This window comes from Elaeis guineensis, chromosome 8, assembly GCF_000442705.2.
Source record: "Elaeis guineensis isolate ETL-2024a chromosome 8, EG11, whole genome shotgun sequence".
NCBI lineage: Eukaryota > Viridiplantae > Streptophyta > Magnoliopsida > Arecales > Arecaceae > Elaeis > Elaeis guineensis.
In genome coordinates this window covers 21,566,168-21,638,256 of record NC_026000.2, presented here as the reverse complement: position 1 = coordinate 21,638,256, position 72,089 = coordinate 21,566,168, and the positions used below count along the sequence as shown (strand labels likewise).

Genomic DNA, 72,089 nt, shown 5'->3' with positions numbered 1-72,089 from the left:
TTGGACAAGATCCTCCTCCGGATATACATCGAATTGCTGGAACGCATGTATAAATACATGCATGCGAATGAAGGAGCTTCCGACCGACGTCTGACCGAGGGCACGGGCCAGAAGGAGAAGCGAAAGAAAAGTCGGGCTCCTGCTGAACCCAGCAGGCCCCCGACCGACAAACGGATCTCGCCCCAACGACGGAGCCTGAGATCGCCCCGATGGTGGAGTCCGAGACCGACGCATCGCAGGTATGACTCCTACACCCCTCTCTCTGCTCCTCGTGCGCAGATCTTGATGGAGATCGAAGGAGCGAAATATCTGCGACGGCCTCTGCCTCTGAAGGCAAAGGGCCTCGATCGGAGAAAATACTGCCGGTTTCATCGGGGCCACGATCACAATATCGAGCAATACATCCAACTCAAGGATGAAATAGAGGATCTCATACGACGAGGGTATTTTGAAAAGTATCGAAGGGACCCACCGACTCAACCACTTCCTGACCTACGACCCCAACCGACTGAAGAGGTAGTAAACAACCAATCTACTGCCAGGGTCATCAACATGATCTCTAAACGACTGGACCGAGGGACAATTACTGAAGGAAAATCGACGAAGAAGCCACGCTAGGATGATGTAATTATTTTTACGGATGAAGATGCTCAGAGAATCCAAACTCCCCACGATGACGCTGTTGTTGTCTCGACAACAATAGCGAATTATGATGTAAAAAAGATTCTTGTTGATAATGGAAGCTCGACTAACATTTTGTTTTACTCGACCTTCTTCCAAATGCGACTGTCGACCGACCGACTCAGGAGAGTCTCTATGCCCCTAGTAGGTTTCGCCGGAGATGCCATCACAGTGGAAGGAGAAATTGCTCTTCCTGTGACAACTGGGGCTGAACCACAACAAAGCACCGTCTGCTTGACCTTCGCGGTCATCCGAGTACCTTCGGCCTACAATGCCATACTCGAAAGATCCAGACTAAACGCCCTCAAGGCGATAGTCTCGACATATCACCTGCTGGTCTGGTTTTTGACTAAAAATAAAGCTGAAAAAATGCACGGGGATCAACAGCTTGCTCGACGATGCTTCCAAATCTCAACTCAAAATAATAAATCGAAGGATTCCCTGCCGGTCGACAAGTTAGACCAACGGGAAGAGCAAGGACGGGGTGAACCGGCTGAACAACTGATTTTCATCCCGATGGCAAAAAACCATGAATAGGTGATCTGGGTCGGGTCCCAATTTTTCGATCCGGAGTGACAACAGCTGATGGAGCTATTGAAAGCCAATGCCGACATATTCGCTTGGTCGGCTACGGATATGTTTGGCATACCTCTCGAAACAATGACTCACCGACTCAACATCACCCCTGGCACGAGGTCGGTGAGATAGAAGAAACGGTCTTTCGCCCCCGAAAGATAGAAGGCCATCGACGAGGAAGTAGACAAACTACTTGAGGCGGGCTTCATCAGAGAAACCACATATCCCGACTGGCTCATCAATGTCATTATGGTGAAAAAAGCCAACAAAAAGTAGAGGATCTGTATCGACTACACCGACCTGAATCGAACCTGTCCGAAGGATAGCTTCCCGCTCCGAAAATCGACCAACTGGTGGATGCGACGTCCGATCATCGACTGCTCAGCTTCATGGACGCCTTTGCCGGATATAACCAAATCCAAATGGCGTCCGAGGACGAAGAGCATACGGCCTTCATGACCGCCAAGGGCCTTTACTATTACAAAGTGATGCCCTTCAGTCTGAAGAATGCCGGAGCCACCTACCAGTGCCTCGTCAATAAGGTCTTCAAAGCTCAAATCGGATGCAACATGGAGGTGTACGTGGATGACATGCTGGTGAAGAGTGCACAGGCTTCAGATCATGTCCAAGACTTGGAAGAAATCTTTCGCACTCTTCGACGACATCGGATGAAGTTAAATCCGACCAAGTGCACCTTCGGGGTGACTTCGGGAAAGTTCCTCGGGTTCTTCATTTCTCAATGTGGAATTGAGGCCAATCCCGAGAAGATAAAGGCGATCATTGATATGCGATATCCGAACACCAAAAAAGAAGTGCAGCAGCTAAATGGAAGGATCATCGCACTCAGCCGATTCATTTCTCGATCGACTGAGAGATGCCTCCCGTTCTTCAAAATCCTGAGGCAGACAAAGGACTTCTCTTGGCCGAATGAGTGCCGACAAGTCTTAGAAGATTTAAAAAAATATCTGACTTCTCCACCCCTGCTTGTAAAGCTAGAGGTCGGAGATATATTGTACCTTTACTTGGCTACCACTCCGGAGGCAGTTAGTTCAGTACTCGTTCGAGAGGACGAGAGCCGAATTCACCAACCCATATATTATACCAGCAAAATGCTCCACGAAGCCGAAACTCGATACTCAAGAGCGGAGAAGATGATATTTGCTTTGGTCATATCAGCGCAACGACTCCGTCCATATTTTCAAGTGCACGCCATTGTGGTCCTCACCGACCAAACCCTGAGGGTGATCCTGCATCGCCCCGACACATCAGGATGACTGGCGAAATGGGTGGTGAAGCTGAGTGAGTTCGACATCCAGTACCGACCGCGACTTGCTTTGAAAGCCCAAGTCCTGATCGACTTCATCGCAGAATGCCTGACAACCGATCAAATGTCAGAAGATGGGAGCTCCAAGGAAGCCGCGACCTCTGAATATAACCCCGGGTCAACCTAGGTGTTACACATAGACAGAGCTTCCAATGCTCAAGGGAGTGGGGCTGGGTTATTGCTTACCAACTCGGAGGGAGTAGTTACTGAATACGCCCTCCGATTCAACATCAAGGCCTCTAATAATCAAGCCGAGTATGAAGCACTTCTCGCTGGCTTGAGAGTGGTGAAGGAGCTTGGGATCGACAGCCTCAGAGTCTTCTCCGACTCCCAGCTGATTGTAGGGCAAGTCAGGGGCGAATTCGAAGCGCGAGATCCAACCATGGTGAAATATTTCCAGAAGGTGAGAGATCTCGTAGCACACCTCAAGTATTTCGAGATCTTCCACATTCTCAGGATGGAGAATGCTCGGGCCGACAGACTCTCCAGACTCGCGACATCCGCCTATGGTGCTTTGGAACGGACGCTCGTAGAGAGTCTCGAGCAATCGAGCATCGACAGGGCTGAGGAGGTGCTACAACTGACGATCGAGCCAAGCTGGATGGATCCAATCATTCAGTATCTGACTGGCAGAACCAGCCCCGAAGATCTCATGGAAGCCAAGCGACTCCGGTAGACGGCCTCCCAATATGTGATGATAGACGGGCGACTCTACAAAAGATCGTTCTCCCTTCCCTTGCCAAAGTGCCTGGGATCGACGGACATGGACTACGCACTCAGAGAGGTGCATGAAGGGATCTGCGGAAGTCACCTGGGGGGTAAATTCCTGGCCTACAAAGTCCTACGGCAAGGTTACTACTGGCCCACCATAAAGAAAGATGCGGTTGATTTGGTGCGGAGGTGTGAGCCATGTCAAAAGTACGCCAACATACAACATCGGCCCGCCAACCAGCCGACTTCCATTGTCGCCCTGTGGCCCTTCACCCAATGGAGAATCGACATTCTTGGCCCTTTCCCTCCGATGTTTGGCCAAAGAAAGTTCATAGTCGTCGCAATCGACTACTTCACCAAGTGGGTGAAGGCCAAACTCCTGGCACAAATTACCAAGCATAAGATGGAAGATTTTATCCAGAAGTCCATCATCTTCAGATTCAGACTGCCACACACTATCATCACTGACAATGGGCGACAGTTCGACAACCAAGACTTCAGAGAATTATGTGCAAGATTTCACATCACGCACAAGCTGACCTCAGTCGGGCATCCACAGTCCAATGGGGAAGTCAAAGTAACCAACCGGACCATTCTTCATGGATTGAAGACTCGACTGAACGAAGCCAGAGGCCTCTGGGTCGAAGAATTGCACTCGGTCCTATGGGCGTACCGAACAACACCCCGCATTCTGATCGAAGAATCTCTTTTCAATCTGGTCTATGGGACGGAAGCAATGATCCCACTAGAGATCGGACTACCATTGATTAGAGTTGAGCAATACTGTGAACCAGGCAACTCCGAGTGTCGGAGAGCTGACTTGGACCTCCTATCCAAACTTCGATGCGAGGCTCAACTCCGCATGGCTTCCTACCGACAAAGAGTGGTCCGATACTACAATGCTAAAGTTATGCCAAAATTCTTCAAACCTGGAGACCTGATTTTAAGAAAGGTGGAAGTCTCGAAGCCTCAGGATCAAGAAAAACTATCCTCGAACTGGGAAAGACCCTACAAGGTAGTGGACACCTACAGGCCGGGCGCCTACCGACTTGAGACCCTGGAAGGGACGACCATTCTTCAGACTTGGAATACCGACAACCTGAAATTGTATCATCAGTGAATTCTGTATGCCCTTGCTCGAAATACAACTCAATTTCAAAGCCCCAGAGTCTACAAAGTTCGGCTCTCCGTCGAGGGTCGGCCCTCGCCAGAAGTACGAGCCCCGACGCCCCGACTTGGGCCCGACGTTTCGTTGAGAACCTACGGCCCGATCACCGACGACACATCGAACTCTTACGAGAACCATTCGGTCTACATTAACGGAAGGTCAGCGCTGGCGATGAAATCTCTCTAAGTTGAAGCCGCGCTCCTTCCACAATCGACTCTTGATCAGCACGGCTGGCTAACCGACCGACTTGGCTTCGACTAAGAAGGACAAATATCGAGACGACCGACGTCGCACTTGCAACATACCGACTTGGTCATGACCAGTCGAAGGATATTCGACTTGCCACCATTTATCACATATCACGACGTATACGCCCGATCGAGGGCCGGGCAATAGATATTCGACTTGTCATCATTATCTTAATCGAATACGTCGGACGTCACTCGACTATTAGATTCTACGATATGATCGTGTCAACAAGCTACGTCGCACTTGCGACATACCGGTCGAAGGATATTCGGTTTGCCACCGTTTATCATACATCGCAACTTACACACCCGACCAAGGGCCGAATAATGGATATTCGATTTGTCATCGTTATCCTATCTGAATACGTCAGGAACTACTCGACTATCAGATTTTACGGAATGATCATGTCGACATGCCATGCTCAAAGATTGATCGACACTCGGCTCGATGTGCACGCCAGACCAAGGTCTGGGCGATGGATGCCCGACCTACAGTCGACACCCGAGCTAACTGCATCGGATGACTCTCGACCATCGGATCCTATGCAACCTGTATGACAATCAGGACACCGACCTGCGATCAGGGCTTGCTTTGCCCTTAGCATGGCGCGCGCTACTGACTACCTTGATCAACTATGCTGGATCCTATCGAACGTCCTAACGAGGTATGTCGGAGCTACGACCTATACTCTCGGGGATGGCTCGGTGAGACACACACTTTGAACCGCATGCGGAGAAAAGTTTGAAAAGTCTTTGATTTCATTTAGTTGAAATTAGACTTACAAAATTGGACCGAAGCCCGATTACAAGTATCAAAGACGAAACAAAAAAATAAAAAACAAAAGAATACAAAAACAAAGGAGCAGACACTCCGACTATTCGTCAGAATCGACTTCCTGCACCAAGAATAGTTCGGGAGCAACCGGTGTACCCACTTGGGTCGGAGTGGAATCGAAGGTTGGAGTCACCTCACCTTCGACAGCTAATTCCACCGGCCCAGGGTTGGCCTCTTCCACAGCCGTCGGATCCTCCGGCATTGGGTCGGCCTCCTCCTCTGCGGCCTGGTCCTCTGACCCCGGAGGGACGATGCTGCTCAGGTCGAGCTTCGGGTGCAGACTCTGAATTGCATCCCGGGCATCCTCATACCCCACCCAATAGAAGGCGAAGCCGCTCTCGAGAAGCTCCTCCCGGTACTCGTCTGAGCCATGAAAGTCCTCCACCGCTCGGCCCAGCACCTTTTTAGCCGACTCCGCCTCGACTTTTGCTATGTTGGCGTCGACTTGGGCGGAGGATAGGTTCTCCTCGGCCTTAGCCAGATTCTCCAGGCTAATCCAAAATTGTTCGCGCTCGGCCTCGAGCTCTCTAATGCAACCATCCCACTCACGCCACAGTCGGTGAACGGAACGGGTCTTGCGCTGGACCTGCTCGCAGGCCGACTGAAGTTCAGCCTCCGAGGCGGCTAGGCCGTTGGTGAGTCGGAAAATCTCCTCCTCGAGCCTAGCCTCACGATCGACCGACAGCTTCAACTAGTACACCAGCATCGCCTTCTCGGCTTCGACGGTTTCAGCCCTATTCTTCCAAGCCGCTTGGACATCGTCGAACCTCCGATACCTGACCTCCAACTCGGACATGTTGTAGATCAGCTACAAATGGAAGGTCGGTCGTCAAAAAAATAAAATGATGAAAATAATAATGAAGAAGAAAGAAAAAGAAGAAGAACTCACCTGGATCATGGTCGGATAAAAGAAGGAGAGCATCTCGGTCACCGACCGACTCTTCAAGAGCTCTCGGTCGGTCAGGAGAATGGTTGCCTGACACAACCTCCTAGCCAAATTGTGGTTGGCCAGGGCCGACGCTCCTTCGGGAACCTGAATGTCGGATGATGCAATGCAGTCCGCCGACCTTGTGTCGTCCATCGGTGCCATCAGAGCCATCCCCCGATCAGTCGCCCAGGCCCGGAGATCGGAGAAGGATGGGAAGCTTGGACTCGACTGAGTTCCTCCCGAGGGCACGACGGGAGCCGTCGTGAATCGTTCGGACTCACGTGCTTCGACCCGAACCTCTTCCACAGGCGGGGGCACCGACACTCCTTTGGCTGCCCCCTCTGCCGACCCTTCCTCGGACGGTGCCTTAGGTGGCACCGTCGGCGCCGACAGGGCAATGACCAGTTCAAAGTCCGACGCTCGTTCGGTGTCGGGCTGTGCAGCCGCCCTCGCAACGGTGGTCGGGGATGATGTCTGGGGCCTCTTGGGTGGCTGCGAAGGTCCGACCCCGGGCGCCGATCTTTTCCTCGCCGCATGCTGCCGAATGTCGGCATCTGTCAGTCTTACTCTCGACGGCATACCTGCAATTTCAACAAAAAATTAGCACAAATCCGAAGATGGATAAAAAAGTCAAAAGACGACCGACAGACCGAACTGTACCTAAGTGAAGAACCGAACTCAGACCGATGTCGTACAGAGCTTGCTCGGTGACGAGCTCTCTCTGCTTCGATACCGACACATCCTTCAGTCGGTGAAAGTCCTCTCGGTCTCCAGCCTCCACCCGACTGTTTTTGTTCAGCTGAGTTCGAGGGTCACCCCAGCGAGAAGGAAACCCCCAGGGTAGTGAAGAAGAAGTAAAGAAAAATTAGTTCTTCCACCCGTGGATCGACGATGGAAGACCAGTAATGAACGAAAGACCCTTCCGGGGATTGAAGAACCACCACCCTCGAACTTTCGGGTGGGATCGAAGGACAAAGAATGCCCTAAAAAAAGAGATGCAGGAAAAGATCGGCAAGAGCCGACACAACAAAGCAAAGCTGATTATTAACCGGACTGAGTTCGGTGCCAGTTGCACCGGGCAAAGCCCGTAATAATCCAAGACATTCCGGACAAACTCCAGAATCAGGAAGCGAAGACCTGCTCGAAGGTCCTCGACATAAAAGGCCACCTGACCTGGAGGAGGGTTGTTAACCCGACCATCAGCCCCAAGGGCGAAAAGCTCGAACTGCTCCGGGATACTATACTGCTCCCTAAGCCGTTCGACGTTCGGCCCTGAAAGTGAAGAAGCCTCCACCTCCGAGGTCGATCGGAAATCATCGATCGGGTTCTCCGACTGACTTCCTCGGAGAGAGGTTCTAGCCATAACGCTAGCCCCAAGAAAAGAGAACAAAAAAGAAAATGCCAAGGGAGTAAGGACGCAAGGAGACAAGAATGAAAAAATTTTGAAAAGAGCTTTCAAAGAAGGAGGACGGAAACAGCTACCTAGAACTGAGAGATAACTCGACGGGGCCTCAGTGCCAGAAATAGAGCAGTAAAAAGTGAAGTTTTGGATGTAAGTGGCCGCATATATATATAAGGCCCTTCGACGGTTGAGATAAAAGCGCACTGAATGAAGGTTTTTCGGATGTCGACACGTGGCAGCGCTTGGGCCCTTTCTCGGTCCGACGATTCGATGCACCTGCCCCAGATCGAGCCACATCGCCTCCATCCGCATGAATGGTTTCGGCCCAATAGCCCCCTGACACATGGCTGAAAAATCGCATCTTGAAATTAATTAACCGACGATGGTTTGCGTTCCCAATGAGACGTCTGACATCAGATCGTCCATTGGTATGATCGTCAGAGTCGGGGAATGACGTGATAGAAAATCACTCCTTTCGCCCGAGGCCATCGCCCACGTGTTCACGCGGGCCAACACGACATCGGACTCAGGAGTAGGGGCGCAACAGTTGGGATATACCGGCCGACCCCAATATGCTGACTTATCTTCGGAACGGTCCAACCGACGCCTGACTCTACCCATCAGACAGACAGACGACTCCAACAATGACTGCCGACAATATCCGACCGAAGGTATGCCGGCCGAACAGATCAATACTATTTCCAACCAGTCGAACGGCCGAACCCATATCACCGACTCACTGTCGGGGGTGGCAGCTGACGTCCGACTTCCACAAGGCACCAGATTAGCTGACGGTGTTTTTGAGTCATCACCCGATGTCCCGGCAGCCGAATACCGACATATAGTCGGTCAGTCCGTCCAAACGCCGTACAACCGCTATAAGCTGTTATCCTATCAAGGATATGCTGTGCGACTGCCCTGGGGCATTGTCCTGCCAAGGACATGGGTTAATTCTGATGACCTGACAACCCACACCGATTTGACAGCCTCCGTCAATTTGACAATTTTCCAATTGTCTGCACCATTAATGGCGGGACCATACCGCATTCTACTATAAAACGGGGTAAAGCAACAGTTTTGGTAAGCTTTCTCAAGCTCTCTTAAGCTTTCTCAAGCTGAGCCCCTGGTTCTTTCCACTGTTGCCTAGTCTCCTCTCTGACTTGAGTGTCGGAGGATCCCCACCGGAGGCATCTCCGATCAGTGAGAACTTTCCTTGCAGGTGCTCGTTCCCGACGATCAGGCGACGAGGGGATTGGCCGCAACACATTGCAATGGTTTCAACTTGTCTTCGATATGTATTTTTCTGAAAAAAAAAAAAAAAAGAAGGAAGAGTTAATAATCGATGTTCTTCTGCCATATAAAAAATGTTATCCCCGCTATGTCTTAATAACAAGTCATTCGTTATGCTATATATTTGGATTATCCTCACAAAAGTTTAAATGAAATAATCAATGAAAAAGCAACAATATTTAAGATAGTTAGTAACTTGGAATTGTGCAAATATATTGAATAGGAAAAGAAGGAATGAACTATATGGATGTCAATATGCAAAAGTTTCTTTTGGTAAAGTTGCTGGGATTGTCCATTTGTGTACACGATCATTTGAAGGGGGAAATGCAAATCTAAAGTTTTATAATTTAGCAAAAAAATAGTTAGTTCGTCCTACAAGTGAAAATGCATTGGCCAACAACACTAAACGAAATAGTTATAAACCTTGTCTTGCACCATACTCAATCATCAATATTGATCATTAATTGTAGCGGAAGTTCTTTCATTCTTTCTTATTTTCCCATCGCTATAGTTTATAGATGGTGGTTACAGAGGTGCACCTAAAACCTTAAACCCGCCGGTCATCACAGCAAATAAAGGGCTAAAAGTGTCTCAGTTTAGTAGCACAAAATAGTTGGCATGGTAGGTCCTTAGGCAACAGAAATTGATAGACATTGGTTCAAAGAACATTTGGTAGGAGCATAAGGAAAATGGAAATGAGAAAGCTCATCGGAAGAATTTGGTGGCGTACACTGGGTGGTATCTTGGGTGTTGTTTTCAGGCACAAAATAAAGTATAGAATAGGACAAGTGTGTTGACAGCAAAGAGAGGGGAATTGTTTTATGCCTGAGAACAACAAATTGGTATCAGAGCTTATCATCTCGAGGGATCTATGAGTTGAGTGAGTCCACAAACACAGACCAAAACTTTAGATCAGAAACAATGGAAACAGAAACAACTTTCTCATCTACTACGCTGTCAATTTTTGATGGTGAAAATTATCAAGCATGGGCTATCAAAATGACAGTCCATCTTGATGCATTGGATCTCTGAGAGGCAGTAGATGAAGATTATCACATTCCTCCATTGCCTGAAAATCCTACAATGGCTTAACTGAAGATCCATAAAGAAAGGAAGACAAGGAAGTCCAAAGCTAAAGCCTGTCTATTCTCTGCTGTGTCTAGCACAATATTTACAAGGATTATGAACCTAGAGTCTGCAAAAGATATCTGGGACTATCTCAAAAAAGAATACCAAGGCAATGAAAGAACTAAAAACATGCAAGTGCTCAACTTAATCAGGGAGTTTGAAATGTAGAAGATGAAAGAGTCGGAAAGCATCAAAGATTACTCTGACAAGTTGCTCAGCATAGTGAACAAGATAAGACTGCTTGGTAAGGACTTCTCAGATGAAAGAATTGTGCAAAAAATTCTTGTAACTTTGCCTGAGAACAACATTGGGCAATCTAGAAACACTACTATTTTCCAGAACCAAGCATCTACTCCTGATCATATTGCCAATTCTTTTATGAGATTGGCAAAAGAATTTCTAATAGCCTCATCTAACAATTGGCCCTAGGATATCTGCAGCTCTAGTAGCTCCACTTCTTCGGTTTTAGCGCGTTGGATGCCCCACTCCCTGTTGATACAATCGGATCTACTCCCCCGATTCAAGGTCGGCCTCTCGACTATGTATCAATATTTGGTGGTGGATCATTAAAGCTGGACCACCGAATGAGTTCCAGTTTGACTACAACGTCTACAATCAGCATCATGGATCACAGCCGACTATCAGTCAGCGTCAGTCAGCAAGCTGACTGATTGTTGGTAAATTCTGACTGTTTTTTCAGACAACAACTTATCTCAACGACTCGATCGACTGTATGACTGGCACACAGTCGTCATATCAGAAACCGCCAACGTAAAGAGCACGTAATGGCTATATACCATGATTATTAGTGGGCATTAACTATCTATCCTATGATCACATAGTTCTGAGATAAGCAAAACCCCACGTGCCTAACCGTCACAGACAGTTACACCCAAATTGCTTATATAAGAGGGAGATAAAAGGACAATAAGGGTAAGATATACTGGGCTGATACTTTGTCAAAGTCTACTTTCAACTATCCTATTCATCATTCTCCGCTAACTTAGACATCAAAAAACCTCTGTCAGATACTGCTCTGATCAGTGTGGACTTGTTTTGCAAATCTCTCATCATCGGACTCAGACGTACTCAACAACAGATTGACAGGCCAGATAGGGGGTGAAAGATCCAATTACAATGATGAAAATGAGATCCCAGAATGCTTCCATCGGCTCCGTCCGGCAATCTTTCTGTCGGAAAGATCTTTCACCTTCACCTCTACTGGTAGAGCCTAATTCTTCACATCCGAATGTCACTACAAACACCCAACAACTTACTGCTTTAATGTAGCATATGAAAATACTGATAGAAGTAGTGTATAGCTTCCAGCAACAACAAATGCAGCAGCAGCAGCAATCGATGACGGAGGAGCCGGCACTGCGTACAGTGCCATCCAGGCACAGTCGCTGCACCCCATGATGGTCTCCTTCTCCATCCTAGGAACGATGATCGGCTTGACACTCTCATCATGTTGAGACACCACCTTCTCGGCACTCCCATCGTGCCTCTCGTCATCAGCGACAGTCTCCTTCTCCTTCTCGCCACCACAACATCAAGAAGGAGAAGAGGCCGTGCTAACCTTCAACTTCTTCCTCCTCAAGTTCTTCAGAGGATTCTACCTCTGTATTCTCACAGCAATGACGACTTGATGATTACGAGCACAAGTTCAGAGAAATTGATCACCGACTATCCCAACTGTAGGTGAATGATCGAAGATCCTCCAACGACCTTGGCATCCACACTACTCCACCTTTCTCCTAGTGCATCTTGGATGAGTCGATCCCGACTCGATTCAAGATGCCACAGATGGAGCCTTGTGACAGCTCCACCGATCCTATCGACCACTTGGAGAGCTACAAAGCTCTCATGATGATTCAGAGTGTAACTGACATCCTCTTATGCCTTGGTTTCCTGACCACTATTCGGAAAGCTGCTCGGGCCTAATATTCTGGGCTCTAGTTGGGAAGCATCCATTTCTTTGAGCAGCTGGAGCAATCGTTCATGGCTTACTTCAACACCAACGGGAGAATGTCACGAATGTCCGACAGTCTCTTTTTCATCAAGCAAAATGAAGAAGAGACTCTGAGGAACTTCGTGGCATATTTCAACACCACCAGAAGTCCAAGACCTTAATGAAGACATGGCCATCTCGACCATGAAGAGAGTTCTAAGAGATTTCAGGTTTACTTATTCCTTGGATAAGACTCTCCCTCAGACATATGTTGAACTTCTTAAGTGCACGTATAAGTACATTCACGCAGACGAAGGTTCTACTGACTGGTATTAATTAGAAAGAAAAGGTCAGAAGAAAAAGAAACAAAAAAGTAGAGCTCCAATTGAGCCAAGTCAAACATCAAATAATAAAGGAGCTTCATCCCACCGACGGAGTTCAAAACTGAATAATTTTGGTTTCAGGTATGACTCTTGCACTCCTCTCTCTGTCCCTCGTGGATAGATGTTGATGAAAATCAAGGGAGAAGAATATCTATGTCATCCCCACCAATGAAAGCACCACTGAAGAGCTACGATAAGAGAAAGTACTGTCAGTTTCATTGTGATCACGATCACGATATCAAACAGTGTATTCAACTTAGGGATGAAATAGAAGTTCTGATTCGACGAGACTATCTCGAAAAATTTTGCTGCGATCGTCCAACTCAATCTCCTGCCGACAGACAATCTCAGCTCCAACCTAAGGAAGTGAATAACAATCGACCAATGGCAAAGGTCATTAATATGATCTCTGGGCGATCGAAAAACTAGAGGAAAAACTTTGAAGAATAGTCACTTAAAAAGTAACGATGTGATAATATAATCTCTTTTTCGGATGATGATGTTTGAGGAGTACAAACTCCTCATGATGATGCTGTCGTTATCTTGACGACGATAGCAAACTTTGATGTAAAAAAAATTCTTATGGATAATGAAAGTTCGACTGATGTCTTGTTCTACTCTGCTTTCTCACAAATATGACTATCAATTGACCGACTCAGAAGAGTCTCTACACCCTTGGTCGGTTTCACTGAAGATGTAATCAGTGTGGATAGTGAAATTACTCTCCCTCTGACTATAAGAATCGAACCATGATAAAGCATCGTTCTCTTAACATTCACGGTTGTACGAGTTTCTTCGGATTACAACGTCATATTTGGACGATTGGGACTTAATACGTTAAGAGCGGTAGTTTCGACTTACCATCTCCTTATCCGATTTCCAATAAGGGATGGAGTCAAGGAGATGCAAGGGGATCAGCAACTAGCCCGATGCTGCTTCATGATTTTTATCGAAAGCAGCAAGCCTAAAGACCCTCTGTCGGTTGACAAACTGGACTAGAGGGAATGAAGAAAGGGGTGAGCCAGTTGAACAATTGGTTTTGATCCCATTGAGAGAAGAATTTTCGATCAAAACTATTCAAATTGGATCACTACTATCTGAGTCAAAACGGAATCAGCTGGTAGATCTACTAAGGAGAAATATTGATGTCTTTGCTTAATCGACAGCCGACATGCTTGGGATTCTACCAGAAGTAATAGCTCACCGATTAAACGTTGATCCAAAAATTAAATCGATGAGATGGAAGAAAAGACTTTTTGCTCCAGAGAGGTAGAAGGTCATCGACAAAGAAGTAGACAAACTTCTTATAGTGGGCTTCATCAGGGAAGCCAATTATCCGAATTGACTAGCCAACATCGTGATGGTGAGAAAAGTCAATGAAAAATGAAGGATCTGCATCGACTATACTAATCTGAATGAAGCATATCCATAGGACAGCTTTTCTCTATTAAAGATTGATCAGTTAGTCGATGCAACATCAAGATACAAACTCCTGAGCTTCATGAACATCTTCTCAAGATACAATCAGATCCAAATGGCATCCAAGAATAAAGAGAATATAGCCTTCACAATCGATAAAGACATCTACTACTATAAAGTGATGTCATTTGGTTTGAAGAATGCCAGAGCAACCTACCAATGGTTGGTCAACAAAGTCTTCAAGGCATAAATTGGATGCAATATGAAAGTTTATATCGATGATATGCTGATAAAAACTAGCGAAACCTATGATCATGTCCGAGACTTGGTGGAAGCTTTTAGCATGCTTCAATGACATCGGATGAAGCTAGATTCGACTAAATGTGCATTCGATGTGACAGCTAAATTTTTTTTTGATTTTCTCATATTGCAACGAGGAATCGAGGCTAATCCAGAAAAGATAAAGGTCATTATCAACATGAAGCATTCCAGCTCTACGAAGGAGATATAGTAACTTAACGAGAGGATTGCTACCCTTAGCTGATTCATCTCAAAGTTGGTAGAAAGATTTCTACCTTTCTTTAAGATCTTGTGACAAACAAACAACTTTTCATGATCGGATGAGTGCTGACAGGCCTTCAAAGATCTGAAAAAGTACTTGATGTCTCTCCCACTACTTACAAAATCAAAAGAGGGAGAGATGCTGTATCTCTATTTGGCTATATCGTCAGAAGTAGTCAGCTCAGTCCTTATCCGAGAGGATGAAAATTGAATTCAACGATCTATCTACTACATCAGCAAAATACTTCACAACACTAAGACAAGATACTCAAGGGTGGAGAAGATTATCTATACTCTAATTATATCAACTCAATAACTTCAATTGTACTTTCAAGCATACTCGGTAGTCATCTTAATAAATCAACCTTTGAAGATGATCTTACATCGATCAGACACCTCTGATCGGATAGCAAAATGGACAATCAAACTCAGCAAATTCGACATACAATATTGTCTACGACCATCAATGAAGGCTCAAGTCTTAGCCGACTTTATCATCGAGTGCACTGTATCTGATGATAAATCTGATCACAAATCTGATGATAAGTTGGAGCAAGTTGAGAATTCAGAGGTCGAACCAGAATTTGTTTGGGTGTTACATATTGATAGAGCATCTAACGCTCAAAGAAGTAGAGTTGGCCTCATCCTCATCAACTCTGAAGAGATCGTAACTGAATACGCCCTCTGGTTCAACTTCAAAGCTTCTAATAATCAAACCGAATATGAAGCCTGGCTAGCTGGCTTGAAAATTGTGAAAAAGCTTAGTGTAAACAACTTGAATATCTTCATCAATTCAAAATTGATCACTGGATAGGTCAAAGAAGAATTTGAAGTCTGAGACCCGACCATGATGAAGTTCCTTCAGAAAGTGAGAGACCTCATCCAAACCTTCAAATATTTCAAGATCTCTCTCATTCCAAAAAGTAAAAATGCATGTGCCGATGTACTATCTCGACTAGCGACTACTTCTTCCAATTTACTTGATCGAATGCTCATCGAATATCTCGAATAATCGAGTATCGATAAGGTTAATGAAGTGTATCAAATAAATGATAAACCAAGTTGGATGTATCCAATCATTCAGTACATAACCAACGATACTCTTCTAAGGAACTCATCTGAAGCCAAATGACTAAGATGGATGGCTTCATAATATGTGTTAATGAATGGATAGCTGTACAAGAGATCATTCTTAATTCCATTGCTTAAGTGCCTAAGATCTACTGAGGCTGACTATGCTCTCCAAGAAGTCCACGAAAAGATTTATGAAAATCATTTGGGGGACAAATTGCTAGCCTACAAAATTTTACGATGGAGATACTACTAGCCCACCATAAGGAAAGACGCAATTGAGCTTGTTTGGAGATACGAAGCATGTTAAAAATATACCAATCCATAGCATCAACCGGCCAGCCACTTGACCTCAATCATTGCACCATGGCCATTTGCATAATGAAAAATCAACATACTCGATCATTTTCCTCCGACAACTAGTCAGAGAAAGTTCTTAGTCATTGCGGTAGACTATTTTATCAAGTGGATAGAAGCTGAACCTCTAGTGTAAATTATCGAAAGAAAGATGGAGGACTTCATTCAAAAATCTATCATATGTCGGTTCGGATTGCCACGCGCCTTTATTACTAACAAGGGTTGATAATTTGATAATAAAAAGTTTAAGGAGTTTTATGTCAAATTTTATGTCACACATAAACTCACCTCTGTCGGTTATCCCCATCAAATAGTGAAGCAAAAGTGACAAACCGAATAATTCTATATGTTTTTAAGACGTAACTGAATGAAGCTAAAGGTCTATGGGTGGAAGAACTATATCTGGTCGTATGAACTTATCAGACAACTCCTCGCATCCCGATAAGATAGTCACCATTCAATCTGGTATATGGAACAGAAGGGGCGATCCTATTGGAGATCGGACTACTATCAATAAGGGTCGAACAATATGCAGAGCTAAGTAATTCTGACTGTCGAAAGACCAACTTAGACTTATTCCCAGAGGTTCGATGGAAAGCTCAAATAAGAATGGCTGCATACCAAGAAAGGATGGCCTGATATTATCATGCAAGGGTCAAGCCAAAGGTCTTCCATCTCGGAGACTTGGTCTTAAGTGTTACCCTAAAGGATTGATTTTGATGAGCATAAAATATTTGAGAGGGATACTAATGATTTTTATCTTTGAAGATATTTTAAAGTTTATTTGAAGAGATCTAAAAAATTTTGAATTGAAAGAAATATTTAGAGTTGGCCAAAGTAGCAAATTTTTTGGGTTGGAGGTGAAGTTGAAGTTTTTCGGAAGCCTCAAGATCATTCAAGATGATATCAAATCTTTTGAAAGTAATTTTAGATTTTTTTGAAAGCTTAAAAATAAAAAAAAGCCACTTTAGGCAAAAAGAGGCAACCCTTTCTGAATGGCATGCTAGTACGTAGGATTTTTGGATGGGCATGCAAAAAGAGGCAATCCTTAAGATATTTCTGTTGGATGTATGTCCTAAAAGTCAATCTTGACTGACACATATCATATTACTAAGATATATTTTTATACTTAATGGAAACTTATATTACTATTCATATTTTAGGTGTCCATAAATCATCCAACAGATTAACAAGATGATGATACATATTCTCAAAAAGTTGAGAATTTGAGACATGTGTCATTGATGGTTAATTTCTAAATTGCTCCTGATCATAGGATCATCATGGAGATGATGATTGATCTAGATTGATCGGTGCATGGATCGCTTCCTTCAGACAGATGAGTCTCGAGTCTGCCGTATAGTAACACTAAAGTGAGAGTACAGATGGTTGTTAGAGAATAATTAGCACTGAGCATGATCAATATGAGAAGTCATATGGATGTCTGCTCACTCGTTAGTGACTTTCTCGATGCTGTAGTAGTGTGACTGGTCCTTTGATCTGCAGTGCTACAGCTGCTCGCAGTGAGACTGCTGAAGTTTGACTACATATAATATTAACTCAATGAGTCTTTATAGTAAATATTGACGACAGTTGATCCACTGTAGGAGTAGAATGTGCACCTAGAAGAAATCTATTGATCCCAGCAGAGGAGAGTAGTTCTATGAGATTTAAGAAGCTGTGTCCTTAAGTTTATGGCTATAGCAATGTGATTGATGGAAAAGAGTTTTCATAATAATCATACATGGACTTGAGCTAATTAAATCTATCATATGACCGATGATGAGGTTTAATAATTTATCCATGACCTGTCATTTGATTGAAACTCATGATAGAAGGACTGTATCATACATTAATTGCATCTAGAGATTCATCACCTTTTATTCTGCTGGATTGTCACTACATCCTGCTAGGTGTCACTAATGGATTGTGAGACCCACGGATATCATCTCGATGATCGATAATCTTTGATGGACAGAGTTGGAATGGTTTCAACCCATTCAAAGAAGTTTTAATGATATTGTGATAGAGATCACAATATATTTCACTATCAGACAGAATAGAACCTATGAGATCACACACAAAGAAGCTTTTGACTGATCAGATAGTTGAATTATGATTATGAATCATGATTGAATTTAATTATAAATTTGATTGATGATTAATCTAATACAAAAATTATAATTAAGTAACTCACTAAAGAGTTAGTGAGTTATAGGAGGCTTAATTAGCAATTGGATTGCTAATTGGCTCAATTTGATTGAGCAATGGGGCTTGCATCAAGTTTAATTGAATTAGATTCAATTTAACTTGACATGAATTTGATTTGATCAAGCCTAATTGGGTTATAAGATAATCAAATTGTATAAAAGAATAATTTTTTATTTGATTAGGATTTGAATTTGATCTAATTTTTAATTAGATTAGGATCTAACTAAGAGGTTTTTGGATTTCTATTTGGACTAGAAATCCTCCTCTAATTAGGTGACATCTAATTCCTAATTGGATTAGATTTTAATCTAGATAGTTTGAGCTCCTAATCAGATTAGGATTGTAATCTATTTGAGTCTAATCAATTTCTAATTCGATTAGGATTGATTAGAGTTTTAATTGGTTAAAATCAGTCACCTAAAGAGGAGTCTTAAGTGGTTAGGACTCTATCTCTCCTTGTGCCATTATGAAATCCCATAAGCACGCCACATATAACCTACGCCCCTTTTCCTTTTATGTGTAATAATTCATGTCAAACACCTTTCTCTATGTACTTTGTGGGTGCAGAAGGAGATAAAGTTTGGACGGCATGATTCAAGAGTCCAAAGAAGTTAGGACTCTAACCTAAAACCCTAACTACTCCCTATTTAAACAAGAGATTATGTGGGGTGGCAACAACCTGATTGAGATTAGAATTTGGATGCCAAAATAAAGGGGGCGTGCATAGAAAATTTTGGAGAAGAGAGGCACGGCATCCAAAGGAAAGGAGTGAGATTTGTTTACTCTAATCCTATCTTTCTTACCAACAACCAAAGGTTGGTTGTTAGGGCCTTTTCTCTCTCTTTTGTCCAAGTTTGGATATGAAATTTTTCTCTCCTCTTTGTCCAAGAGTTGGACATATTTTCTTAGATATCTAACATAGAGATTTTGTGTATAGATTTTTAGAAGAAAGAGAATAAAGTATTCTTCTCATGATCTTTAGTGTAGAGATCTTCATCCTCTTATTCTCTTCTTCTTTTCTAAGAGGGTCTAAAGAAAAATAAAGAGATTTCAACCGTCAAGATGCGATCTCTGCAAAGAAGCTAGCACCCTGATGAGATCAAAAAATTTTTGATCAGATCGAGACCTCATGTGGATATCCGTAGAGGTCGGACACTTGTGAGGTTTCAAGAGACTTTCAAAAAATATCTACGATCATCAGTTCGTAGTGTAGATCGATCCGCACTAAGGTATGAAGAATAGATCTTCTCTATTTATTTTTTTTTATTTAATTTTTATATCTAAATTCTATCTCATATATATATATTTTATTTTATAGTTTTAAGATTTGATCTTATGCATACTTAGATTAAATTAGATTTAATTTAAATTTTTAATTTTTGCTGCATACTTATTTAAAAAAATTTTGTATGCATAAAATCATAAAATCTTAATAGTTTCATGTAAAAAAAGATGACCCCTAGGTCATCTCCTACTGTTTCGCAGGCGTAAAAATTTTTTGAATGAAAAGGAGTGACCCAAGGGTCGACCTAAGGGGTGCCCCCTGTGACAGAAAAATCTGCAATGGCTAGTTTTTCAATCTGATTTTAGTGCATTAAATAATTTCTAAATCCTTTCCAATGGATCTTAAAAGCTACTGAATATTTTTCAGTATTAATTGAAGGTATAAAGCCATTCAAAAGAAAGAAAAATTAAAAAAAAAATCAAGAGAGAAATCAGCCCTAAAGAAAATTCAGCTTTAAGCAAAAGAAGCATTCATTTCATGCTCAACTACCTCTCCAAAGCTCATTCAAGCCTTCATTCCTTTAGAGAGGGTTCTCAAAGGCTTCTTTCATTTTGAGTAAAAGTATATTTATTATTTTATTATGCTCATTGAGGAGCTAATTTGTGTTTAACATTGTAAACTAACTTTTTCTTGCTTGCTATTTTGAGTTTGAGTTTTTGGAGTTTTCAAAACTTGGAAAGATTGATCTGAACCTTGAATCAGAGTGTAAAAGATTGGTTTGTATCCAAAAAATAAGTATCTAACTTGAAATAACTAGGATTGATGGTATCCGATGTTGTAATCGTTAAAAATGATTAGTAAATTAAAATTTTTAAGTAAGAGCTTGAAGAGTGGATGTAGGTGCAAGGTTGGCACCAAACTACTATAAACTTTCTTGTTTGCAATGTGTTGATCTCTCTTTTTACTTTCTTGCATTTATTTTTTACTTAATTGTATTTGTATCCAATACATCCTTTGTTTTTGTCCTTGCACATCACATTACATATTTAGAGCATATTTTTGTAATTCACTCCTCACTTAATTTTTTTTTTAATAACCCAATTCACCCCCCCTCTTGGATTGCATAGCTGGACAATAAATGGTCTCAGAGCCCGATGCTCTAGTCCTTTCTTAATTTCATCATCAAGAGCAAAAGATCTATGGTAACTCAAGTTAGTGCTTCACTAGCCAAGGGGCAGTCCACAAACCGATCTTTACTTTTCAATGAGTCCAACTACAACTATTCGAAAGCTCGAATGAAAATTTTTATTCAAATACTCAACTATGATATATGGAGTATCATAGTCAATGGACCTCACACACCCACTAAACTAATTAATATGTGGAGTCAACCAAACTCGAAAAAGAATGAGATGAGGTTGATAAGAAAATGGCTTAGCTCAATACTAAAGCCATGAATATTTTATACTATGCATTAGATGCTAATAAATTTAATTACATTTTAACTTATATTTCTGCTAAAAAAATATAAGATAGGTTAGAGGTAACACATGAAGGAACCAACCAAGTTAAAGAGTCTAAAATTAATATGTTGGTACATAAATATAAATTTTTTAAAATGAAACCTGATGAGTCTATTACTAAAATATTTACTCACTTTGTCAATGTTATAAATGATCTTAAGAGTTTTGGTGAGTCTTATTCTAACAGTGATCTTGTGAGAAAGATCCTTGGGTCTCTACCAAGAATATAAAAAATAAAAGTCACTGCGATTCAAGAGACTAAGAATCTAAATGTGTTATCCTTGGAGGAGCTTCTAGGATCACTCATGACCCATGAATTGAGTATGAGACAGCACAGTGAAGAAAAGGTTAAGAAGAAAAAGATGATTGCTCTCAAATCCATTGCTCAATAAGAAGAGGAATCTGATCATACCAAAGATGATAATGAAGATGAGGAATTGGCTTTCATCACTCATAAATTTAAAAAAATTCATGAAGAAAAAAAGGCAAGGAATGAGGAGGATGCCTCAAACTAAAAGAGAGCACAGCAAGGAAAGGGAGAAAGAACAACCTATCATTGCTATGAATATAAAAGACTAGAGCATTTCAAAGCGGACTATTCATAACTCAAGAAGGCTCCTAAGAAATTAAAGAAGGATATGATGGCTATATGGAGTGACAGTGACGAATCAAGCTTCGAAGAAAGCACCTACGAAAAAGCTAACTTATGCCTTATAGCACATGAAATTGAGGTAGTTGCTAAAAATTCAAATGAATTTACTTTTAATGAACTCCAAAAAGTCTTTTATGATTTGTTAGATGATCTAAAGAAGTTAGATCTAAAAAATAAAGAGCTGAAATTGAGAAATCAATCTTTATTAAAAGAAAAGAAAGAAATCTTAAATGAAAGAACTACTTTAACTTAAAAAAAATTGAATTTAAAAAATGAAGTAGCTAAACTGAAGCTCATTGTAAATAAATTTACTTTAAGTTCAGAAAAACTTTAAATAATCCCTGATAATCAAAAAGCAGTATATAACAAAGTTGATCTTGGTTATAACCCCCTAAAGAAACAGAAATTTTTAAAAAATATATTTGTGAACTCTTCTCAAAATAAAGTTTCATGTTTCAGCTGTGATAAATTAGATCATAAATCATATACATACTTTTCTAACAAATTTGGTAGCTCTCATGTGAAAATAATATGGGTTCCAAAAGGAATCATTATGACTAACCAAAAAAGATCTAAGAAAGCTTGGATATCTAAAGTTAAAACCTGATTTTCTGTGCAGACGTATCTTGCGTCCCAAGGATCAAAGAGAAGATGGTATCTTGATAGTGGATGTTCAAGATATATGATCGATGATGAATTAAGATTCATCACTCTTGAAACAAAAGATGGAGGGATGATCATCTTTGAAGATAATAGCAAAGAAAAGATCATTGGATTAGGTGACATTGGTATCACTCCCTCCATATTTATTAAAAATATTTTATTGATAGATGGTCTCAAGCATAATCTTTTAGACATTAGTCAACTTTGTGACAAGGGTTTTAAAGTTATTTTTTGAATCCACTATGTGTATTGTAACTAGTCCTAATGATGATAGCATTAGATTTATTGGATATAGGCATGGTAATATTTATATGATAGATTTGGATGATTTATCCTTACAAAATATGCAATGTCTAGTAGCCATGAATACCAAAATTAATATGACTACTTGGCTTTGGCACCGTAGACTTGCACACATAAGCATGTATTCTCTTTCTAAGCTCATCAAGAAGGATTTAATTGTTAGTTTACCTAAACTAAATTTTGAAAGGATAAAATTTGTGATGCATGTTAACTAAGCAAACAAACTAGAGTTTCATTTTAATTTAAAAATATTATTTCAACTTTTAGGTCATTAAAATTATTGCATATGGATTTGTTTGGATCCACTAGAACTACAAGCTTAGATGAAAAAAGATATGATTTTATTATTATCGATAATTTTTCTTGCTTTACATGGGTTTTATTTTTGGCGCATAAGGATGAATCTTTTTCAGCTTTTACAAAGTTTTACCGAAAAGTTTCAAATGAAAAAGGTCTTCCAATTCTTAAAATTCGTAGTGATTATGGCATCGAGTTTGAAAATCAAAATTTTAAAAAATTTTATGATGAAAAAAATATTGATCATAACTTTTCTACACCTAGAACATCCAAATAAAATGGGATAGCAGAAAGAAAGAATAAAACTTTTGAAGAAATGGCACATACCGTGCTATGTGAAAGTAACCTTCTAAAATACTTTTGAGGGAGGTAATTAACATGAGATGTTACATTTTAAATTATACTTTAATTAGATCAATTTTTAAAAAAATACCTTATGAACTTTGGAAAGAAAGAAAATCCAACATTGCACATTTTCATATTTTTGGTTGCTGGTATTTTATTTTAAATAATGATAAAAATAAGTTAAAAAATTTTGATGCTAAATCTGATAAAGCTATTTTTCTTGATTATTCTACTTCTAGTAAAGTATTTAGAGTTTTAAACAAAAAAATCTTAGTTGTAGAAGAATCGGTGCATGTTATTTTTGATGAGACTAATGACCTTCCATCAAGAAAGAAATTGTTGATGATGCAGATCAAATTGAAGAAGGAATAAAGGAACTCATCCTAAAGGACTCAACCATAAACAATAAGAAAGAGTATGAAGATGATCATGACGATGAGGGTAAAATGCAGCAAGATCAATAAGAGCAAGCTTAAGATACACATGATCTTTCAAAAGAATGGAGGTATATCCACAACCACCTCAAAAAATTTATAATTGATGATCCTAGATATAGGGTAAGAACTCGATCTTCTCTTAGAAATGTTAATAATTAATTTGCTTTTGTCTCTCATTTTAAATCAAAAATCATTGATGAAGCCAAAAAAAATTATGATTGGATTAATACAATACAAGAAGAACTCAATTAATTTGAAAGAAATAATGTATAGACCCTAGTAACTAGACCTAAAGATCATCCTATAATTGAAACCACGTGGGTGTTTAGAAATAAATTGGATGAAAATAAAAATATTATTAGAAACAAAAGAAAGATTACTAGCTAAAGAGTATAATCAACAAGAAGAAATTAATTTTAATGAGATTTTTGCACCTGTAGCTAGGTTAGATACCAAAAGACTCTTGCTTGTCTATGCATGTCTTATGAACTTTAAGTTATTTCAAATGGATGTAAAAGTACTCTTCTAAATAATTTTATTATGGAAGAAGTATATGTAAAGCAGCCCTCCGATTTTGAAAATCATGCTTTTCCAAATCACGTTTTCAAATTAAACAAGATTTTATATAGTTTGAAACAAGCATCTAGAGCATGGTATGAAAGACTTAGTAAATTTTTATTAGAAAATAGTTTTCAAGAGAAAAAATAGATACTACTCTTTTCATAAAAAAAAAGCTTGATGATATTCTTGTTATACAAATATATATTGATGATATAATATTTGGATCTACTAATGAAACTTTATATCAAGATTTTGCCAAGCTCATACAAGAGAAGTTCGAGATGAGCATGATAGGAGAACTTACATTTTTCCTTTAACTTCAAATCAAACAAATAAAAGAAGGGATCTCCATTTGTCAAAATAAGTACACAAGAGAGCTATTTAAAAGATTTGGGATGGAGACCTCCAAGAACATTGACACACCCATGAACCCTTATACAAACTATATAAGGATGAGAATGGTAAAAGTATTGATTTAAAGCTTTATAAAGGTATAATAGGATATTTGCTATATCTTACTGTTAGTAGGCCTGATATCATATTCAGTATTTGTATGTATACAAGATTTCAATCTGATCTCAAAGAATCACATCTAAATACTGTTAAAAGAATCTTAAAATATTTAAAAGATACTCAAACTTTAGGCCTATGATTTTTCAAACAATCATTTATAGACTTAATAGGATATTCGATGCAGACTTTGTTGAATGTAAATTAGATAAAAAAAATATTAGTAAAACTTATCAATTTTTTGAAGTAAACTTAATCTCATGGTTTAGTAAAAAGCAAAATTCGATGGTATTATCTACGGTCGAGGTCGAATATATTGTAGTTGGAAGTTATTATGTTCAAATCTGGGATTAAACAACAACTCAAAGATTTTGGCATGAAACTTAATAATATTTTCATAAGATGTGATAATATTAGTATAATTAATCTAATCAAAAATCCTATACAATATTCAAAATCCAAATACATAGAAATTAGACACTATTTTATTAGAGAACATGTTCAAAATAATGATGTAATGCTTAAATTTATTTATTTTAAAAAATAATTAGCTAATAGTTTTACAAAACTATTAAGTGAAAATAGATTTTGTGAAATTAGAAGAGAACTAAAAATTTTAGATCTTTATGATTAATGCTATCTCCTTGATCTCACTAGATTTTTTTTTCAATTCTTTTGGATATATTGATGTAATCACTTCTTATAATCATTTTTTAAAATTCAATAAAAATGTGACTTCTTTTTGAAAATTGAGTACGCTTAATGATTGTTAGTTATTTTATATTTATACTTATTTTCTTGATGTATTATACACTCTATTTATAAATTTAAGAAGAAAAAAATGTAAAAGCTCATTCTCTTAAAATCAATTAATTATGCATAATTTAGAAGAAAAAGAGGAAGAATCAAGAAAAATAAATTTTTTAATATTTATTATAAAAAATAAAATAAAATATATTATTAAAAATATTAAAAAATAATTTTTTTTTGTAACTAAATAGGAGAAATTATTTTGAAAGTTAATAAAAATAAAAATTATTGATGATCATTTGTCTTAATCTATTTGTAAACTCTTGTTGTTCTATTTAATTGATGTATTTTTGAAAAATTATTATTATACTTAAAAAAATTATTAATGAATATTTATACTTTGATTAGAGCAATCATGATTTTTTTTATTGAACTTATTCATTCATGCTTTGCATGATTTGACCCTATCATCATTATTGATAATGTATTAGTATCAAGCCGAATTTGAAATATATTTTTGTATTCCATTATAATTGATCATTTTTTTAAAATAAATTTAAAACTTAGTCTTCTTAAATCTTCAAATGGTATCAAGAAAAATTTTTAAACAAATAATTATTTGAGTTGGTTCTCAAAATAATTGGTATGAGGATGATTATTTTTACAATCGATGTTAAGAAGATTCTTCTTAAGAAAAGTTTCATACTTGGTGTCAAATAACTCATTCTTTCCTTGCATTATATTATTTTATCTTTGAAAAAAAAAATATTTTAGTCTCAAATATATTTTGCATTGATACATTCTTGATAAGATACTATTTAAGATAAATTCAAAAAATTCATAATTTTTTAAATTTAATGAAATGATATCTCCTAAAGAAAAGGAAGAGATATCTTTTGAAAAGATAAAACATATCTTATGCCTTATTTTGATACTCCAAAATCTCGAGTTTTAAATTAACTCTATTTTTTTTGAATTTTTTAAAGCTCAAAGTATTTTTTTTTTTAACTAAATTTAAGAAGTATTTTTGAATCTATACTTTTGACAAAGGAGAGTAGTGTTATCAAGTTTGTATAAAATTTAATGTTATACAAAATGAAACATATTTTCTAAAATTAGGCAAGTTTGATTTAAATTTAATAAGAAAAAAAGTTTCATTTTCTTTACTCTCAATCCTTGATTCTTTAGAAGTCTTATTCTAAATTTAAAAGTTAAACTCAAGTTTAATCTGAAAGAGATTGTAAATTTATTATCTGGTATAAGCAACATTTTCAGAAAGTAAAATTTTCAGAAATAATGTGACTTTTTATTAGCCTTATATTGTGTGCTTTGTGTCATTTATATAGTAGATTCTACCAATCTAAAAATTTTAGGGGGAGAAATATTTTAACTAAAAATATAAATTTATTTTCCTACACTAATGATGTCAAAAAGAGGGAGTGGTTTGGTGCAACATAGTATAAGCATAAATGTATACTTGCATACATGACCCCATAGCTCCTCTAAAAAAAATTGCCAAATAAAAGTGAATGTCTTTACAAGATGCATTGAATTGATCATATATATATATATATCTTGATCTCTAGCTCCTTCATTTTAAATGGTACTGTCTTTCTCCAATGTTAAATTTACTTCATTTTGCTTGAACTGAAATATTTTATCATCATTAAAAAGGAGAAGATTGTTTCCCCAAATGATTGATTTTGATGAGCACAAAATATTTGAAAGAGGTACTAATAATTTTTATCTTTGAAGATGTTTTAAAAGTTTATTTCAGGAGATCTAAAAAATTTTGAATTGAAAGAAATGTTTGGAGTTGGCCAAAGTAACAAATTCTTTGGGTTGGAGGTGAAGTTGAAGTTTTTCGAAAGCCTCAAGATCATTTAGATGATATCAAATCTTTTGGAGGCAATTTCAGATTTTTTTGAAAGCTTAAAAATGAAGAAAAGTCACTTTGGGCAAAAAAGGATGACCCCTAAGTCGACCCCTTCTAAATGGCACGCCGACACACAAGATTTCTAGAGTGGCATGCAAAAAAGAGCGATCCCTTGAACGTCTCATGTTAAAAGGGGCGATCCCTAGGTCATCCTCTACTATTCCGCAAGCCAAAACAAAGCGCAAAAATTTTCTGGATGAAAAAGGGCGACCCAGGGGGTAACCTTTTTTCAGAGGTCGACCTAAGGGGCGCCCCCTGTGATGGAAAAATCTGCAATGGCTAGTTTTTTAGCTCGATTTTAGCACACTAAATGCTTTCTAAACCCTCTCCAATGGTTCTTAATAGCTACTAAACATTCTCCAGCATTGATTAAAAATATAAAGCCATTCAAAAGGGAGAAAATTAGAACAAAAATTAAGAGAGAAATCAGTCCTAAAAAAAATTCAGTTTTAAGTAAAAGAAGAATTCATTTCAGGCTCAACCACCTCTCCACAGCTCATTCAAGTCTTCATTTCTTTAGAAAGGGTTCTCAAAGGCTTCTTCCATTTTGAGTAAAGTGTATTTATTATTTTATTGTACTCATTGAGGAGCTAATTTGTGTTTAACATTGTAAACCAACTTTCTCTTGCTTGCTATCTTGAGTTTGAGTTTTGAGGGGTTCCAAAACTTAAGAAGATTGATTTGAACTTTGAATCGGAGTGTAAAGCATTAGCTTGTATCTAAAAAATAAGTATCTACTTTGAGATAGCTAGGATTGATGGTATTTGATGTTATAATCATTAAAAATAATTAGTGGATTAAAATTCTCAAATAGGAGCTTAGAGAGTGGATATAGGTACAAAATTGACACCGAACCACTATAAACTTTTTTGTTTGTGATGTGTTGATCTTTCTTATTACTTTCTTGTATTAATTTCTTACTTAATTATATTTGTATCTAGCATATCCTTTGCTTTTATCCTTGCACATCATATTATACATTCAGAGCACATTTTTGTGATTCACTCCTCAATTTTTTTTTTAATAACCCAATTCACCTCCCTCTTGGATTGCATAGCTACGCAACATTAAGAAAGGTAGAAGTTTCAAAACCCTTAGACCAAGAAAAGTTATCTCCTAACTGGAAAGGACCTTATAGGGTGACCGAAATCTTTCCTCCGGGTGCATATCGACTAGAGACCCTCAATAGAATGATTGTCTCTCAGACATGGAATGTCGATAATCTATGAATGTACTAGTAATAAAGTTGTCTACATGTAATAGTATATTCAAACTTTCTACTTTCAACTGAATATCCAACTATCTACAAATGTGGTGTCTGACTGACGACCAATAGACCAATATATGTACTGACCTAATTTCAGTCGGATGACTCTACATATCGACCAGGCAGATGACTACATATACCGACTCAACTACGGTTGAGCAGAATGATATATCGACTCAACTATGGTTGAGTGGAATAATAAGCTGACTCGACTCCGATCAAATGGAAGATATACCGACTCGACTCCAGTCGATCGAAGAATATTTGGCTAGCCCCCATATATCAGATACTTAGAAAAATTTATGCTTAAAGTTTAGTTAGCTGATACCCGACTAATAGACAAATTCTACAACTTCGACTATCGATTGTTATTCATCTACCAACTCATAGTCAGTTACCTTGACAACAATTATCTATGATAAATGACACATCCAAAAAAATTCGACACTCGGGAAAAAGATTCTTTCATTTATCGATAAGGGATTATAAAAATTAGACTAAAGTCTGGTTACAAAAACAAAAGTCAGACTAAAGTCTGGTACCAAAAAAAAAGAAAAAAAAAGTGAAGACCTATCTACGCCGACTGCTGCTCGATCTCCTCAGCTGTCACTTTGGTTTCTTGGACCATGACTACTGTCGGTTCTATTTCAATCGGTGAAGGTGTGACTTCCTCAGTCGGAGCAGTTACTTCATCGGTTGGCTCTACTTCTACCGCTCTCTTCAAAGGTCGGGATAGCAATGCTGCTCAGATCTAGGTCCGGATAAAGTTTTCCGACAGCATCTCTGTCATCTTCATACCCGACCCAGTAAGCTACATTGCCATCCTCGAGGATTTCATTCTTGAAGTCTTTAGATTTTTTGTAGTCCTTGATGGCCTGCTCCTACGTCCAACTAAGAGCTTCTTGAGCGATCTTCACCTCTTCCTTGACGGACGCCGACATTGCATCGGTCAGTGCCAACTTCAACTCAGTGACCCGATGCCTCTCTCGCTCACCCTCCAGCTCACAGAAATAGTCATCGCATTCCTCCTGGAGCCGACTGATTGTGCTCTTCTTTGTCTGGATCTGGGCCTTTTAGGACATGACTGATTGTTGAGTCGATTCCAACTCGGCTCAAATCGATTCTAGTTTGGCTTTCATGCGGAAAATCTCTTTTTGGTACTTTTCTTCCCACTCAGTTGCCACTTGAAGGTGCTCTATAGTGGAACTTTATCAATGTTTGTGACTGTAACCTTTTGACAGAGATCTACGATCGCTCGATACCCTCTTTCCAATGCCGACATGTCATGCACCAACTGAAAAGAAGAGAGAATGGTTAGAAAAAGTAGGTAGAAGAGATGCAAATGGAAAATGGATTACCAATTTATACTGAAGATTGTCGAAAAAAATGACAAGAGCATGTCGGCCATGATCCGACTCTTCCTATTCTCCCAATCAGATGGGAGAAGTACAGGCTCTACAAGCTGCTTCACCAATATCAGGTTTGCCAGGGCCAAATCACCTGACGGTACTCAAATGTTGCAATGCTCCATCCAACCTTCCAGAGCCTCATTACCAGCTGAAGCTTTTGATGCCTTCCCTTGCTCTTGAGTGGATGGTTGATCAACTGGAGCCACCATCCATTCAGAGTTGATCAACCATCCATTCGGGCATAGGAGGCGCCCAAGATACCGTCGGCCCAGTGTTGACCGGCTCTGGCCCGAGTGTCGAAGGTGCTCAGGATACTGTCAGCCACTCGTTGGCCGGCTTTAAATCGATGACCGCGATGGCATCGTGATCGCCTGGTTGCCTAATCGGTGAAAGAACTCCGACTAATGGTAGGGCCACTAGAGCCGATAGTGCAATGCTGATTCTGTATGGGCCTCAGAAGCAACTACCGACGATGCTTCGGTATAGGCCTTAGAGACTACTACCGATGGTGTGTCGGACCAACTCTTTTTCGGAGCCAGAGATGGCCCTGCACCAGCAGTGGGCCTCTTCTTGACGGTGGCAAACCGTCAGATTTCATCTGCCTAAGGTCGCACCGAAGATTGCATAGCTGCAAGTAGAAGACGACAACTTAGCTATAAATTTAAAATCAGATGACAAAAAAAATTATACTATGCTATACCTATAGCAAGCATCAAACTAAGTTTAGTATCGTACATGGTCTGCTCCATCAACAGCTCTCGTTACGAAGGGACTTTCATATCTTTCAAACATAGGAAGTCTTTCCAATCGACGACATCAACTCGGCTGTGATCATTCGAGCTCACTCTCGGTGCACCCCAAGAAGTCAGAAAACCCCAAGATAAAGAAGAAAAAATAAAAAAGAATTGATTCTTCCATCCATGGATGGAAGAAGAAAGATCGGAGATAAATGGCAGACCCTTCTTCGAGTTGAAGAACCACCAACCCTTGATCTTAGGATGAAGATGAAGATCGAAGAAAGCATGAAAGAGAGATGGTCTAGGATTGGTCAGAATCATATGGCATAACAAAGTGAAGCTGATAATGAGTCGAATGGAGTTCGGGGCTAGCTAGACAGGATAAATCTTATAATAATTAACAAGATTCTGAACAAACTTCAGAATCGAAAAGCGAAGACCGATCCGAAGATTCTGTACATATATTGCTACCTGATCTAGGGGAGAAGAATTCATCCTACCATCTGGATCAGGTACAAAAAGCTGAAATTGCTTCGAGATGCGATATTGCTTCCGAAGCTGAAGGACGTTGGATTCGGACAAGGAAGAAACTTCCACATCTGGACCTGAAGAGGAATCATCAACTAGATTTTTCGATCGATTATCTCGAGAGGGTTTATCTTCCTTAATTTTATCCTTGCCTTTTCTACTGCTACTAGCCATTGATAATGGTGAAAGAAATTAAAAAAAAGGCAAAAAGATGGAAGGAGGAAAGCCTAACTTGAAAGCTAAAGAAGGACCTGGAGATCACGAAAATACGAAGGAGTTGGTTCCCTAAGGCCTTCAACACCTACTAGAACTCTCGACACCCATAGGAGAACTCTCAGTCGTAGAAAGGATTGCAGACAAATTGCGATAGGAGATCCAAATGGATGAAGTGACCTTATATATATATATATAACTCATCGACGGTCGGGATGAGTTTGTCTAAATCTTGAATTTTTCAGATCCTGACATGTGGCAACATCCAAACTGATCATCGTTCAGATCTTTCGACACACCTACTACTAGATTAAGACACGTGGGCATGATCCGTGTGAATTGGCAGAAACCAACAACCGTCGGATGCATGGTAGCTCCCGATCGGCTAAAATCAAATCAAATCAGATCGTTCCACTGTCTGATCGGTTACAACATTACATAACTATCTCTTCTACTGGATGCCCTAATGATGATCGCATGACCATCGAAACAACAAAATGACTGGAGACTTTTTTGATTTTTTAAAAGATCATTAATGTCTGCAGTCGAAACAATCGCAAAATCAGAGCTCGAGGTGACACATGGCGACTCTTATCGTCCAACATGTCATGCCGCCTTAGACTCAGGAGTGGGGGGCAATTGTTGATACAATCAGATCTGCTCTCCCGATTCGCGGTTGGTCTCCTGACTATATGCCAGTATTTGGTGGTGGATCGTTGAAGTTGGACCACTGAATGAGTTTCGGTTCGACTACAACATCTATAATCGGCATCATGGAATACAACCGACTGTCAGTCAACGTCAGTCAGCAAGCCGACTGATTGTTGGTAAATCTCGATGGTCTTTCTAGACAATAATTTATCTCAATGACAAGATCGATTATATGACCGACATACATTCAGCATATCAGAAACTGCCAGCGCAAAGAGCGCGTAATGACTATATACCATGATTATTAGCGGACATTAACTATCCATCCCATGATCACATAGTGCCGAGATAAGCGAGACTCCATATGTCTAACCATTACAAACAATTACATCCAAATTGTCTATATAAGGGAGAGATAAGGGGACAACAAGGATAAGACATATTGGGCTGTTACTCTACTAAAGTCTACTTTCAAGTTTTAACTATCTTGTTCACCAGTTCTCGCTAACTTAGACATCGAAGGATCTCTATCGAATACTGCTCCGATCAATATAAATTTATTTTGTAGGTCGTTCATCATCAGGTTCAGGCATACCCGAAGATTGGCTGCAACACTCCCCATGATCAGCTAAAGATGAATTTGATAGTTCTGTGAAAAGTGGAGTAGCTTGTACCGGCTATATTGTCCAAAATCATTTAGAAAGAATGCTATGTACGAGTGCTTACCATTTCACTTCCAATTCTATTCCATTTACTGGACTTCGCGCTACTTTGGAAGCTATTCTGCTTACAAGATCTCAATTTTAGAACTCAAATCCTATCTTGGAAGGTGACTCCTCAACTGTCATTGGATCAAGCATAATAATACCTCTGCTCCACCCTATCCTATGTTGCAGGAGATAACTTCTTCTACCTTCTTCTTTTCAAAATTCTTGCATTCGTCATGTTTTCCAGCAAGTAAATGCAGAGCTTGTCTTCCTTTCTTTTTTTGATATTAAGAGGCAGCTCTGTTAACCCAAGTTTATTAAGAGTGTCCAGTAAAGAGTGAAATAGGAGTTGCAAAAAATTGATTATAATTTTTGAGTGGAGAGAAAATCAAATAAGAAGATATAAAGAGAAGCGGCAGATAACAATCTATACACCAAATAGAGACTACTCAACCAAACAGGATAACACAAGTTGACATTGATGAGTGAGAAGTGCTTGGATTTTTTGATAGCAAAAGAGGTTGCTGAAAGGATCTACATCGATATCAGTAAGAGAATCTCTGCTCTTGCTCCAGACTCTACCAAACTCAGCCAGTTCCATCCGATTACGAAGCAAGGACCAGTTATGGAAAGATTAAATTGATTCAGCAGTTACTGATATAGATCATCTGTATTTGTTGAGGAGCAATCTGATATTTCTTTCCTTCTAACAGCACCAAGCAGAGCTCGTCTTGCTGTTGGAAGCAAATATGAGAAGAACTTGTTATTTGAGGCCTCGTTAGTTATTTTTTTATTGCTTCTTTGTTTTATTCGATTCTTATGTTTCTTCAACTTAACCAAAAAAGAAAGAAAGAAAAACTATGCTGATGGGACAGCTATAACAAGTCCTCATGTCAAGTCCTATTTGGTTGTCAAAATTTTTGAAATAAATTCACCATCGATTTTTTGAAATGACAAAACTATCCTTGATCCGTATATTATATTTATACAACAATATTAATATTTTAAAATTAATATTGATATTAAAGAATAATATAATAAATTATATATTATAATGATATGATATTTTAGCATATAAATATGATTAATATTAATAGTTTAATATAATATCAACATTAATTTATATTCTACATATGCATTGCATCTCCAAATCTTCTGCATGGTATTCTGACTAGGGCTGGGTGACCGTGAACCTCTTTCTTTTTTTGAGCTCGATCCTTTTTAGTTATGATGATTTTCTGCAAGGTAGTAAAGAACTGCAGATTAATTGGATGCATTAGTAGTGATTCATGGATTCTATATCATTGTTTATATATTCAAAATAATAGATAAACTAGTTTGTTATGGGATTCTATATTAAGGACCTGCAAAATATATTTGCCACTGATTGCATGTGGGTAACAGAGGGATGATGCAATAGTGTTAGAAGTTCTCAATGTTGAAGTGTTATAGATGAATCGGTAACTACTATGGTGCATGGTAAAGGTTCAAACCTGACTGTGTTTGATTAGAGGTTAGAGGCTTGGATGGAACCTCCATAATGGCCAAACTTAAGAATCGAACAGTACTGCAATACCAAACACGCGAGCAGAAGCAAGAAACGTTTTGATGGCACAATAAAGACTCTCTTCTTCTTTAACTGTATTTCTATCCCAAATATCCAGGGTTCTCAAAAGACAAGTTTCTACCGAGTATTCTACTAACTGCTATGTCCGCAATGTACTTAAAAGACAAATTTCTGCCAAGTGCTACTAGTAAATGCTACGTTTGCTATCCCTGCAAGTCGTTTGCAATCCTTACAACTTACATCCATGTCATTTAAGAGATTCAGGTATTACTCACTTGACCCATATATCGTGTATATGCATGAGGTTCACCATTTTACTGGAAAAAATAGAATTGGACAACAAGGCACTTGCTTATCACATGAAGAGGAAGGACCTAACTAGCTAAGCAAAATTGGCAAGAACAAAAGAACGTGCTTATAAAGGAGTGGATCCATTTTTTTTGCTTTGCTTTGCTTTGATATATTTAGCCTAACCACCCTCCACGGGGATGGCAATGAGTCGGATATGGATCGAATCGATCAATTTCTATATCTACTTAGTAATTAAAAACTCCATATTCATATCTATCCAACATCCACCTCGGTCGGATCGAATCCGATAGATAAAAAGGATCGGGTTGGATACATACAAACATTATAAAATAATTATAATTTTAAAAAAAAAAAATATAGGTTAAGATTATATTGGATCAGATTTGGGATGGGACATATCATTATCTATATCTGATTCGAACTCGCTTCACGTATTTTTTTAGAATTCATACCCACCTCAAGTTCTAATCAGATTAAGTAAAATCTGCCGCAATCAGATCGAACTGAATCGGATGCTGGATTCCTGATTGGTTGAGATAAATTGCTAGCCCTTCCCTCTAGAAAAAGAAATAGGACTATATTATTTAGTAGGAAAAGAATCTTTGAATGTTATGTAGACGAAGCATAAAGGAACAAGCAGCATTGACAGAAAGCTAGTCAGTACTACTGGACATATTAAAATCAAGCAATTGCTGATTCTCTTTTGTTCTTGACGACAGGTGCTAACCATCGACGACAAGCAGGTATACAATTTTACATTACAACATAGATAAAAAGCTACATCTTCAAATATGTAATTTTGAAATGCTTCAACATATTTTTATTTGTTTGAGGTCGAATTATCCTTTTCTGGCAACGAAAAAGGCCTTTTAAAGAGGATGTCTATAGCTTATAAGATCCCTTCAAGCAAACCATGGCATGAAAACATAATTCATTTTTGCAATGAGCTAACATACTGAAGAAGATGGTGGTCACGTAAGTCCTAGTGGCTTGCATGATGTAAGCCACTGGTGAAATTACACTATCACAAGCCGAAAGAAAGCCTCTAATATTATTAAGCCCAAAACAACCCATGGTATTGAAACTTTCATCGGTGTACCATCCCAAGAGAGCTACAATAAACCAATGGCCCAGATTGATGCCCCTGCACCAAATGAAGTTCACCAACATAAAACCCGAGGCTGTACCAAACGAAGCACAAGTGCCTAAAATATGCTCCACATTTTGCATGTTACTGAGCTGAGCTTCCAACGGACAAAACTGTTCACCAGAGTGCCACCTTCTTCCTCCTTTCCTTTTGATGCCCTGAAGCATTTCCTCGAAGATTCTAAGCGACATTATCCCCTCTCTGCATGGAAATGGGTTCAAAGAGGTCGCACCAGAACGCCCTACAAAACCCCTCCTCTTCCCATAGAACTCAGTCCTGGTATGAGGACTATGATTTCTTTAACGTTCCTTGCTTTCAAATTGATATCTTTGATCCAAAAATCGCTTTTTTTCACCAAACTCTTCTGCTTTTGATTGGATGAAGCCAAACGGTGCTACCTCTGTCAAACATTCATGAAAAATCCCACCTTTGGACGCAAAACTCAGCCATTCTGAGGCCAAAACAGAGGAATCCAATTCAGGATTCCATGAAAAGTTTCTCTTTTTGACACAGAATTCGACCATTCTAACGCCAACATAGAGGAATCCTTTTTAGGATTCCATGAAAAAATCCCATCTTTTAGCACGGAAATTCAACCTTTGTGAGTCCAGGAAAAAACAAACCAGCTCAGGAGTCTCTGGGCTCAGAATGGAACCTCTGCCATCCTCTCCGGTCTCTGCAAACAAGGAGAGCTTGTTGAGGGAGAAGGAATTACCTCAGAATTGGCTTCAGGTATCTCTCTTCTCCCCTGTGCATTGGTTCCGAATGCTCGCAAAGGAGATGCACTGGAGCTTCGTGTATGGCATTGTCGCCGTGAACGGGATCAGCCAAGGCCTGGGTGGCGCCGTCTTCCGGGTGGCCTCGGACTACTACTGGAAGGATGTTCAGCAGGCGCAGCCCTCGGCAGCCCAGGTGTACCAGGGGATCACTTCACTTCCATGGATTGTGAAGCCTCTGTGGGGGCTTCTCACTGATATCCTCCCTGTGGCTGGCTATAGGAGAAGGCCTTACTTTATTTTAGCAGGCAAGCTATAGTCCATATCCTACTCCTTACAGTTAGTTCAGTTAGATTATGTCTTCTATTTATTTCTCAACTTATCATGTCAAATACACTTTGAAATGAAGCTAAATACATGAAGTGTGGACCAAAAGTGTCTCGACATTGTCTAGATTGGGTTTATGCATGACCCAAACTTTTGTCAAAATTTTTGGCTAATATGTAATCCAACTAGAGATTTGATGCTTTGAGTTGGGTGGGTTTGATTTATTTGGAATTTATCTATCTCATTATTTTTCCCTGATGTGTTTTTTATAGCAGAATTGAGCGGGTTTGTACTTTGTTTGACAAAAGTCTATCTATAACATCAACTGTTTTTCTTTCTTTTTTTGTCTTTTTAATAGCCTATAGTTAATCCAAGTGGAAACAATTCAGAACAGGTCATATTGCTTCATTTTAATTCATCTATTTGCACCCTTATTATTCTAGATGTGAAACAGATTTGATCAAATCTAAGTGAAGCATAACATTTTATGTGATGCAAGTTCTCTAGCAGTTCGGTGCAATTGGTGGTCCTTCTGGTGTCTCATATTTCTTTTTTTTTGGTCATGTATTCTAGATCATTTTTTCAAAGAATACCATAATCATTTTCTCTTCTTTGTTTTCATGCAAGATTATAGATCTATCTCCTAGATATCTACATTTATCTTCTATAGTGTTTATGTTTTCATCCGTCATCTTTTTCTCAAAAGCCAAAAAGTCTGAAAACTTTTGTATCTCTAAATTCAGGTCTTTTGGGAGCAATCTCAATGCTTGTAATGTGGTTGCAAAATGGGATGTGCACCGTGCTTGGCTTGTTGTTGCTGACTGCTGGGAGTGCCGGAGTGGCGATAGCCGATGTGACGATCGATGCTTGTGTTGCACAAAATAGCATAAATCACCCTTCATTGGCTGCTGATATGCAAAGCTTGTGCGGGTTTAGTTCATCTATTGGAGGTCTTATTGGGTTCTCCATAAGTGGCCTACTTATGCATGCCATCGGTTCTAAGGTAAGCACTTGAGCATCGACGAAATTAATAATGAATACATCATCTTGTATCTCTCTTTACTACAATAGAAGCAGATTGATATAAATGAGGGCATCTAACTTTTCTGGTCTTCCATGGATATAAATAACCACAAGTGGATCCTTGTGAAGCATCCTTTTCTGATTACCTTAGCTATAAGGATAACCATCCAACTTTATTCCAACTTTCCTTAGAACTAGTATATAAAACTAGTAACTATGTATCTGCTATTATTGTCATTGTTATTTGAATTTCTTCTCTGATGACTCTCATTCATATTCTTTAGTTCTTCCCCTTCCATTTCTTTATCATCTCAGAACAAATTTTTATCATCTCTTGATCAAATCTCCATGGATCCTTTTTGCATGTGACCATATTATTTCCAAGTTCTTGTCCAGTTTTTCATACTAGAACACTGTCTTCACTTAGAAAATACGTATTTCTAAACCTGATCTTCCTCCTTGTACCACAAGACTACTGCATACTCAAAACACTTTACTGGTAACTTCCTCTCTATAAGATATATCCTCTCTTTATTTCTTTGGTTTTGTGTAATACTATTAGCCATCAACTATTACTTGTCCTTGCTTTTGTTTTTATCTTTAAATAAATTAGACTCCCTGTACTTTATTTTACTTACATTTTGTTCTAACAGTTCTTTTGGTTATTACATACTTGAAGGGGGTTCTTGGCTTGTTGAGCATCCCAGCTACATTGGTATTGTCAGTTGGAATGGTGCTGAAAGAACTACATGAGCCTAATTTTCCATATAGACAAGTAAGATCAGTATAATTAGCCTTCATGATCCTCTATTGGTTCCATTTTATACTTAGCACATCTCGAACTTCTTGTCATCAGATTTATCAGAAGCTACTGCAAGCAAATCGCACCATGTGGGGACATTAAAATGTTCTGAAGTTTGGAGGCCATGTGTCTTCATGTTTACATCACTTGCTCTGAACCTAAACATCCAAGAAGGAATGTTCTATTGGTACACAGATACAGAATCTGGCCCATCCTTCTCTCAGGCAAGTTTCAACTCTAGAGTCACAATTCCTATCTCAAACCTGTAACATTACTTCTTGATGCAGGGAACTATTAGCTTCATCTATTCCATCGGCTCGGTGGGCTCATTGCTTGGTGTCTTGCTCTACCAAAACTTTCTGAAGGATTATTCCTTCCGTGGGTTGCTCTTTTGGAGCCAATTACTTTCAAGCTTCACAGGAATACTGGATTTAATCCTGGTACTACGTCTGAACTTGAGGTTTGGCATGCCGGACCACCTATTCGTTGTGGTTGATGAGAGTGTTTCTCAGATGATTGGGCGCATCAAATGGATGCCTCTCCTTGTGCTCAGTTCCAAGCTATGTCCCTGTGGAATTGAAGGCACCTTCTTTGCATTGCTCATGTCGATCGATCATGCCGGTATGCTCGCATCATCATGGGGTGGAGGCTTGCTCCTTCAAGTCTTAAAGGTTTCTCGATCAGAATTTAGCAATCTCTGGGTTGCCATATTGATCCGTAGCTTGTTAAGAGTGGTGCCACTTGCTTTGTTGTATCTGGTGCCTAAAAGCAATCAACATTCTATCATTCTTCCTGTCGACGTCTTCATGAAAAATGAGGTCCCAGAAGCTCTTGAAGCAGGAGGTGATGATGTGGACCGGCCCTCACTTCATGAAGATACCTAGCTGCTTCATATTTGTGCATTATCAGTGTGAAACTTTCAACTGAATGCTTATTTTCTTAGATTATGCTCAGAAGTGAACACTAGCTCTTCCCCATGCTCTTCACAACAATTTTGCAATCACGTTAGAAGGTGTTATGACTGCGTTTTGTTCGTTTCAGCACTTCGCAGTGAACCATGCTTCTTTTTCTTTTTTTTTTTAATTTCAAATAAAACAACAAAAAGAAAAAAAAAAGGTCTAAGGACAACAGAGAAGAAAAAGGGAGTTTACAGCTCAATACAAGAACCTTAGGACATCAACTACGTGCCAAGGATTATGCCTGGATGCCCTGAAAGAATGGATCTGGTCTAAAAATATTTGGTCAGGATTGGTTAATGTATCCTAATAGCTTGTACGCTAACCTTACAGGGTCAAGAAGCCTCTATTCAACCAAGCCCAAATTAGCTAGGCTTGGACTCTTTTTTCTATTCATTTTATTTTCTTTTTTAAGACCTATTTAGATATAGGATTGGAGTCCACTGTATTGGCATGCCCATCACATTATCATAGCCAATGTTCATCATCATCATGAAAATAGATGCAAAGTCAAGAATTTCAACGATATGTAACTGATTGAAATGTTCGGATAAAAGCTACAGAATGTGAAAGGATGAATTTAGAAAGATAATAAAAAATAGAAAGCAATCAGAAATCAACAAGTTACTGCATAAGATGATGGTCAAGATAAACTTTCAGCCATCTACAGATTTTCAATCATATTCGACTTTTCAGGCATTAAGATCATAGTATCAACCGACAGATCCAGCTAAGGAGTGAGAAGAAGGATCATTATTAGATTTATATTTGTTGTGGTTTGTTTTAAACGTGTTGTATATTATGTTGAATTATGTTGACTATTTGAGTTATAAAATATATTTGGCATTTATGAGATTATTTGTGTTTGATGCATTAAATATTTGTTGAATATTAGAATCTTTCATAGGTAAAAATTAAATGAATATAAATAATTTTTTAATATCAAAAATATTTGCTACTGATTTTTTTTAAGTAAAAAATATTAAAATTAATTTGTGACTGATTTTGCAACTAATGTATTAAAAAAATAAAAAAAAATATTTTAAAAAAATAATTCTTTTTTGCAACTCATTATTCGATCGCAAATTTATAATTAGAAAAATTTGTATTAATTTTGTGACCAACAAATCGATCACAAAGATTTTGGGACTGATTTATTAAAAGAAATAAAAAAATAATTCTTTTTTGCGACCGATTATTCGATCGCAAACTTATAATTAGAAAAATTTATATTAATTTTGTGATTGAAAAATCGATCCCAAAAAAATAATAATTATATAAATAAAAAATATTGGAAAGTCATAAAATCGATCACAAAATTTTGCAACTGACACAAATCAATCACAAAAATTAACTTGCGATCGATTTTGAGTATTTTGCAATCGATTTTTCGATTGCAAATTTTGATTTTTCTTGTAATGCTATAGGTTCATTGCTGTCAATTCTGAAATACCTACAATATCAAATGGATTGGGCCAAATTTATTTTGGAGCTGGACATTACAATATGGACTATTGATTATGACTCTCCATAAATCACAATCAAATACTTGAATGAAAATATATATATACTTTCGAAAATATGTAATTTATGTAATTAAATAAAGGGCGTTGGTTGGAGGATTGCCTTTTAGCAAGAGAAAGACTCATTTAGGCTGCCAATGATTTTTGAATCAAAGACAATACCAATGGATATTTCAAGAAAAAAGTGAAATGTAAAATCTAAAAAAATAATGTATATTATTTAAATTTTAGTTGATAGAAAAAATTATCTCTATATCCAAAATATCGAAGAGTCGAAAAAAATATAACATAATTTTACGGCCAACTACTCATGTTCAAACTAGGTGAGGCATCACAAATGAAAATTATCTAAAGAGTATATTCTAATTCCAATCTTCTCCAAGGATCTAAAAAAAGAAAAAATTAGTTTGAAGACATGTTCAAAGTAAAGAGAACTTGATCAGTTAGAAATTGGATCAGGCTTGGAAGACTCAAAGCATGAATAGTTTGATCATCCTAAAAAGAATTTGGAGCAAACAAAATCTGATCATATGGATACTGTTTCAAGTTCAAAAAAGATCATGTTTTAAAAACTAGTTGATTATGAAATTGCTCATAAAAAGTCAAAAGGTGCTCTAATGATCTAGTCATACAAATTCATATTGAGAAATCAATGCTCTAGTTGACTAGTCATACAACCTCATATTGAGAAATCAAATCATGCAATGGACTCTTATAGGGAAGCTGTCCAAGATATGAATATTTATTGTAGGGATTCAATCAATCATGAGGATGAAAAGCTGACTAAATTTGAAATAACTTCAGAAATCAAATAACAAAAAGACATGCTCAATCGGGATGATTCGTGTTTTGCCTTGTGGGAAAGAGAAACACTACAGATCATTTTTTTCCCTGCAGCCTAAAGAGTAGAACCTAGACTGGATTTGGAGACTTAGAAAATGCACACTAAATAGGCCTACAGATCCGATTGTTACAGAATTTTCAACCCAATCCAATAAGAATGGACCTCTTAATCTACACATTTTTCTTTGCTTTTTTCAGAAAAAAGAAAGAAAAAAAAATCAGTCCTAATCTCATCATTTCTGATTAATTTCAACAGAACATCAAAAATTTCAAAATTTCATTTACACAAAAACTAATTATTAAACCTTTTTCATCTGAATGGCTATAGTCTTCCAACTTCCACATGCTGATGAGCTAGCATAATTAAATGATAATTACAATGGTTACACATACATATACTGAAGACAGGCTGTAATATAGACAAGCATAAGCTGAAATCAACCTCTTTAAGTTAATAACCCCTCAGACCTATGACCAATGCATTCGCCAGCGGAGGCCAACAATCCAAGCCTGCAATTCATATACAATGGTATCAGTATTATCAAAGGAAACCAGCCATTGCTTTAGCTGTTGAACGCAGGGTCCAGTAGAACATACAGTGAAAGCAATAGCAATGCCGCCTCAAAGAACATTGCATTTCCACTGATACGCCTCTGTACAAAAAATTGCAGATAAAATCCTTAGTTACAGGGATAAGGACGTACTTGCTTTTCTCCTGACTTGTCTAATGCTATGATTACAATTTCTATGGTGAAACCATGGGCTTGGTTAGAAGACTGCATCATACTGCAATATGAACAGTTATTAAGGGGAAAAGGCTTTAACTAAGCTTCTCAAATTTGAATCCCAATTACATGATTTGTTATGTCATGTTAAGAGTTACCAATATGGAAAAGCTTGGGCTAAGTTTATTTTCAAATTCCCAACAAAGCATAAGACAATATTCAGCCAGGTTGTTACTGAAATGGGGCATAGTTGATACTAAAAAATGTTTATTATTAAACTCTGCTGAACAAATTTCTTTACCTTGAGATGGTAAGGCCAGGCAAAACACTCAAAAAGATTGGTTCAGAATTTGGCAGTTGAGAGCGCAGGCATCGGAGAAATTAGAATATCAGCATAAGCTTCCTTCTGTTGCACATCAATAAGCCCATAGCTCTTCAACACCTGCAAGTAAAAGATAATTTCTAATAAGAAAGAGGGAAATGCTCAAGTCCGCCAATATGCTGTTACTGGTAAGTAACATTGTAGCATCTTTATATGTATATATATAGATGAATCTGATAAATCTAATACCTCATCAATCTCACTAATAGACATATATTCCATGTATAAATCTACAAGGAACTGAAAGTAATAACACAATATGTGAATACATGCATTATGATACATTCACATGTAAATACACATGCATAAGCAGATGCACAGAGGTGTATGTATATACAGGGAGAGATATTAATCCAAGGCTATAGGCCACTACAGACTTACAGAAATTAAAATGCTAGAACTGTTAACATTTTACCAAAGTTTCAAAGAACATCCTTGCGCATTGCTTCCTTGTCTTGCCTTCTAATATGCCATTCAAACTTATATTTCCTGACTGGTCTGTTGAACCCTTAGTTGAAGGTGAACGCTCCTTCAAATATTGTGCCACCGCCCTGAACCCAACAAACTTACGATTAACACATGCTCTGTAGGGGAAATAAAGAATGCTCAATTTGTTAGAGTACCATAAATGATCTTTTACCTAGTCCTAGCAGACATATTTTCTACTTCATTCACTTTATAACCTGTGGGAAAAAGATTAATCTAGTCAGGATTCTAAAAGAAGGTGTTGATAGTAACAACAATCACCGATTCACCATCAAGCAAGCAAAACACCCACTAAGCATCACCAATGCCATCCAAAATAACAAAGTTCAATATAGCCACGACTTAAAGCTTACCAGATGACACATTACTTGCTTCCAGAAAATTCAAGTCCTACAAAAAAAAAGTGATTCATGAGTAAAGACAGTCATTCATGCTTATCTGTATAATTGTATCCATCATCAGTATTATCCTAATGTGCTACTCCTAAAGGATGTGAAAGAAAAGAAGATCATTGGCCATTGCTCCAATAAACTAGTGCTCTTACTTGTCCATCAGCAGAATCTAGCAGGCCAGGAATTTCTGGAGGATTTGTGTCATTAAGGGCCCATTCTTGCTCTAAGCGGAAGAAAGGAGTTTCAGGCTGAGAACTAGCTGGTTCAGCCGAGGCAGGAATTTCAAATGCAGGCAGCACCCCAGTCTCAAAGGCCGTTCCGGCATCAGACACTGAGCCTACATTACCAGTGTTAAAGGGAGTCATCTCGTCCCTCTCAGATGGAGATGGAATTTTGTCAGGTAGATTTTCCTCAAAGGGGCTGCCAAATCGGGGTTGCTCAGGTTCCATATCAGTGTCAGGCCTGGCAACTGGAGATGATGGATGCATGAGCCTGGGAGAACCATCCACGGGAACAGAATCTTCAGGAGGAAACTTTCGAGGAAAGCTTTTCTCAAAAGCTTCCTGGAGATCAGGACAAATCCCTGCAGATAAACAAGTTTCCACTTCATGAAACATTTTGTTACATCAAAATGCAAGAGGCAAATATGTGATAACAGAAGGAGAAAGCTAGCCCACCAGAGAACATAGGCTCATGAAAAATGTGCTCATTTCGAAAGTTTCTGTGAAACCTCCATGTGTCCAGAGCTGAGCAAGGGAGCTTCCTTCGCTTGCATACTAACTCATTAGCATCTTCGAGCTGCCTTTTCATCACCCTATATAACAAATATCGACCAAGAAAATTTATGTAACTGCAACTGCAAAAAATCTAAAACCATTAGATATACAACTGATCAAAGAACAGTGTTGTTGTTACTAAATCCACTTATATTACAGTAAAAAAATAAGTGCCAAGTATTGATGGAAATGTTACTGAAAACAAGGTCATCATACTATTATTCTAACGAATCCTAACATGCACTTGATGCAACGGAAGATACAGCACAGGAGATAACCTTACAAAGAACAAGTGCCAGCAGTTGGTCAACAAAGAACATAAAAATATATGTGCAGTTGCCCTTCCCTAGGAAGCCACTAAAACAAACCATATACTGCTAAACACGAACGTTACCATCAAAACAGTCGAAGTTGAATACTTGAATTCCAAACAGGTTCATTCTATCACATACTCAGGCTTAACTATTAATCCAAAAAAACTTGTAACACAAAGCTTGTAAGGCTCCCTATGAGCTTATCAAAGCAGCCATGTGGATAGAATAACAGTTTTCTAAAAGGTAAACGACCCATTTGACATGAAAATTGATATTTTTCCAACAAGATTTCTACTTTGCATAATGTAAAGTTATTAGATAAAACTGATCCTCAATTTTTGGCATTCACTTGGGCTCACTAAATCCTCAGGACCTCAGCTCCAAGTAATGACAAAAACAATCAACCGGTGAAACCTAACATGAGATAGGCAATAGGCTCCATGTATGTCAGTCAGTAAGGAAGGCAAATGAAGACAAAAATGAATATTGAATTTCTCAACATGAAGATCTTAATCAGCTTAAACTTGGTGATTTGTAAAATCAAAAACAACGTGATGTTAAACAATATGTTTTTCTCCTTGTGTACTTAATAAAGGATATCTCTTTCTTCAAAAGCCTCAACTTGCAATAAAGATTCAGATGAGTCCTCATGATTTATTAGTCATTAAATAATCTTGAAAATCTTTGGAAAACTTCAAAAATCTTCCTTAATATTTAAGGTCGTTCCACAAGGTGAAACCTGGGCACATGGATCAATAAGGACAGAATAAGTCTCCTTTCAATTTCTCTCTTAAAAACCTTTGATAAGGAGAATTAAAGGGAAAGAAGAATATCATAATCTTGATGATTATCCTCCATAAACCAAACAATTGTTTACCAAAATCATGGAGATTATGTAAAAGATCTCTGGTAATGATGAAACTCAGCAGCTTTTCTGTGCCTTTATGTGGCCAGGATGTACCATATAAATGATCATATGGCCAGCTGAAACTTAGAAACACACTTCCAGACCAAGAGAAGAGTCAAAATTAAAAATCCCACCCTTTAGCTTCTAATTCGCAACCAAACAAGCTTCCATCATAGATGAGCAGATCCTATCAGTTTTTCTTCATCCAATATTTCATGTCCATCCATGTCAATGAATAGCCAGCTAAAGCTAAAAGACACACTTCAAAACCAAAAGAGGAGTGAAACTCAATTTTAAAAGCAAAAAAAAAAAAACTCCCCTAATGAAGCACCGGAGATTATCTTTATAGATTTAACAAAATATACATTTTAGGAGGTAGGTGTAAATGCCTCATAAAAAGAGTCTCCGAAACAAAAGCAAGGCCAACTCAATTACTTGCCAAACAAGCTACCATAAACCAAAACTGGCCAGGATTATTTCATGCCTCCCTCTATCTATCCGCTCATCACATTCATCATAACTATTCTTGGGTCAAACCTCAACAAACATGACAACAACAAGATGCAACATTTCTTGTATTGTATACTGTCAATATCCAACTATTCTCCTTTATAAAAGTCAGCATATCTCATACTCATCTAATTATAATCAAAACAAAGAAGTGGATATAGGTTGATAATGGGGAACTATTATCAAAAAAAAAAAAAACAAGAACAAGAAGAAGCAAAGAATCAATCATTACATAAATTTGCTTGGGAAAGGTTCAAAAAATTGGGAGCAAGCTGATCAAATTTTAATGAAATCAATTTTCTGAATATTCTAATGAAACTTGTATATGAATTCCTCAGAATGACACAAGACTATATTAAAATCACTAAATTGCCACTTACGCATTAGTCAACACGAGAGACTTATCAAAGTACTGCTTTTTCTTTCTCTTCTTTGCCTTTTGCCTATTGACAGGAGGAGATGGTTGAAGCTCCAAGTCGGGTAACGGTTGCCCTATATCATTAAAAAATCAACATGACAAAAAGAATGGGATTTAGCATAAAACATAAGAGATGACAGATTCATAGTGTTCAAGATTCATAAGCAGGCATTATCATATAAGGTAAGAGAGAGCAAGAACCAACCCAAAGAAAGTCCCGCGTTGAGAATATCAATATCATCTGCAGATGCAACTGTTGGTGCTTTGGCACGTGAAGGTGAGGGCAAGGATTCCCCTCCAGAGACCAATATATCTTCCAATATTGGAGAAAGATTGTCTTTTCTGTTCATGGGAACAGACTGTTCAAGCAGTCCTCCAATGTCATTGTCCATATCATCCAACTCTGGAATGTTTCCAGGTTCAAAACTGCGCTCAGCTTCACGCATGGTCTCAATCTCCGGGAACTCTTGAACAAAATGGCCCTCATTAAGACTCTGAAAAGGGCCTTCTGCCTGGTTGCTTGGACCAGGGTCTCTAACACCTCCAGCATTCACATCTGGAGTAAGAATTGCTTCAAAACCACCCTCAAATGGAGGCAACACACTGCAAGGAAATAAATTATCTAATAAAGTTCGACAAAGTAGTTTGAAGAAAAACTTGTGATATGGAGAGCATGCATACTCTTCTTCCATTGGTCCGGCACCAGGATCAGGCATCTCTAGCTGAGTCGACGAATCTGTCCTGTCTTCCTGAACTAGACAAAACCAAGTAAAAAACAAGCATTCTAGTTTGAATAGTGGAAGAACAGGAAACAGATAGAATAATAGCTAAACATGAAGAGACCTCATCGATGAAAATTCTTATATACTGTTCTCTTCCACCAGGAGTTTCATCTGCAAACATAAAAATATCCAATGTAAACAAAATTCAGGTAGTTACAGCTGAAGTTACTCCAAGATAAAATTGGAATCGGTTGAAAACCTGTCATAGTAATTTCCTCGTACGTTTTACGGTGGTCATCAAGGCCGCTGTCGAAAAACATTAAAAAAATCAACATGCTTAAAAACAAGGAGGACTGATAGGCTGCCAATAATTTATAATGGGCACGGAAGAATCCATACTCTGTCTGATAGATCGAGTCATCCAACTCCAAAGCATCAAGCTCGAATGTTTCTGGCAATGTCACAGACTCAAATGGTGCTCGATCTGCATCTGCCGGGAGATTGACTTGTATCGAGGCAAATGCCATCCTTATATCAGTCAGCATCCTGTTACAATCCTGGAAGAGGTAGTTGACTTTCCACGAGAATATCCGGACAAGACCCAGCAGAAGGTGCCCCGACAATCTCAGAGCAATGGGAACTTCGGGAAACATGATGAATTCTATCAAACAACATGCCAGATCCCAAACAAATCAACACAAGTAACTGATTACGGCCAAATATCAGCCGCTCACAAGTAAGAAAGAAACCATTCAAATTCTGATAACACCATAAGCTGATGCCAAAATCCACAATACATCACCATCAAAACATGTAACTATAGCGTCGAATTAACCATGAGAGAGAGAAAGAATAAAGTCTCCAAACATATGAACTGAATCGTACTCTTTGTGAAATAAAACTATTTCAAAATTGGATTTTGGGTTCATGATATTAAGAAGATTGATTCAAAACAACTTTTTTCGATAAAAAATTGTACACTTCCTGACGTGCAGTGCTCAAACCATCAAAAAATTAGCACATACAGAGATCGCCAAAAAGATCAAATAAAACTACCTAAATTAAAGAAAAGTGGAACTGCCCAGAGAAGGAGGTATCAAAAACCCAAGAAGAACGAAAGGAAGTTCCGTCACTATTGATCAAGCGAGTAGAAACCCCAATAATCGGGAAATAAGAGCAGATCTACCCACCGGCGTAGGACGGAATATCGATTACGTCGATCTGAGGCTTCTTGATCCTCCGCTCCAGGTGCGCCGCGATCCATACCGTCCCCAGGGGGCTCTTCCTCGCCAGAAACGTATGAGAATAGAACATCTCTCCCCCTTCTCCTCTTCTCTCTTACAAAAAGTTATTCCACCTGGTTCTTGCTAGGGTTAGTGTTTTCGATGAGAAAAATCAGGAGCAGAAAAACCCAAACATGGAAGGGCGAGTCGAAGCGGCGGGAATAAATTTGGCGGGAGAAATTAGAAAAAACCAAAACCCGCGCCGTATCCGTAACGTAGAATTTTTTTTTTTTTTTTTTTTTGGGTACATTAACGTGGAACCTTTTTATTCACACACCCAATTTTAAATATATAAAGCACTACCCCAACATCGCCTCTTTGTCCAGATGCCTTCCACTTGCTATAAATTATTTTAAGAGTTCGGGAACAAAATCCACAACAGCAATCTTGTTTAACACTTGTAAACTAATGCCACGTGTAATGGAGATGCAAAACCGTGTCCCGCTTCGTGGGCGCAACCGCGTAAGGCGTTGGTTGGGGCGTATTTAAGAAAGAAACGACGCGTCCGGTGCCAAATCGATGGATCGAACCCGGCCATCTATGGTTTATTTTTTATTGCAGCGGGCAGCCCGTGACAGCTGCCCGAAACCCTAGACACCAAAGCTAGGTCCCTAAAGCTTCTATAAATAGGACGAGAAGGAGGGGCTTTCTATGTAACCTTCACCTTTCCTCTTCTTCGCCGTCAGCATCTACCTGTCATTCCTTTCTCGGTAAAGTTTTTTTTTTTTTTTTTTTTTTTTTTTTTATCCTTTCTTTTTTAGGGTTCTATTAACGGGGGCTTGATGATGTCTTGTAGGGTTTCATGTTTTGTTATATTACGTGTGCAAAAACTTCCATTCCGGCTGCGACAACACTTGGTGGGCAGTCCGGCCACCTTTTGCATAGATCGAACGTGCCGAGTGCTAGCTTATTGTGTGGCCTTGCTCTATCTAAATAGCAAAGCCGTGCAAAGATTTTCCTTTTTAAGATAGCATATATGACCTTTTTTTAAAAAAAAATCTTTTTTTAGTTGTATTTTTGTTGGGTAAAATTGTATATGAGATGGTTTTACTTATAATGTATCGCTTTCATAGATCTCTTTTTGCTTCTTTTCTTTTTTTTCTCTAGTGATTTTAATGGAGTATGTCCTTTTAATTTTTTGGAAATTTTTTCTTCTTTTTCTATTATGAATTAATCGGTTTTAATAATTTTTTTTGCTGTGAAAATGAATGGATCTTACTATATTTAAAATATTAATTTGGTCTTAAACTTTTAATTTTCTTGTTTGCTCTTTTTCATGTTCCATGGATTAATCATGACCTTGCCTTCTTAAATCTTTGCTAACATAGTAAAAAAAATTTTGGATAGTCTGATCCGAAGCATGGATTCAAAGCTAGTTGAATCTAGCTACTATTGTAATGGATCCAAACTGCTCTCAAACCAATTCAACCCTACTTGTGAGGAATTAGCGGAAAGAATCAATATACGTTTTCACTCCTTATTTGCCGACGTGGAAGGAAGGAAACTCTAGGTTTGTATATTGGTGTATTTTTTTCCCCAAGTATTCAACCAAGGTGATTCTAATAGGTAGCATTTCCACTGGAGAAGGAAAAAAGAAAGAAAGAAAGAAAAAATGGTAAACAAAATGCCAAAACGGTTCTTAGCAAGCATTGGACAACCTCTTTTCATCATGGTGAGAGTAATTAACACATGGTCCTTTGTTGAACTGTCACTTCACATTTAGCATCTTATACATCATCTTTATACATGGTTAGGCCAGTGATTGGTAAACAATTATGCGTTTTTCTGCACAGAGTTGTATACACGGTTATGCATAAATGCTTAAAGGACTGGAGACTTCAACTTAGGATGGCCTTCACAAATGAGAGACAAGATAGTTTTTGAGTCATGAGAAATCAAACATAAAATGACGGTCAATCCAGAGGACAAACGTCAATTACTTTAGGGTTCTGATTTTGTGTTATTTGGGCCTCTATAAACTGGTCACCAAATACTTGGGAGAGTCAAGTGGCCAGCAAATTTGTTGGTCATGGAAGACACTAAATGTTGGACCAGGAGTTTCTTGAATAATCTGCACAGAGAGAGAGAAAGAGCGAGAGAGAGAGAGAGGGTAAATGAACAAGAAGGATAAGAAGTGGATTAGAGCACAGACAAATATGGGTAAGCACAGGGCAACAACAATGAAAGCAGTCAGAACTAACATTACCTTTTAGTGCGAACTAACCAATAATAAGAAATATTTCTCCATGATAGGATTTAATGAATCATTATTGTTTAGTCCAAACCAATAATAAGAGCCTTCTTGGTGGCAAAAACGTGCTTCGATGCTTTCTGAAGCAACCAGTCTGCTGCCGTAGCTAACAATCCGAGCGTTCTCCACAAGGGGAAGCTGGCTGACAGGAACAAGGGACTCTTAAGTGACCATTCTCAAGCAAACCAGTCTACCAACCTTGGACATCGCTTACCATCTGTGCAATATATATTAATTACCACAGCAAAATCCCATAAACAGACAACTATGGCATAGGTCTCAATTTTAAGATGATCATAGTGATACTTAAGACTGTTTTCCTGTCATGCTTCTGATACAGTTCCACCGTAGAACATGCTAACCCTGAATCTGAACCGAAGAATGCAAAGCAAAAGTGATGAAAGAATTGTTATAAAATATGAAGCCTTTTTTTGGGGTACAGAGTAGATGGCATCATACTTCAGCAATCAAAGAATCATCAATTGGTAACCAAAGGACTACATTTTCTCTTTATATTCATGTCATCACCTTCTCTTAGCAGAGGTCTTCAATCAGTTATTTCTACTGTTCTTCTTTGCAAGCAACCAGGAGAGCGTGGTTCTCATGGGCACGGCCGTTAGGTCATCCCCCATAACATGAAGCTATAAGAAATAGTTCACTTCCCATGCTTCTGCAAATAATACATCATGTAGACCTGTGAAGCTCGCACTACACCTTCGGTCACTTGGGTGATCCAAGCATCATCACACTTATACCATTGGTCTCTTAGCCGAAGATAAGTGACATAATGGCCTGATTCCAACCTTCCGCTATGGGTGATGACAGCAAACACCTCAAACTCGGAAGAAAATTCACTCGACATGTCCGATTCATCACCTTCAAAAGCAAAGATCCTATTGCCAAACCTGTTCCTTATGATGGATGAAGATAGGTATGGCATCATGTCGAGCGAAAAGGGGAATTGCAAATTCTGGTCTATCTTTTTTGATGTTCTTCTGATCAAGGAATGCTCAAATCTTTTGACGTGGAAGCACAGGACATATGGAAGCTTTCGGATGGACATCTGCTTCACCGAGTCTTGCCTCACTTCACAGTGTTGGCAGTATAGCTTCTGGTCGGAGCCCAACTTCTCAGGCCTTGTGAAGAGGTCCAAACATCCCATTAAAGTAGAAATTCTGGAATTATCATTGGATTTCATTCCATTGCATGGCTCCAGGTCAAGTGATAGGTCAACACATGGATCGTAAGTGGTAGAAGTGAAACCACAGACGCTGCAAGTGACATCCGACCTCAAGACCCCAGAAAATACTCTATGTGCGATGCAATGGCAATCTCCAGCTCCTGCAGCAGTAACAATAATTATCAAGCAGCTGAACTCTTGAGAAAATCAAAAGCTAAATTCATATAGAATATTTTTTTTCCTTTTCTAAGTATGTGGCACGTAACGGCTGATGTTTAAGTCACTGGATGAAAGTGACAATATTAAGAATATCACAGAAATGGTATGCAAGCAGAAATTTCATCTTGGCCAACAATTTGGCACCAAATCAAAGATTTGTCTGGTCAAGGGTCATCCATGAAACATTGTCAAAATTTTCTGGATCATATATTGGCCCATAAAGCTGAATCAAAAAATTGGGATACAGGTTGTTGGTTGGATTTGGATACACAGAAAATTTTACTTAATTATTGTTTCACCTACCTCTGTTTTGGAGGTCAGGTTGCTCCTTTTCATGAATCCTGTCAAGCATTGAGATGAAAAACTCATGGGCATCCTGCTGCTCATAGCCGGCAAGGTCTGATGAATGCTGCCACCAACTGCAACAGAACCCGATAATTACATACACTGCCTTAAATTTTCACCATCGAATAATCCAAGGAAAAAGGGAAAGGAATATGTTCATACAGATCATATCAGAAAAAAGTCTGTGATGGTGGAAAGAATAACTTCAAAATGATGTATCTGACTAGGCTACAGCAGTCTAAGTGTGTGATTCAGTATGACTGATTGGAGATACAATTAAATAAGTTTTCCCTGATTCCTTGAAAAAGAGTTGGCTGTTTTCATCTAGAATTTGTGAACCCCATTTTAACATAGATTTATTCATTGTTGAATGCCTATTTTGTTTAATCTATGCTATCCATTCATTAAACACCTGAAACAAAAGGAATTAACATGGAACGAATAACAAAAGCAAATTTCAAATAACTTTGAAAGACATTCTAATTTACTAATTCAACATTGGGATTTCCTTCAGATTTACTAATATGGATAGTTTAAGGTCCTGGTCCTGTACAACTCACTGCGACTGATTTCAGACGTGGATGCAGATCATCTGTTCCATGAATTTTACCTTCTCTTTTTCCTCACACTAATCTAGTTTAATGATGCTGGTCATAACTAAAGCATAAGTTTAGCTTCATAGCTTGCTAGAGTATCCAACAATAGTTATATATAAAGCAGAAGATTGTTTATGCACAAAATAGTTACTCAATATACAGGTAAGCACTCTAATTTAGACATGGGTCTTTCTGAACAAATACACCCCATTATAAAGTCACAAGAGCTTAAATCCCAAGTTGTTCTCAACAGGGAAAGAAACGCATAAAAAATGATGATCAAGGATATCGGACATCAATATTAGTTACTTGTTTAGTCCATTTTTGTACCCACTTTTCTTTGTTATCGTGTCTATTGTCATATTGTCAGCAAGAATGGAGGAAAAGATGACATCTGAAACTTCCAAACCAAGAGAAAAATGGAGGAAAAGATCAGTGAAGGATGTGGTTACATAGTTAGAAGAGAATTGCTCAAAACCATTAGCTGGTATACAAGAAAGCCATAGACACAGATAAACAAGATGAATCGAAGAAATCAAAAAGTTTGCAGTGTAGGGACGTCAAATGAACCTTATGAATGGCTGAACCAATATTGAATGGCATGTTGCCTTCCTAAGCAAGCTTGTCCAAAAATCCTTTTAGTGCAGCACGATTACGCTATCAAGGGCTATGCATTTTATCAATAAAGTTTCAATTTGTGAGCAGAAAAAAGGAATAGTGACTGAAGAATAGCATATAACAAAAACGGCATGTCTTCAAATCTTGCAAAGTGAATGGAGAGAAAAGTTAAGATACAGGATGTAGTTCCAAGAGGGGAATTTGAGACTATAGGTGGTCTACAAATGGCTACATCCAATAGAGATTAGAAAGATATACTAAGAAATGCAAAAGCTTAAAGATAGAATAGATCAAATAGACAGATCTTTTAAACTCTTCAATGCTTAACATCAATTACATCAATTGAGCTTCTCAATTTAGAAAATGGAATGGAAACACTGAAAGTCCTCAAGAATCTGACAGATGATCAACCAAAATGCTAGCTTACATCATTAAGCATCTTATTTACATCCTATATCAATAAAATTAATTCTGTTTTCATCTCTGAAGAGCTTTTAAAAATTACTGCCATTAACTAACGAAACACTTGGCATATCCAACAACCAAAATTCATCAATTTTACGAATTAAAACATATTAATGCAAGCAAAAAAATGCCTCACCTGTAGAGAAACTGAGCAGGGCTATACGGCCTCCGATCCCGAGAGAATACCTCCGAGAACACCCCAGCTACATCACAAGCCAAGCATGGCAGCTCCCCTGACACCATCCCCCATCTCCTCGTCCTCCTCCTCACCCGGCGGCAGAACTCCCGGCCATGGCGATCACTCAAGAAGTAATCTTTCAACGGCGGCGTGTGGAGCAACGCCTGAAGAACGGAATTCATGAAGCAAGTATTACCCAAATTATTCAACCCTCTGAGCCCCCAAGGGTGGCAAGGTTGGATCTTTACCGCCCGGCCCGCCCCAAGACCCGCCTCCCTCAACCCCCCGTCCTTAAAATTCACCGGATTCGCCCTCCTCTTCCGGCCGCGGCCGCTCTCCCGGCTTTCCGGCAGCTTCACGATCTGGTTCACCATGACGGCGATATCGAAGTCGGGATCGTAAACCTGGTCGGCGCAGCGACAGCAGAAGAGCTCGGCTCGGTCGACGTCGACGGCGATGTCGTGGCCGGGGTTGGACCGGCTATGGGCGGCGGCATGGTCGGAGCAGGAGACGGAGGAGCAGATCAGGCAGAGGTAGAGGCGGCCACGGCAAAGGGAGCAGAGGGCGCACCAGCGGATCAAAGACGGGAGCTTTCCGATCGCCGTGCGGCCGCTGGGGGCGGTTCGGAGGTGGGCTTGAAGGGAGCTGTAGCCCTTCAAGCCGTGGGTTTGGCGATACTCGGCGAGGTGGGAGCAGGGATCTGGATTGGTGAAGGAGGGGTTCCGGGTGGAGGCCATCTTCTGGCGCGGAGAAAGAGGATGGATTTGGATTGGAGAAGGTACAGATAGGAAGAGGAATAGAAGAATTGAGGAGAAAACGAGGAAAGGTGGGAGCTTTTTCTCTGTTAGGGGTCTCTCTTTCGGAGAAAGGTTTGGGTTTTGGTGGATTTGGACTCAGAGGTGATTGGAGCAAGAAAGATTGGATCTTATGCTTCGTACTTCCGGTTCATAGGGGAAGAGAAAGATAGACCTTGTGATGACCGACCTATTTTTGGTCTTCCATTCATTTCCGTGACTGCGCTTTGAGTTGATATTGAGACTGTTTTTTGACACTACTTGGTAAAATTAAGGCTGCCTCAAGGTGTGTCATATTAATTAATTTTTGTGTGCTATAAAATATAAAGTCTTAAGAATTTTAGAAGAGATAATGAAAGTTGGAAGAACTTTTATTGTGAACTGTGGAAGTATTAATTTTCTAGCACCGGAAACTCTTTTGATAAATGTTAATAAGTTTGATTTGCAATTTTTTTGATAAGCCAACATTTAATAGCTTCTAGAAAGCCACGAAACCAGCCTTTGCAATATTCCTTTATATTGTAGTTGATTTAAGTGGTTTTTTAGGAAAACATCATTAGTGGAAAGTAAAGCTAAAACTGATGTAGAAAAATTATGATCTCATTTCCAAATAAATAACAATAATACTATCTTAATTACTAAAGTTTGTTTTATCAGTCTTATAAAAAAGAAATACTAAAGTTTGTATTGCTGCACGGATTTTTGGAACCAAACCAAATCATTCGTGAATATGAATATATATAATTTTTAAGATAATTTTTATTTCAATAAATAAATTAATTCTGTTTGATAAATATTTTTTTTTAAAATCACTAAATATCTACTTTAATATGCACACGAATCTATCCATTGGGTTTGTCCGTTTGTGGGTACAAGTAAAGCAATTTCTTTTTTCTGTTTTTTTGGAGAGCAGGGGCATGGAAACTATATGCTGGTTGCCCTTAGTTTAGATAGCATTATTTAGTGCATTTTATGGCTCAGTTGTGACATGTGAGCACACGTGTACATGCACGTGGAACTTAATTGGAACATTTTAAGACTGAACAAGATCTATTTTATCTTGAATGAAGCTAAGGTATCCTGACTTTTCCAAATTTTGCTAATCTAGAAGTTCACGGGCAAAAAGTATAGCTCAGGCATGGCTCCCAAGTGCAAGTAGTTGAACAACGACATCCTTCGCCTGGCAAATATATTTGATTCTTTTCCTCAAAAACTATATATCTAAAAAAAAAAAAGAGGGACAAATATATCTGTGCAATAGAAAGCCAGAAAGCTCAAAATTAGAAATTACCAAGTCTCCGATTTTTCAGATCAGAATTTTGCAAAAATATCAATTACCAGAAGTTGCCAGAAAAAGGCCGGAACTTCCTTTTTTTTGAGCGATTCTATAAGCCCTCGGTGTCTTTGAGCGATTCTCTAAGCCGTCGATGTCTTTGAGGCATGGTGGCTTAATAAAGTATAAAAAAATCTCTGCAATCTAATAAAAAACCTTTTCCGGCAAAAAGGTTAAGGCCCTGCAATCTAATAAAAAAACCTTTTTCCGGCAAAAAAAGGGGAAAGCCTACGTGCCTTTTCTGCAAAATTCTGCAAGCAAACTCTTTTGAACCAATACTTTCGTCCATAACTAGCAAGAAAACCGCACTGTGCAGCGATCCGGATCAAAAATATAAATTTATATCATATATTATTCGAATTTATTTTTACAAGTTCAAACAAATTTAATATATAATTTTATTAAAAATATATATACAAAAGTTATTCATTTTCAAAGGTCCCTTCTGCATCTGTGCTGAAGAAAAGATCAAATGGTACATCAATATTTTTCATAATTTTTTTTGAGATTATTTTGAAGAAAATAAATTGGTCAGGCAAAATTAATCTATATGGTACGAAATTTTTTTTCCTGCGGTGGTGATGCCAACTCCCTACACAATTAAAAAATAGATAAGTTTCTTTAAAAGATTAATAGATATGGTATTAAATATTTGATATAAATATTTGATAACTGATCATAATAGATGACGTTACGAAGTAAGTTTGTTGGTCAAAAATTTTTGAGTGCACATTTTTTGGGAGTCGTGATTAATATTTCATCCGGAATTTGCAACGTAGAAGGTCCAAAATCGGACGTTTCATATGTACTTTCCATTGAACATTATCTTCTCAAAATAATTTTGTAACCCAAAAATTATGATTATTGGAATCAAAGTTTTGTGAACTAAACAAAACTTGAGAGGTATAGGTGTTATCGATAATTCTTTTGATAACATTCGACAGGATAAATCTGTCCAATCTTAGATCTATAGTGAGATTGAATGCTAGTATGTCAATTAATTATTGAACTAATTTTTTAAATATAATAAAAATTGCATCGTTAGTATTGTCCTCAACTATTATGCTTAATTTGTATCTTAAAAATTTAGATAATAAATATATATATATTTATTTATTTAGATAAAAAATATTAAAATTATATTTTTTTTCTAAAATGTTAGCGTGATAGAAAAGGTTTTATTTTTATACCATGGCATTAGAAGTTGGTCAATCTTGTTGCACTGATTGCATCAAAATTTTTATCATAAATTTTAATTATAAATTTATTATTATAATACATTATGTACCATCATTCGTGAGACGTATTAATTTTTCTCAATTTTACTTTACATATAAATTTTGTTCTTTGAAAAAAAAATTGTGATATATGATATACATATTTTTTTACAAAAAAAAAAATATCATACTAGAGAATTCTGCGGATCTAATTCTAACAATTTTTGATTATTTTTCTATTAATTATAGCTTCATGCCTAAGATTAACAATTGGTCCTTCTCCATGTTCCGAAAATATAATTGTTGGTATTGTTTTATTAATCCTCTTATGCATCAAGATATAGATAGTTAAATATTATTGGACATATATTTTAATATTTGTAGTATATAAATTTATATTTTTGACTTTTTATAACCTGCTTCGGTATTCTTGTATCTCCAAAATTCTGAAATTTGCATACCATTTGGATACAGAATAACTTGACAAATATATTTTTTCTGCATATACAAAATATAATTAATATTTTAACATTATCATCAAACTATAATAATTTTTTTTAAGAAGTTAATATATTTTTGTACATTCTGACAGTCATGTCCGTCAAAATAATTACCATCGGACCTGTCCGCTGTATTTGACAAATTATTTTCACATTGAATTCTTCAGTAATTTTTTCCAAAATGTGATGGATATTTTTTCCACACTATAAAATATAAAAAATTTATAAAAAAAATATTTGCATATAATAAATTGTTAGAAAAAATTAAGATTATGTTTCTTACTCCAAATTTTCAATTTTCAGGTTTCTTTGGAAGACTGATTTTTGTCTCACAATTGTTTATTCAAGAAATTAGCAGTTGTAATATGACCTATCACATCTAAAAAATAAATAGAAAAATTTAAAAGGCAAAATTATTTAAAATTTATGAAATTTCTTATTTTTTTTGCTTTACTTGTTAAATGGATATCATTATAGTTTCTAGATGGTAAGTCCGCAAATCCAATAAGCTGAAATTTCTAGAGTGGTATAGAAACCGTAACATCATCAATCTAATGTATATTTGTCTATCTATTGAAGTAAATAAAATATTGATGCATAATAGCTTTAAATTTTTTTTTGTTTGGAGCAACGTTGAAATTTTCAAAAGAATAGGTGTTTTCTTTTATGAGAAAATTTTTGAACAGTGAAATATTCTCTTTTCGGATCAATGTTTGGATCATTTAACCCTATATAAAACAAATAATATTTTTGAACAGCAAAATGAATTCAGTTCATAAAAAGATACAATTTAAAAAAATCAATATACCAACCTTCTCATCACGTAAAATGCAATCAATATTTATCAATTGACTATCGATATTTGGATCCGTTGAGTCCCATATTCACGCAACTCTGATTTTAATTTTTTAGTTGCATCTTTTCAATGATAATTACAATAATAAACTATATTCTATTCCTTGGTTTTTACTCTGTTTCAAAAAAATAATTATATTTTATATAAGCATAAGTCTATAAATTGTAAAGAAAAATAAAAAATAAATTATATTTTTCATATTATAATTTTTTTAGAAGAAAATACCTGCAGGTAAATCCAAAAAAAATTCACTATATGCAATATTTTTGATAAATATTTTTGATATATTTTGGTAATTGTTTGTGAAAACTCTAAGACCTTCATGTGAGCTAACTCGCGAAAGAGCAACGTAGAGCTGGCTATAAGTAAGTACCAGTTTAGATAAATATAATCTAATTTTTTTTCAATATTTATACTTGACTTTTATTTATTGTCATTCCATAATAGAGCCTCATCGAAAATTATCTTCTTTTGAAAATAAATGGCCATTTTGTTTCTGTTACATGCATCACAATCCGAGGAATATAAACTTTTTCACCAACATAACTTTCAGTAATAATTCTTGCTTCAATCACCTTAGATGTCAATTTGATTGTTATAAGTCTGGTTCCATTACCGAGTCCTGCACTTTAATTAATGTTCCATAATATCATAATTGGAACAAACATTTTTAATCTCAGATCATGATTGAGAATGCCATTAAATTTCAAAGAGTTTAAAATTTTAATAGGGTATAGAACATCCTCAAAAACAGTATTAGCTAATATTTTGGCCACTATATTAGTGCTAAGAAAAATTTGCTCTTCGTTTGGTACCAAAGAAAGTAAATGTATATTTATTTCATCTACTGTCTCATTTGTAGGAGTAATACTAGCTCGCTGTTTTAAATATTTAACATTGTCATAGCTTTTCCTAAAATTTTCATAAATATTTGAAGTAATAGTTTCTATAAACTTTCTATTAGCATTCAACAAGAAGGTATCTGAAATTTCTATCCAACTTGCCTCATCTTCTTCATCCGAAAGTTTTAATGCTGATATTTTTCCATCACCAATATCGAGAATCCATTTGCTGAAGTCGATAAATTTTTTTCTGTATTCCTCATCCATATTTTTACTAAACAGTCGTATATTTTTTTTCAAAACATAAATTTTGTAATATTTTTATAAATATGATTGGCTTATTGATGCATCAATTGTGTTAGCTCTGCTACCATCAATAACAATTGGAAGAATTTGTCTAAAATCTCTACCAAGCAATATAGTTTTACTTCCAAATGATCTTTTGTCTGTATCCAAATTATCTATTTCTAAAATATCTATAAGAGTATCAAGTGTTTCGAAACAGTTTCTATGATTCATCGGAGCCTCATCCCAAACTATTAAACTTGTACTTTTGATTAGCTTTGCAAGTTGAGTTCCCTTTTTGATTTCACATGTTGAATATTTATCAACTTGAATTGAAATTTTGAATCTTGAATGTGCTATTCGACCTTCTGGAAGTAGTAATGATGCAATTCCCGAAGATGCAATTGTCAGAACGATCTTTCCTTCAGAATAAATTTTCAGAATAATTGTTTGCTAAAGATAAGTTTTGCTAGTCCCTCCATTACCATATACAAAAAACACACCACCTATATCATTCTCCACTGCATTTAATACATCATGATAAATAATCTTTTGTTCTTCATATAGATCTTTATAAATAATCTCTTATTCCTCAGGAGTCGGGATACATTTTGGCAGGGAGACGGGGCAAGAGAAGGCGGCGAGGAGCTGGGTTCCAATCGAGGATGCATTCCGTAGTGACCCAAGGGAGAGGTCCAACCAAAGGTTAGTGTCCCTGACTGCAGAGTCGACGACAGAGATGCGTAGCACCACCACTAGTGGCCAATGCAAGGTGGTGCCGGCATCGAGGGTGAACGGTCGATCATTGGTGCTCAGAATCCCATCACAGGCGACAGCGGTGGCTAGACATCGGGATGCATTTTCAAGGCGAGGCATACCTTCTATGTTTCTTTTTTATAAATCTTCAAGGTGGGGCATCGGCATACCGATACCTTTCACCGTCATCCATCTTCTTCTATCTATTTTTTTCATTAATCATTTATGAGTTTTTCTTTTTTTTTGCCTTGGATTTTCTTTATTCCACCTTACTCGTGGGCTTTTCCTCTCCCTTCTGCCTTACCTCCTCCCTTCCCTCCTCCGCCACCATCACCTGTGAAACCCTAATCCTAACCTTCCCTCCTCTGCCGTCACCACCTGTGAAACCCCAACTTTAACCCTAAATCTTTTTTTTCCTTGGATTTCCTCTATTCCATCTTACTCATAGGCTTTTCCTCTCCCTTCCGCCTTACCTCCTCCCTTCCCTCCTCTGACGCCACCACCTGTGAAACCCTAACCCTAACCTTCCCCCCTTTTGCTGCCGTCACCTGTGAAACCCTAACTCAAACCCTAAACCTTAACCATACTCTATGTTGGGAATAGTATCCCAAAGTCAATTGTCAGTCTGTTGACGGTTGTGCTCCTTTTGTATTAGTATATAAATTATAAATAAATAAAAGTTATTTTGGTATTTTTTCATCACAAATGTTTTATCTTCTAATGAACTCCTGTGTTGTGGTGAAGTCCTTAGGACTATTTAGACTCGACAAAGGAGGATTTGTCGCTTAGTCCTTAAACCTGTTCGCGACCAAATGATACGTTGTTACCAAGGATGACAATATTTATCGAGCATAGGTCGTTGTGTACCATATTAATTGGTTGTCCTCATAACCAAGGAGTGTGGAAACACTGGTATGGCATACAAGTGAGATGTAATGGTACATCTGCACTGAACGTGACCGACTCCGGAGCTATTTCTGCTGTCAAGATTTGCTCCGATGGGATATGGGTATCAATGTCCCTCCGACCTGAGATCGCCACGATGATTTGCAAGCAACTCACTGCACTTAGGCACTAGACTACCTGAATTTCTAATTCAGTGACGGAAGACTGCTGGGTGTAGTCAAGTACTTGACTTGTCGGTGCGTGTGTCAAGATGGGATTGACCACTCCAGTTTAGGAGCTCTGTACAGTCGTGTTTCAATTTAGCAAAACCTTGACCAGGATAGTCCTAGTGAGGAGTCACAGGACTAATTAAGTTGAGCACGATTCAGATGATCTCATCAGGGTTGACAGTTTAATCCTGAGTCGTCCTAAACATAGGGGTCAAAAGGGATGAATTATATGGTAACCATATTCACGTAGGTTCTGAATGTTGCGATTGTGACTATTCGACCTATCCGATCGTCGGATACCATTGCTAGATGGTCACTTCGATTAGTACAGGAATTGGTTCCTGTACTACCGGCTTAGGTTCGAACCTGCGGGGTCACACACATTAGAGGTTCCTTTCTGATCTGATGGCTGATTATGAGTCTTATGTGTCTGGGACTCTATGATTGAGAATTATGATTCTCTGATCATGAGTTCCACACATTTTGCATACCGGGGTCAAAATTTTGAATTTCAAATTTTGAATTTGAAATTTGAACTCTTCGATCAAGATTTCATATTGATGGACTTTGATACCCGATTGCCCATCGAATTTGGACTTAATAATTATGAGAGATTTTAATTAGTGATTTGATCGCTAATTAACTCAATTTGATTGAGTAATTATTTTTGGATCAAGTTCAATTGAATTGGATTCAGTTGGGTTTGATCCGATTAGGTTAAGAGTTGACCTAATCATCGAGATGGTTCGGTCCCTGATTTGATCAGGGATTGGGCTTAGTCAATTTCTGATTTGATTAGGATTTTATTGAGCCTAATTAAGCCTAATTAAATTAAATTTAATTTAGTCTAATTGTGCTTAACCTATTTTGATTAGGTTGGTTCAATTAAGATCAAACCACCATTTGAATTTGAATCCCTGCACCACCTTAAATCTCTGCGCCCATTTGAATTCACGAGAAGAAATTTCTCGTGAATTTTTTCTCACGCAAAGCCCTTCTCATGCCCACTCTTGTGCGCCAATATGGATGGATAAAGCTGATTAGTTAACCATTCAAATTTAAAGCGTGTTTGAATTTGAATAGATAACTTATCTCTTTTGCTTTCAAGCTTATCCATCTTGTGCGCCACATAATTCACACGAAAAAGAGTTTCTTGTGAAACCTTTCCATGCACAAAGAGTCCATGCCCTTCTCTTTTCACGTCACAAGTGGATAGGGATGAGTTGGTTTTCATTTGAATTCAAATTTGATTTGAATTCAAATGTGTAACCACTTGTCTTTATCCTCTCACGCGGATAAGACACGTTTTGAACTGTTTTAAAAGAGATAAGGAGCTGGGACGTGCGTAGAAAAATTTTGAAAAAGAAAGTGGGGGCGTTAGGAAGCCTTGTGCGTGAGGTGAAGGTCCAAAACCTTCCGAGAGAAAAAGAAAGAAAAGAAAGAAATTGGGTGTAGGGTTTTTGGTGTGTACCCTAGGGTTTCTACCTAGGGTTCGGGAAGTGAGATTGGTGTGCCATGAGTGTCGTAAGTCCACCAAATTTTAGGAAGAGATCCATCAGCCTCTCAACCAATCATGTAGATGATCTGGAGCATCCGAAGAGTCGACACACATCGATCGAAGGAGTTCGATCAACATCAGCCATCAAAAGGGTGAAATCACGAACTAGCATTCGTGAGGAGCCGATCAGACGAGAGCTTCGTGTGGATGATCCGCAGAGGCCAGACACTAGTATGGCTGCGATGTGATGATCAGAGCCCCCCGATGATGATTAGATTACGGTGATCGACTACCCGCAAAAGGTAATGTGTTCTGAACACAGTACAGTAAAAAGTTTACTGTTTTAAATTTGAATTTTAAATTTAAATGCATGCTGTTGTATCATATTTAGATCCTAGTGTAGGGTTAATTAGTATTAATTAATGAGATTAATTAATAATTTTACTATAAAATAGTAATTTTGAAAAAGTTTTAAAATTATCATTTTGCCCCTGCACTGAATTTTCGCTTCAAATGGTATCAGAGCATGGTTCTAGAATATGATATACATATGCATGCATAGATTAAGGTGTAATCTATAAGTTCAAATTTGAAATTCAAAATTTAAAATTTAAATTTTAAAATTTGAATTTTAAAATTTGAAATTTGAAATTTGAAATTCAAAATTTGAAATTTAAAATTTAAAATTTAAAATTTAAAATTCAAAGATTGGAAATTCGAAATTTGAAATTTGGTTGAAATCTCAAATTTGAAATTTGAAATTTGAAATTTAAAATTTAAAATTCAAAATTTAAATTTTGAAATTGGTATATTTAGATATACTTGATCCAAGTAGCAAGTAATCTAATTGGGTTGGTTGCCATGGCCGTCCGGTCATAGGAGAAAAGTAGGGTTTAAAGGCCCTCTCTTCCTATTCGATGGGGTCTCCTATGGCGGTAGGGGTGTCGATGCAATTATATCTCATACCGATGAAGCAGCGAAAGGACTTAATTATAAAATTTATCATGAATGTGTTAGATTAGATCTAAAAAAAAAATTATGATTTATTTTGAGTTATTTTTTGTTATGAAATGAGCAATAGGATTGCTGTTTATGAATTGTGCTGACTCGTTTGTGAAATGAGTCAACACATTTGGTGAACAGAAAATAAAATCTTTCAAAATTTGAAAATTATTTTCAAAATGTCAAATCCTGATCCATCAGCCCAAGTACTTAATTAAAAAAATTAAGTGTTGTCTTGTAAGTCTAGAATTGTGAATTAAGACCTAAGATAATTGCATAAACTTGTGGGTCAATGGGTTAGATGAATTAGGTCCATAATTGGGTTAGACCTAAGGTTAGCTTAAAAATAGACTAAATGGAGTAATTGGTCAAATCTAATCAAAAGTTGAATTAGATTAGGTCAAGGATACTCTAGACTCAACTTCAATAGTTGTAGTTGAATGGGTCCATATCTTTAACTAGACCAAGATGGACTTAATTCATGGCTACGCGGTGGAGTCCTATTTACTAAGTTGATCAAAATTAAAACTAATGAACCGGTTGGTGTCTAAGGTAAGTTTGGCAGTTTTGATCAGTGGTTCTTAAGCGGGAGCTACTCACATTGATTCGATCATTGACGAGTTAATGGCAAATCCCCACCACTGATCTCACTTACCTGGCCAATCTGGTAAGTTAGATTTTGATTAGATCACTTGGTGATTAGAGCTCACCCATGTCATTAGGTAAATCAGTGTGACTGATTTAGGTGCTCCTAATGCCAGCTTTAATTAAATCCTTTTTTAATCTGACTTGTTGAAGTCAGTGGGAGGATTGAAATTGGCTGGATGATTTCTTCTCTACTATCCTTTAATAAAATCCTCAAAAATTATTAGGTTCCTAAAATGATTAAGTTATAATGATAACTAAGTCAATGCCTCCCATTAAGTGAGTGATAATGAGTCCATTAGTTCAATGATCATTGGAGGCCCAAAGGCCTGGTACTCATTGGCTAATGGAATTATCATTCATAATATGATAATTTGGTTGAGTCTTTTTGATGGTGGTTAGGTTGGCCGGTCAAAGTCGGGCCTGATCATTTGTTGGTCTGATTCACCAAATTAAGTCATGTTAATGGTTGGACCTAACCAGATCTTTTCAGTGGAGGCCAAAGCCTACTGATTAGGTTCTAGGGCAAAATCAACTACTAAAAGTTATTTAGAGAAATAACTGATTAAGAACCTACCCATAGATGCACATGGGTTGACCAACCAAAGTTGGGCTCGTGTGTAGTCTGTGTGGATTCTAGTACCCATTAAGGAATTAAAGTAATTCCTCGAATTGGAGGTTGAGGCTACCAGTTCGTAAAAATATTGAAAAAAATTTTAGACTAAAGTCCAAGTCTTTAGTATTAATTTATGTACTAATAGAGGTCTGGTTTTCCTTTATACAGCTATGACCACTACCCTGTTGCTCCGGTCATTATTAGATAATGACAAGCTCATGGGACCTAATTTCGATAGCTGGTATCGAAAATTGAAAATCATCCTTGAGCATGAGCGGATCCTTTATGTAGTAACGGATCCAGCACCTGAGGAGCCAGCTCCGAACGCTAGTAAGACGATCCGAGACACTTACCAGAAGTGGCTTAATGACCGCACCACCATCCGATGTATTATGCTGGCAGCAATGAATGACGAGTTCAGCCGCAGGTTTGAGAACGCCTAGCCACAGGAGATATTTCAAATATTGAACGACTCTTTTGGCACGCCTGACGATGTTGAAAGGCACAAAACTAGTTGTGTCATTTTCAATGCTCGGATGAGGGATAGGGCCTCAGTCACTGATCATGGACTGTACATGATCGAGATGATTGAGCGCCTAAGCAAATTAGATTTTCCTCTGCACGAGCAGCTCGGTAAGGATGCGATCCTTAATTCCTTGCCCAAGTCCTTCCTCCCATTCCTTACTCATTTTCGAATGACAAAGCCTGCAGTAAACTACCACAGGTTGTTGGGGTTGCTGCAGAATTTTGAGAAGGATCACCAGCTCCATAAGGAGTCGGTGAATGTAGTGGGAGGATCTTCTTCTCGTCGTCGACCCTTTGGGAAGGGGAAGAAGAATAAGAAGAAGAAGAACAAGAAGGTGCAGCCTCATGCTGGGACGGTTGCACAGGGTCAGACCAAGAAGCGCAAGCCCGATCAGAACCAGACGGAGTGCTTCTTTTGCAAGAAGCAGGGGCATTGGAAGAGGAACTGTCCTCAATACATAGCCTCCCTGGATCCGAACAGGCCGAAGAAGAAGCAAGGTAATTATATGATAACTCCTTGCAACTTTTTCATTTGTGATACTACTGCCTGGGTATTGGATATCGGAAGCCCTTATCATATTTGTAATTCGATACAGGGTCTGCAGGTCAGTAGGAGATTTGATGAAGGCGAGAGGTTCCTGAATGTTGGAGATGGAAGCAAAGTTTCAGTTCTAGCTTTAGGAATTATGAGTCTTGTAATCAATTCTCGTAATGTAATTCTGAGTGAATGTCACTATTGTCCAAGCTTTTTATTAAATATTATTTCTGTAGGCCTTTTGGCCATGTACGATTATGATTTTTTAATAAAAAAAAATATTTGCAATATCATTTTGAATGGTGTTATAATGTTTGTTGGACAATTAAATAATAGAATTTACTTACTATCACAGCCTGTTAATGTGGTTCAAAACTTCGGTAAATGCCCTAGAATAGATAATGTGTCAGAAGTCTACCTTTGGCACTGTAGGCTAGGTCATATCAATAAGAACAGGATAAATAGGTTGGCTCAAGAAGAAATTCTTGAACTTGGTGATTATGAATCACTTCCAACCTGTGAGTCTTGTCTTCTTGGAAAGATGACCAAGTCACCTTTCACTGAAAAAGTTGAGCGAGCCAGTAAACTCTTGGGTCTGGTACATTCTGATGTATGTGGACCTATGAGCTCAAGTGCAAGAGGCGGATATTTCTACTTCATAACCTTCACAGACGACCTATCGAGATATGGGTATGTCTACTTAATGAAGCATAAGTCAGAGTCGTTTGAAATGTTCAAACTATTCTGAAATGAGGTAGAAAAACAAACTGAAAAGTGTATTAAAATTCTTTGATCTGATCAAGGAGGTGAATACCTTTCCAATGAGTTTCTGACGTATCTAGGAGAGAATGGGATTCTCTCTCAGTGGACTCCTCCTGGAACACCACAGCATAATGGTGTGTCTGAAAGGAAGAATCGGACCTTATTGGATATGGTTCGATCCATGATGGGGTTTGCTGGTCTACCGATCTTCCTCTGGGGATATACACTCGAATCGGCTTGTTACCTTCTAAATAGAATTCCGAGTAAGTCTGTAGCCAAAACGCCATATGAGATATGATAGGACGTAAGCCAGTACTCTCGCACCTTAGGGTTTAGGAGTGTCCGACTTATGTTAAACGTTTAATTACAGACAAGCTTGGACCTAGGTCTGACAAGTGTATTTTTATAGGGTACCCAAAAGAGACTAAAAGATATTATTTCTACCTTGTCGATGAGCAAAAGGTGTTTGTCAGCCTTAAGGCAATCTTTTTAGAAAAGGAGTTCCTTAGTGAAGGAACTATTGCCTCTAAGGTCGAACTTGATGAAGTTCGACAGGTGAAAAAATCGACACATGTTACTGAACCTGAACCAGATTTGATTAGATCAGATTTGGAGCCCATTGATTATGCACCCTTAAGGCGGTCTGGTAGAGTACCACATCAACCGGACAGATACTATGATTTTTTGGTCCGGGATGGCGATCCTGTCGAACTTGATGAAAATGATGAGGATCCGATCACCTACATGGATGCAATGTAGAGATCTGACTCTGAGAAATGGCTAGAGGCCATGAAATCTGAAATGGAGTCCATGAAGGTCAACGATGTGTGGACATTGGTTGACTCACCCGAAGGAGTGAAACCCATAGGGTGTAAGTGGGTCTTCAAGAGGAAGAGGGGCGCAGACGGAAAGGTGGAGACCTATAAAGTCCGTCTGGTTGCCAAGGGATATCGTCAACGTTATGGTATAGACTATGACGAGGCGTTTTCTCCTGTGGCAATGCTCAAATCCATTCGGATTATGCTTGCGATAGCTGCCCATTTAGACTATGAAATCTGACAGATGGATGTGAAGACAGTCTTTCTAAACGGAGAGCTGGACGAAGAGATGTATATGATACAACCTGAAGGGTTCACATCCACAGATGAGTCTAAGGTATGCAAGCTACAAAGGTCCATTTATGGACTTAAGCAGGCATCTCGGAGTTGGAACATACGTTTTGATAGGACAATCAAAACATATAGCTTCGTTAAGAATGGAGAAGAGCCCTACATTTATAAGTGGGCTAATGATCCAGTAGTAGTATTTCTTGTATTGTATGTGGATGACATTCTCTTAATCGAAAATGATGTCCCTGCATTACAGGGAATAAAGATTTGGCTATCATCACAGTTCTCCATGAAGGATCTGGGAGAAGCTTCCTACATCCTAGGGATGAGGATCTATAGGGATAGATCCAAAAGGTTGCTTGGCTTATCCCAGTCCACGTACATTATACAATGCTGAAAAGGTTCAGCATGGAGAATTTTAAGAAAGGCTATCTACCGATAGGCCATAAAATTTTTCTCTCGAAAAAGGATTGTCCGACAACACCTCAAGAGAGAGAGCGTATGGGTAGGATTCCATATGCTTCGGCAGTGGGATCTATCATGTACGCCATGACATGTACACGACCAGATGTGGCATACTCACTAGGGGTAGTGAGTAGATACCAATCTGATCCAAGGGAGAATTACTGGAAGGTTGTTAAAATCATCCTGAAGTATTTAAGAAATACTAAGGACCAGTGGCTTGTATATGGTGAATCGGATTTGAGACTTATAGGGTTTACAGACTCTAGTTTCCAGTCTGATCGCGATGACAGCAAGAGTGTGTCAGGATTTATTTTTACCCTTAATGGTGGGGCTGTCTGCTGGAAGAGTTCCAAGCAACACACTGTGGCTGATTCAGTATGCGAGGCGGAGTATATTGCTGCATCAGATGCTGCCAAAGAAGCGGTGTGGCTGAAAAAATTCATCACCGAGCTCGGAGTAGCACCCTCCCTTGTTGGTCCAGTTTTGCTCTACTGTGACAGCTCTGGAGCCATTGCTCAGGCGAAGGAACCGAAGGCACACCAGCGGACGAAGCATATTCTACACCGCTACCATCTCATCTGGGAGATCGTGGATCGAGGTGACGTCGACCTTCAGAAGATCGACGGAAAGGAGAACCTGGCTGACCCATTCACTAAAGCCATTGCGGTGAAGGAGTTCAACGACTACAAGTCGAAGATGGGTATTAGATACTGCACCGATTGGCTTTAGGCCAAGTGAGAGATTGTTGGGAATAGTATTCCAAAGTCAATCGTCAGCCTGTTGACGGTTGTGCTCCTTTTGTATTAGTACATGAATTATAAATAAATAAAAGTTATTTTGATATTTTTTCATCACAAATGTTTCATCTTCTAATGAACTCCTGTGTTGTGGTGAAGTCCTTAGGACTATTTAGACTCGACAAAGGAGGATTTGTCGCTTAGTCCTTAAACCTGTTCGTGACCAAATGATACGTTGTTACCAAGGACGACAATGTTTATCGAGCATAAGTCGTTGTGTACCATATGGGTTGGTTGTCCTCATAACCAAGGAGTGTGGAGACACTGGTATGGCATACAGGTGAGACGTAATGGTACATCTGCACTGAACGTGATCGACTCCGGAGCTATTTCTGCTGTCAAGATTTGCTCCGATGGGATATGGGTATAAATGTCCCTCCAACCTGAGACCGTCATGATGACTTGCAAGCAACTCACTGCACTTAGGCACTAGACTACCTGAATTTTTAATTCAGTGACGGAAGGCTGCTGGGTGTAGTCAAGTACTTGACTTGTCGGTGCGTGTGTCAAGATAGGATTGACCACTCTAGTTTAGGAGCTGTGTACAGTCGTATTTCAATTTAGCAAAATCTTGACCAGGATAGTCCTAGTGAGGAGTCACAGGACTAATTGAGTTGAGCACGATTCGGATGATCTCATCAGGGTTGACAGTTTAACCCTGAGTCGTCCTAAACATAGGGGTCAAAAGGGATGAATTATACGGTAACCATATTCACGTAGGTTCTGAATGTTGCGATTGCGACTATTCGACCTATCCGGTCGTCGGGTACCATTGCTATATGGTCACTTCGATTAGTACAGGAATTGGTTCCTGTGCTACCGGCTTAGGTTCGAACCTGCGGGGTCACACACATTAGAGGTTTCTTTCTGATCTGATGGCTGATTATGAGTCTTATGTGTCTGGGACTCTATGATTGAGAATTAGGATTCTCTGATCATGAGTTCCACACATTTTGGGTACCGGGGTCAAAATTTTGAATTTCAAATTTCAAATTTGAAATTTGAACTCTTCGATCAAGATTTCATATTGATGAACTTTGATACCCGATTGCCCATCGGATTTGGACTTAATAATTATGAGAGATTTTAATTAGTGATTTGATCGCTAATTAACTCAATTTGATTGAGTAATTATTTTTGGATCAAGTTCAATTGAATTGGATTCAGTTGGGTTTGACCCGATTAGGTTAAGAGTTGACCTAATCGTCGAGATAGTTTGGTCCCTGATTTGATCAGGGGTTGGGCTTAGTCAATTTCTGATTTGATTAGAATTTTATTGAGCCTAATTAAGCCTAATTAAGTTGGATTTAATTTAGTCTAATTGTGCTTAACCTATTTTGATTAGGTTGGTTCAATTAAGATCAAACCACCATTTGAATTTGAATCCCTGCACCACCTTAAATCTCTGCGCCCATTTGAATTCATGAGAAGAAACTTCTCGTGAATTTTTTCTCATGCAAAGCCCTTCTCACGCCCACTCTTGTGTGCCAATATGG

General features: G+C 38.2%; 3 protein-coding genes and 1 long non-coding RNA gene across 4 annotated transcripts; 2 read left to right on the top strand and 2 right to left on the bottom strand.

The window, feature by feature from the left end:
* Nucleotides 1–36,204: 36,204 nt before the first annotated feature.
* Nucleotides 36,205–40,699, top strand: LOC105049879 (probable folate-biopterin transporter 2). Its single transcript, XM_019852284.3, is given in 6 exon segments — nt 36,205–37,008; nt 37,771–38,030; nt 38,730–38,825; nt 38,907–38,943; nt 38,946–39,076; nt 39,140–40,699. Coding segments are annotated over 6 exon segments (1,584 nt in total). The 5' UTR covers nt 36,205–36,545; the 3' UTR covers nt 39,737–40,699.
* A 1,693-nt stretch (nt 40,700–42,392) lies between these two features.
* On the bottom strand, nt 42,393–49,345 carry LOC105049856 (sister chromatid cohesion 1 protein 3). Its single transcript, XM_019852176.3, has 15 exons — nt 48,997–49,345; nt 48,206–48,467; nt 48,066–48,112; nt 47,928–47,977; nt 47,766–47,833; nt 47,290–47,687; nt 47,047–47,158; nt 44,837–44,973; nt 44,312–44,742; nt 44,121–44,157; nt 43,922–43,964; nt 43,697–43,832; nt 43,201–43,341; nt 42,772–42,827; nt 42,393–42,684 (listed from the first exon to the last, which is right to left on the bottom strand). Exons 1-13 carry the CDS (start codon nt 49,118–49,120, stop codon nt 43,243–43,245), a joined length of 1,944 nt encoding a protein of 647 aa, XP_019707735.2. The 5' UTR covers nt 49,121–49,345; the 3' UTR covers nt 42,393–42,684; nt 42,772–42,827; nt 43,201–43,242.
* Nucleotides 49,346–49,607: 262 nt separating this feature from the next.
* LOC140859659 (uncharacterized) lies at nt 49,608–52,513 on the top strand. The gene is made up of 3 exons (XR_012143353.1): nt 49,608–49,799; nt 49,886–52,271; nt 52,377–52,513. It is a non-coding gene; the product is annotated as an uncharacterized lncRNA (long non-coding RNA).
* On the bottom strand, nt 51,614–55,936 carry LOC105049855 (ubiquitin C-terminal hydrolase 22). Its single transcript, XM_010929624.3, has 3 exons — nt 54,900–55,936; nt 53,043–53,158; nt 51,614–52,681 (listed from the first exon to the last, which is right to left on the bottom strand). Exons 1-3 carry the CDS (start codon nt 55,676–55,678, stop codon nt 51,996–51,998), a joined length of 1,581 nt encoding a protein of 526 aa, XP_010927926.1. The 5' UTR covers nt 55,679–55,936; the 3' UTR covers nt 51,614–51,995.
* Nucleotides 55,937–72,089: the final 16,153 nt, after the last annotated feature.

Coding starts and splice junctions, on each gene's coding strand:
- LOC105049856 (XM_019852176.3), bottom strand. CDS start 49,120: ATGTTCTATTCTCATACGTTTCTGGCGAGGAAGAGCCCCCTGGGGACG. Junction 47,159..47,289: donor CAACGCGGGACTTTCTTTGG/GTTGGTTCTTGC, acceptor TTAATGATATAG/GGCAACCGTTACCCGACTTG. Junction 44,974..47,046: donor TCTCTCGTGTTGACTAATGC/GTAAGTGGCAAT, acceptor TTTGTTATATAG/GGTGATGAAAAGGCAGCTCG.
- LOC105049855 (XM_010929624.3), bottom strand. CDS start 55,678: ATGGCCTCCACCCGGAACCCCTCCTTCACCAATCCAGATCCCTGCTCC. Junction 53,159..54,899: donor CCTGCTCAGTTTCTCTACAG/GTGAGGCATTTT, acceptor GTTCTGTTGCAG/TTGGTGGCAGCATTCATCAG. Junction 52,682..53,042: donor ACCTGACCTCCAAAACAGAG/GTAGGTGAAACA, acceptor TTACTGCTGCAG/GAGCTGGAGATTGCCATTGC.